The following is a 72,089-nucleotide window of genomic DNA, read 5'->3' as shown; positions in this document are numbered from 1 at the left end:
TTTAGAATGGAGAATGCGGGCATCGATCCCGCTACCTCTCGCATGCTAAGCGAGCGCTCTACCATTTGAGCTAATTCCCCTGTGTGCTCACTCAGCATCACATTTCAAAAGTAACGTTACTGCTGTCCACACTTTATTTTAAGTCTAATTGCCCATAACATGAGTGTTCAGTTCACTCCTAACTGATGCCTTAACTACACCTAGGGGATGTTTTACACTTCAGGTTGGCATGTTTAGTACTTGAATAGGAGTGATATCACTGCATGTTAACCTAGACTCAGGCCCTACCTAATCTTGGAGATACCTTTCTCATGAATGAGTAACCAAGGGAGATACAATTTTTAGGAGTTAGTGCATGTCTAATGCAAGATTAATCACCATATTATGAGAGCCAATGCTATCATCCAGCAAAAAATACTCGTTTTCGCCCAACGTGGGGCTCGAACCCACGACCCTGATATTAAGAGTCTCATGCTCTACCGACTGAGCTAGCCGGGCTCCCACTTAAATATGGTATGCAGACTCATCATTTTTTATTAAGGAAAACCGTTTCTGGATATTCCTCTGCTCTTGTTTTGCAAGGAACTTCACTTTTATACATCCTTCAGAGGAAAGAATGTCAAGTAAAATAAGACGAAATGAAAATGGAAGGTGTGAAATTTTCATTTTGAGATTGCATAAGAAATCAAATTCCTCTCACGTGCTATAGAATACCTAAACACTTTTGATTAAACCACTTTAGTTGTTATAATGACACCAAATTTGAAAGCCATCTGTGACTTTTCTGTTCTTACTCTTCAACAACCATGGCAATTACAAGTTAAAAAGTAAAATGTATGCAAATTTTAGAATGGAGAATGCGGGCATCGATCCCGCTACCTCTCGCATGCTAAGCGAGCGCTCTACCATTTGAGCTAATTCCCCTGTGTGCTCACTCCGCATCACATTTCAAAAGTAACGTTACTGCTGTCCACACTTTATTTTAAGTCTAATTGCCCATAACATGAGTGTTCAGTTCACTCCTAACTGATGCCTTAACTACACCTAGGGGATGTTTTACACTTCAGGTTGGCATGTTTAGTACTTGAATAGGAGTGATATCACTGCATGTTAACCTAGACTCAGGCCCTACCTAATCTTGGAGATACCTTTCTCATGAATGAGTAACCAAGGGAGATACAATTTTTAGGAGTTAGTGCATGTCTAATGCAAGATTAATCACCATATTATGAGAGCCAATGCTATCATCCAGCAAAAAATACTCGTTTTCGCCCAACGTGGGGCTCGAACCCACGACCCTGAGATTAAGAGTCTCATGCTCTACCGACTGAGCTAGCCGGGCTCCCACTTAAATATGGTATGCAGACTCATCATTTTTTATTAAGGAAAACCGTTTCTGGATATTCCTCTGCTCTTGTTTTGCAAGGAACTTCACTTTTATACATCCTTCAGAGGAAAGAATGTCAAGTAAAATAAGACGAAATGAAAATGGAAGGTGTGAAATTTTCATTTTGAGATTGCATAAGAAATCAAATTCCTCTCACGTGCTATAGAATACCTAAACACTTTTGATTAAACCACTTTAGTTGTTATAATGACACCAAATTTGAAAGCCATCTGTGACTTTTCTGTTCTTACTCTGCAACAACCATGGCAATTACAAGTTAAAAAGTAAAATGTATGCAAATTTTAGAATGGAGAATGCGGGCATCGATCCCGCTACCTCTCGCATGCTAAGCGAGCGCTCTACCATTTGAGCTAATTCCCCTGTGTGCTCACTCATCATCACATTTCAAAAGTAACGTTACTGCTGTCCACACTTTATTTTAAGTCTAATTGCCCATAACATGAGTGTTCAGTTCACTCCTAACTGATGCCTTAACTACACCTAGGGGATGTTTTACACTTCAGGTTGGCATGTTTAGTACTTGAATAGGAGTGATATCACTGCATGTTAACCTAGACTCAGGCACTACCTAATCTTGGAGATACCTTTCTCATGAATGAGTAACCAAGGGAGATACAATTTTTAGGAGTTAGTGCATGTCTAATGCAAGATTAATCACCATATTATGAGAGCCAATGCTATCATCCAGCAAAAAATACTCGTTTTCGCCCAACGTGGGGCTCGAACCCACGACCCTGAGATTAAGAGTCTCATGCTCTACCGACTGAGCTAGCCGGGCTCCCACTTAAATATGGTATGCAGACTCATCATTTTTTATTAAGGAAAACTGTTTCTGGATATTCCTCTGCTCTTGTTTTGCAAGGAACTTCACTTTTATACATCCTTCAGAGGAAAGAATGTCAAGTAAAATAAGACGAAATGAAAATGGAAGGTGTGAAATTTTCATTTTGAGATTGCATAAGAAATCAAATTCCTCTCACGTGCTATAGAATACCTAAACACTTTTGATTAAACCACTTTAGTTGTTATAATGACACCAAATTTGAAAGCCATCTGTGACTTTTCTGTTCTTACTCTGCAACAACCATGGCAATTACAAGTTAAAAAGTAAAATGTATGCAAATTTTAAAATGGAGAATGCGGGCATCGATCCCGCTACCTCTCGCATGCTAAGCGAGCGCTCTACCATTTGAGCTAATTCCCCTGTGTGCTCACTCAGCATCACATTTCAAAAGTAACGTTACTGCTGTCCACACTTTATTTTAAGTCTAATTGCCCATAACATGAGTGTTCAGTTCACTCCTAACTGATGCCTTAACTACACCTAGGGGATGTTTTACACTTCAGGTTGGCATGTTTAGTACTTGAATAGGAGTGATATCACTGTATGTTAACCTAGACTCAGGCCCTACCTAATCTTGGAGATACATTTCTCATGAATGAGTAACCAAGGGAGATACAATTTTTAGGAGTTAGTGCATGTCTAATGCAAGATTAATCACCATATTATGAGAGCCAATGCAATCATCCAGCAAAAAATAATCGTTTTCGCCCAACGTGGGGCTCGAACCCACGACCCTGATATTAAGAGTCTCATGCTCTACCGACTGAGCTAGCCGGGCTCCCACTTAAATATGGTATGCAGACTCATCATTTTTTTTTAAGGAAAACCGTTTCTGGATATTCCTCTGCTCTTGTTTTGCAAGGAACTTCACTTTTATACATCCTTCAGAGGAAAGAATGTCAAGTAAAATAAGACGAAATGAAAATGGAAGGTGTGAAATTTTCATTTTGAGATTGCATAAGAAATCAAATTCCTCTCACGTGCTATAGAATACCTAAACACTTTTGATTAAACCACTTTAGTTGTTATAATGACACCAAATTTGAAAGCCAGCTGTGACTTTTCTGTTCTTACTCTTCAACAACCATGGCAATTACAAGTTAAAAAGTATGCAAATTTTAGAATGGAGAATGCGGGCATCGATCCCGCTACCTCTCGCATGCTAAGCGAGCGCTCTACCATTTGAGCTAATTCCCCTGTGTGCTCACTCAGCATCACATTTCAAAAGTAACGTTACTGCTGTCCACACTTTATTTTAAGTCTAATTGCCCATAACATGAGTGTTCAGTTCACTCCTAACTGATGCCTTAACTACACCTAGGGGATGTTTTACACTTCAGGTTGGCATGTTTAGTACTTGAATAGGAGTGATATCACTGCATGTTAACCTAGACTCAGGCCCTACCTAATCTTGGAGATACCTTTCTCATGAATGAGTAACCAAGGGAGATACAATTTTTAGGAGTTAGTGCATGTCTAATGCAAGATTAATCACCATATTATGAGAGCCAATGCTATCATCCAGCAAAAAATACTCGTTTTCGCCCAACGTGGGGCTCGAACCCACGACCCTGAGATTAAGAGTCTCATGCTCTACCGACTGAGCTAGCCGGGCTCCCACTTAAATATGGTATGCAGACTCATCATTTTTTATTAAGGAAAACCGTTTCTGGATATTCCTCTGCTCTTGTTTTGCAAGGAACTTCACTTTTATACATCCTTCAGAGGAAAGAATGTCAAGTAAAATAAGACGAAATGAAAATGGAAGGTGTGAAATTTTCATTTTGAGATTGCATAAGAAATCAAATTCCTCTCACGTGCTATAGAATACCTAAACACTTTTGATTAAACCACTTTAGTTGTTATAATGACACCAAATTTGAAAGCCATCTGTGACTTTTCTGTTCTTACTCTGCAACAACCATGGCAATTACAAGTTAAAAAGTATGCAAATTTTGGAATGGAGAATGCGGGCATCGATCCCGCTACCTCTCACATGCTAAGCGAGCGCTCTACCATTTGAGCTAATTCCCCTGTGTGCTCACTCAGCATCACATTTCAAAAGTAACGTTACTGCTGTCCACACTTTATTTTAAGTCTAATTGCCCATAACATGAGTGTTCAGTTCACTCCTAACTGATGCATTAACTACACCTAGGGGATGTTTTACATTTCAGGTTGGCATGTTTAGTACTTGAATAGGAGTGATATCACTGCATGTTAACCTAGACTCAGGCCCTACCTAATCTTGGAGATACATTTCTCATGAATGAGTAACCAAGGGAGATACAATTTTTAGGAGTTAGTGCATGTCTAATGCAAGATTAATCACCATATTATGAGAGCCAATGCAATCATCCAGCAAAATAAACTCGTTTTCGCCCAACGTGGGGCTCGAACCCACGACCCTGATATTAAGAGTCTCATGCTCTACCGACTGAGCTAGCCGGGCTCCCACTTAAATATGGTATGCAGACTCATCATTTTTTATTAAGGAAAACCGTTTCTGGATATTCCTCTGCTCTTGTTTTGCAAGGAACTTCACTTTTATACATCCTTCAGAGGAAAGAATGTCAAGTAATATAAGACGAAATGAAAATGGAAGGTGTGAAATTTTCATTTTGAGATTGCATAAGAAATCAAATTCCTCTCACGTGCTATAGAATACCTAAACACTTTTGATTAAACCACTTTAGTTGTTATAATGACACCAAATTTGAAAGCCATCTGTGACTTTTCTGTTCTTACTCTTCAACAACCATGGCAATTACAAGTTAAAAAGTAAAATGTATGCAAATTTTAGAATGGAGAATGCGGGCATCGATCCCGCTACCTCTCGCATGCTAAGCGAGCGCTCTACCATTTGAGCTAATTCCCCTGTGTGCTCACTCAGCATCACATTTCAAAAGTAACGTTACTGCTGTCCACACTTTATTTTAAGTCTAATTGCCCATAACATGAGTGTTCAGTTCACTCCTAACTGATGCCTTAACTACACCTAGGGGATGTTTTACACTTCAGGTTGGCATGTTTAGTACTTGAATAGGAGTGATATCACTGCATGTTAACCTAGACTCAGGCCCTACCTAATCTTGGAGATACCTTTCTCATGAATGAGTAACCAAGGGAGATACAATTTTTAGGAGTTAGTGCATGTCTAATGCAAGATTAATCACCATATTATGAGAGCCAATGCTATCATCCAGCAAAAAATACTCGTTTTCGCCCAACGTGGGGCTCGAACCCACGACCCTGAGATTAAGAGTCTCATGCTCTACCGACTGAGCTAGCCGGGCTCCCACTTAAATATGGTATGCAGACTCATCATTTTTTATTAAGGAAAACCGTTTCTGGATATTCCTCTGCTCTTGTTTTGCAAGGAACTTCACTTTTATACATCCTTCAGAGGAAAGAATGTCAAGTAAAATAAGACGAAATGAAAATGGAAGGTGTGAAATTTTCATTTTGAGATTGCATAAGAAATCAAATTCCTCTCACGTGCTATAGAATACCTAAACACTTTTGATTAAACCACTTTAGTTGTTATAATGACACCAAATTTGAAAGCCATCTGTGACTTTTCTGTTCTTACTCTGCAACAACCATGGCAATTACAAGTTAAAAAGTAAAATGTATGCAAATTTTGGAATGGAGAATGCGGGCATCGATCCCGCTACCTCTCACATGCTAAGCGAGCGCTCTACCATTTGAGCTAATTCCCCTGTGTGCTCACTCAGCATCACATTTCAAAAGTAACGTTACTGCTGTCCACACTTTATTTTAAGTCTAATTGCCCATAACATGAGTGTTCAGTTCACTCCTAACTGATGCATTAACTACACCTAGGGGATGTTTTACATTTCAGGTTGGCATGTTTAGTACTTGAATAGGAGTGATATCACTGCATGTTAACCTAGACTCAGGCCCTACCTAATCTTGGAGATACATTTCTCATGAATGAGTAACCAAGGGAGATACAATTTTTAGGAGTTAGTGCATGTCTAATGCAAGATTAATCACCATATTATGAGAGCCAATGCTATCATCCAGCAAAAAATACTCGTTTTCGCCCAACGTGGGGCTCGAACCCACGACCCTGAGATTAAGAGTCTCATGCTCTACCGACTGAGCTAGCCGGGCTCCCACTTAAATATGGTATGCAGACTCATCATTTTTTATTAAGGAAAACTGTTTCTGGATATTCCTCTGCTCTTGTTTTGCAAGGAACTTCACTTTTATACATCCTTCAGAGGAAAGAATGTCAAGTAAAATAAGACGAAATGAAAATGGAAGGTGTGAAATTTTCATTTTGAGATTGCATAAGAAATCAAATTCCTCTCACGTGCTATAGAATACCTAAACACTTTTGATTAAACCACTTTAGTTGTTATAATGACACCAAATTTGAAAGCCATCTGTGACTTTTCTGTTCTTACTCTGCAACAACCATGGCAATTACAAGTTAAAAAGTAAAATGTATGCAAATTTTAAAATGGAGAATGCGGGCATCGATCCCGCTACCTCTCGCATGCTAAGCGAGCGCTCTACCATTTGAGCTAATTCCCCTGTGTGCTCACTCAGCATCACATTTCAAAAGTAACGTTACTGCTGTCCACACTTTATTTTAAGTCTAATTGCCCATAACATGAGTGTTCAGTTCACTCCTAACTGATGCCTTAACTACACCTAGGGGATGTTTTACACTTCAGGTTGGCATGTTTAGTACTTGAATAGGAGTGATATCACTGTATGTTAACCTAGACTCAGGCCCTACCTAATCTTGGAGATACATTTCTCATGAATGAGTAACCAAGGGAGATACAATTTTTAGGAGTTAGTGCATGTCTAATGCAAGATTAATCACCATATTATGAGAGCCAATGCAATCATCCAGCAAAAAATAATCGTTTTCGCCCAACGTGGGGCTCGAACCCACGACCCTGATATTAAGAGTCTCATGCTCTATAGGGGTGGGCGGAATTTGCGTAATCGCGTTACGCAAATCTCCGCGAAACGGTAAAAAATCTCCGCGAACACGCAGAAATTCCGCGAACACGCGGAATTGCTTGTTCGCGATACTTTTTGCCTGTTCGCGATCGCTGTTTGCGTGCTTGGGGTGAAATATCTCGCGAACACGCATATTGAGAACGCGAACAAGCAAAAAATTTCGCGAAGTCGCGGAACGCAGATTTTTGGGCAATTTCGCTTTCTCCGCGGAACGCGAAATTACCCAAATTCCGCAAATTCCGCGAACGGAACGGAATTTACCGCCCAGGCCTAATGCTCTACCGACTGAGCTAGCCGGGCTCCCACTTAAATATGGTATGCAGACTCATCATTTTTTATTAAGGAAAACCGTTTCTGGATATTCCTCTGCTCTTGTTTTGCAAGGAACTTCACTTTTATACATCCTTCAGAGGAAAGAATGTCAAGTAAAATAAGACGAAATGAAAATGGAAGGTGTGAAATTTTCATTTTGAGATTGCATAAGAAATCAAATTCCTCTCACGTGCTATAGAATACCTAAACACTTTTGATTAAACCACTTTAGTTGTTATAATGACACCAAATTTGAAAGCCATCTGTGACTTTTCTGTTCTTACTCTTCAACAACCATGGCAATTACAAGTTAAAAAGTAAAATGTATGCAAATTTTAGAATGGAGAATGCGGGCATCGATCCCGCTACCTCTCGCATGCTAAGCGAGCGCTCTACCATTTGAGCTAATTCCCCTGTGTGCTCACTCAGCATCACATTTCAAAAGTAACGTTACTGCTGTCCACACTTTATTTTAAGTCTAATTGCCCATAACATGAGTGTTCAGTTCACTCCTAACTGATGCCTTAACTACACCTAGGGGATGTTTTACACTTCAGGTTGGCATGTTTAGTACTTGAATAGGAGTGATATCACTGCATGTTAACCTAGACTCAGGCCCTACCTAATCTTGGAGATACCTTTCTCATGAATGAGTAACCAAGGGAGATACAATTTTTAGGAGTTAGTGCATGTCTAATGCAAGATTAATCACCATATTATGAGAGCCAATGCTATCATCCAGCAAAAAATACTCGTTTTCGCCCAACGTGGGGCTCGAACCCACGACCCTGAGATTAAGAGTCTCATGCTCTACCGACTGAGCTAGCCGGGCTCCCACTTAAATATGGTATGCAGACTCATCATTTTTTATTAAGGAAAACCGTTTCTGGATATTCCTCTGCTCTTGTTTTGCAAGGAACTTCACTTTTATACATCCTTCAGAGGAAAGAATGTCAAGTAAAATAAGACGAAATGAAAATGGAAGGTGTGAAATTTTCATTTTGAGATTGCATAAGAAATCAAATTCCTCTCACGTGCTATAGAATACCTAAACACTTTTGATTAAACCACTTTAGTTGTTATAATGACACCAAATTTGAAAGCCATCTGTGACTTTTCTGTTCTTACTCTGCAACAACCATGGCAATTACAAGTTAAAAAGTAAAATGTATGCAAATTTTAAAATGGAGAATGCGGGCATCGATCCCGCTACCTCTCGCATGCTAAGCGAGCGCTCTACCATTTGAGCTAATTCCCCTGTGTGCTCACTCAGCATCACATTTCAAAAGTAACGTTACTGCTGTCCACACTTTATTTTAAGTCTAATTGCCCATAACATGAGTGTTCAGTTCACTCCTAACTGATGCCTTAACTACACCTAGGGGATGTTTTACACTTCAGGTTGGCATGTTTAGTACTTGAATAGGAGTGATATCACTGTATGTTAACCTAGACTCAGGCCCTACCTAATCTTGGAGATACATTTCTCATGAATGAGTAACCAAGGGAGATACAATTTTTAGGAGTTAGTGCATGTCTAATGCAAGATTAATCACCATATTATGAGAGCCAATGCAATCATCCAGCAAAAAATAATCGTTTTCGCCCAACGTGGGGCTCGAACCCACGACCCTGATATTAAGAGTCTCATGCTCTACCGACTGAGCTAGCCGGGCTCCCACTTAAATATGGTATGCAGACTCATCATTTTTTATTAAGGAAAACCGTTTCTGGATATTCCTCTGCTCTTGTTTTGCAAGGAACTTCACTTTTATACATCCTTCAGAGGAAAGAATGTCAAGTAAAATAAGACGAAATGAAAATGGAAGGTGTGAAATTTTCATTTTGAGATTGCATAAGAAATCAAATTCCTCTCACGTGCTATAGAATACCTAAACACTTTTGATTAAACCACTTTAGTTGTTATAATGACACCAAATTTGAAAGCCATCTGTGACTTTTCTGTTCTTACTCTTCAACAACCATGGCAATTACAAGTTAAAAAGTAAAATGTATGCAAATTTTAGAATGGAGAATGCGGGCATCGATCCCGCTACCTCTCGCATGCTAAGCGAGCGCTCTACCATTTGAGCTAATTCCCCTGTGTGCTCACTCAGCATCACATTTCAAAAGTAACGTTACTGCTGTCCACACTTTATTTTAAGTCTAATTGCCCATAACATGAGTGTTCAGTTCACTCCTAACTGATGCCTTAACTACACCTAGGGGATGTTTTACACTTCAGGTTGGCATGTTTAGTACTTGAATAGGAGTGATATCACTGCATGTTAACCTAGACTCAGGCCCTACCTAATCTTGGAGATACCTTTCTCATGAATGAGTAACCAAGGGAGATACAATTTTTAGGAGTTAGTGCATGTCTAATGCAAGATTAATCACCATATTATGAGAGCCAATGCTATCATCCAGCAAAAAATACTCGTTTTCGCCCAACGTGGGGCTCGAACCCACGACCCTGAGATTAAGAGTCTCATGCTCTACCGACTGAGCTAGCCGGGCTCCCACTTAAATATGGTATGCAGACTCATCATTTTTTATTAAGGAAAACCGTTTCTGGATATTCCTCTGCTCTTGTTTTGCAAGGAACTTCACTTTTATACATCCTTCAGAGGAAAGAATGTCAAGTAAAATAAGACGAAATGAAAATGGAAGGTGTGAAATTTTCATTTTGAGATTGCATAAGAAATCAAATTCCTCTCACGTGCTATAGAATACCTAAACACTTTTGATTAAACCACTTTAGTTGTTATAATGACACCAAATTTGAAAGCCATCTGTGACTTTTCTGTTCTTACTCTGCAACAACCATGGCAATTACAAGTTAAAAAGTAAAATGTATGCAAATTTTGGAATGGAGAATGCGGGCATCGATCCCGCTACCTCTCACATGCTAAGCGAGCGCTCTACCATTTGAGCTAATTCCCCTGTGTGCTCACTCAGCATCACATTTCAAAAGTAACGTTACTGCTGTCCACACTTTATTTTAAGTCTAATTGCCCATAACATGAGTGTTCAGTTCACTCCTAACTGATGCATTAACTACACCTAGGGGATGTTTTACATTTCAGGTTGGCATGTTTAGTACTTGAATAGGAGTGATATCACTGCATGTTAACCTAGACTCAGGCCCTACCTAATCTTGGAGATACATTTCTCATGAATGAGTAACCAAGGGAGATACAATTTTTAGGAGTTAGTGCATGTCTAATGCAAGATTAATCACCATATTATGAGAGCCAATGCTATCATCCAGCAAAAAATACTCGTTTTCCCCCAACGTGGGGCTCGAACCCACGACCCTGAGATTAAGAGTCTCATGCTCTACCGACTGAGCTAGCCGGGCTCCCACTTAAATATGGTATGCAGACTCATCATTTTTTATTAAGGAAAACTGTTTCTGGATATTCCTCTGCTCTTGTTTTGCAAGGAACTTCACTTTTATACATCCTTCAGAGGAAAGAATGTCAAGTAAAATAAGACGAAATGAAAATGGAAGGTGTGAAATTTTCATTTTGAGATTGCATAAGAAATCAAATTCCTCTCACGTGCTATAGAATACCTAAACACTTTTGATTAAACCACTTTAGTTGTTATAATGACACCAAATTTGAAAGCCATCTGTGACTTTTCTGTTCTTACTCTGCAACAACCATGGCAATTACAAGTTAAAAAGTAAAATGTATGCAAATTTTAAAATGGAGAATGCGGGCATCGATCCCGCTACCTCTCGCATGCTAAGCGAGCGCTCTACCATTTGAGCTAATTCCCCTGTGTGCTCACTCAGCATCACATTTCAAAAGTAACGTTACTGCTGTCCACACTTTATTTTAAGTCTAATTGCCCATAACATGAGTGTTCAGTTCACTCCTAACTGATGCCTTAACTACACCTAGGGGATGTTTTACACTTCAGGTTGGCATGTTTAGTACTTGAATAGGAGTGATATCACTGTATGTTAACCTAGACTCAGGCCCTACCTAATCTTGGAGATACATTTCTCATGAATGAGTAACCAAGGGAGATACAATTTTTAGGAGTTAGTGCATGTCTAATGCAAGATTAATCACCATATTATGAGAGCCAATGCAATCATCCAGCAAAAAATACTTGTTTTCGCCCAACGTGGGGCTCGAACCCACAACCCTGAGATTAAGCGTCTCATGCTCTACCGACTGAGCTAGCCGGGCTCCCACTTAAATATGGTATGCAGACTCATCATTTTTTATTAAGGAAAACCGTTTCTGGATATTCCTCTGCTCTTGTTTTGCAAGGAACTTCACTTTTATACATCCTTCAGAGGAAAGAATGTCAAGTAAAATAAGACGAAATGAAAATGGAAGGTGTGAAATTTTCATTTTGAGATTGCATAAGAAATCAAATTCCTCTCACGTGCTATAGAATACCTAAACACTTTTGATTAAACCACTTTAGTTGTTATAATGACACCAAATTTGAAAGCCATCTGTGACTTTTCTGTTCTTACTCTTCAACAACCATGGCAATTACAAGTTAAAAAGTAAAATGTATGCAAATTTTAGAATGGAGAATGCGGGCATCGATCCCGCTACCTCTCGCATGCTAAGCGAGCGCTCTACCATTTGAGCTAATTCCCCTGTGTGCTCACTCAGCATCACATTTCAAAAGTAACGTTACTGCTGTCCACACTTTATTTTAAGTCTAATTGCCCATAACATGAGTGTTCAGTTCACTCCTAACTGATGCCTTAACTACACCTAGGGGATGTTTTACACTTCAGGTTGGCATGTTTAGTACTTGAATAGGAGTGATATCACTGCATGTTAACCTAGACTCAGGCCCTACCTAATCTTGGAGATACCTTTCTCATGAATGAGTAACCAAGGGAGATACAATTTTTAGGAGTTAGTGCATGTCTAATGCAAGATTAATCACCATATTATGAGAGCCAATGCTATCATCCAGCAAAAAATACTCGTTTTCGCCCAACGTGGGGCTCGAACCCACGACCCTGAGATTAAGAGTCTCATGCTCTACCGACTGAGCTAGCCGGGCTCCCACTTAAATATGGTATGCAGACTCATCATTTTTTATTAAGGAAAACCGTTTCTGGATATTCCTCTCCTCTTGTTTTGCAAGGAACTTCACTTTTATACATCCTTCAGAGGAAAGAATGTCAAGTAAAATAAGACGAAATGAAAATGGAAGGTGTGAAATTTTCATTTTGAGATTGCATAAGAAATCAAATTCCTCTCACGTGCTATAGAATACCTAAACACTTTTGATTAAACCACTTTAGTTGTTATAATGACACCAAATTTGAAAGCCATCTGTGACTTTTCTGTTCTTACTCTGCAACAACCATGGCAATTACAAGTTAAAAAGTAAAATGTATGCAAATTTTGGAATGGAGAATGCGGGCATCGATCCCGCTACCTCTCACATGCTAAGCGAGCGCTCTACCATTTGAGCTAATTCCCCTGTGTGCTCACTCAGCATCACATTTCAAAAGTAACGTTACTGCTGTCCACACTTTATTTTAAGTCTAATTGCCCATAACATGAGTGTTCAGTTCACTCCTAACTGATGCATTAACTACACCTAGGGGATGTTTTACATTTCAGGTTGGCATGTTTAGTACTTGAATAGGAGTGATATCACTGCATGTTAACCTAGACTCAGGCCCTACCTAATCTTGGAGATACATTTCTCATGAATGAGTAACCAAGGGAGATACAATTTTTAGGAGTTAGTGCATGTCTAATGCAAGATTAATCACCATATTATGAGAGCCAATGCTATCATCCAGCAAAAAATACTCGTTTTCGCCCAACGTGGGGCTCGAACCCACGACCCTGAGATTAAGAGTCTCATGCTCTACCGACTGAGCTAGCCGGGCTCCCACTTAAATATGGTATGCAGACTCATCATTTTTTATTAAGGAAAACTGTTTCTGGATATTCCTCTGCTCTTGTTTTGCAAGGAACTTCACTTTTATACATCCTTCAGAGGAAAGAATGTCAAGTAAAATAAGACGAAATGAAAATGGAAGGTGTGAAATTTTCATTTTGAGATTGCATAAGAAATCAAATTCCTCTCACGTGCTATAGAATACCTAAACACTTTTGATTAAACCACTTTAGTTGTTATAATGACACCAAATTTGAAAGCCATCTGTGACTTTTCTGTTCTTACTCTGCAACAACCATGGCAATTACAAGTTAAAAAGTAAAATGTATGCAAATTTTAAAATGGAGAATGCGGGCATCGATCCCGCTACCTCTCGCATGCTAAGCGAGCGCTCTACCATTTGAGCTAATTCCCCTGTGTGCTCACTCAGCATCACATTTCAAAAGTAACGTTACTGCTGTCCACACTTTATTTTAAGTCTAATTGCCCATAACATGAGTGTTCAGTTCACTCCTAACTGATGCCTTAACTACACCTAGGGGATGTTTTACACTTCAGGTTGGCATGTTTAGTACTTGAATAGGAGTGATATCACTGTATGTTAACCTAGACTCAGGCCCTACCTAATCTTGGAGATACATTTCTCATGAATGAGTATCCAAGGGAGATACAATTTTTAGGAGTTAGTGCATGTCTAATGCAAGATTAATCACCATATTATGAGAGCCAATGCAATCATCCAGCAAAAAATACTCGTTTTCGCCCAACGTGGGGCTCGAACCCACGACCCTGATATTAAGAGTCTCATGCTCTACCGACTGAGCTAGCCGGGCTCCCACTTAAATATGGTATGCAGACTCATCATTTTTTATTAAGGAAAACCGTTTCTGGATATTCCTCTGCTCTTGTTTTGCAAGGAACTTCACTTTTATACATCCTTCAGAGGAAAGAATGTCAAGTAAAATAAGACGAAATGAAAATGGAAGGTGTGAAATTTTCATTTTGAGATTGCATAAGAAATCAAATTCCTCTCACGTGCTATAGAATACCTAAACACTTTTGATTAAACCACTTTAGTTGTTATAATGACACCAAATTTGAAAGCCATCTGTGACTTTTCTGTTCTTACTCTTCAACAACCATGGCAATTACAAGTTAAAAAGTAAAATGTATGCAAATTTTAGAATGGAGAATGCGGGCATCGATCCCGCTACCTCTCGCATGCTAAGCGAGCGCTCTACCATTTGAGCTAATTCCCCTGTGTGCTCACTCAGCATCACATTTCAAAAGTAACGTTACTGCTGTCCACACTTTATTTTAAGTCTAATTGCCCATAACATGAGTGTTCAGTTCACTCCTAACTGATGCCTTAACTACACCTAGGGGATGTTTTACACTTCAGGTTGGCATGTTTAGTACTTGAATAGGAGTGATATCACTGCATGTTAACCTAGACTCAGGCCCTACCTAATCTTGGAGATACCTTTCTCAAGAATGAGTAACCAAGGGAGATACAATTTTTAGGAGTTAGTGCATGTCTAATGCAAGATTAATCACCATATTATGAGAGCCAATGCTATCATCCAGCAAAAAATACTCGTTTTCGCCCAACGTGGGGCTCGAACCCACGACAATGATATTAAGAGTCTCATGCTCTACCGACTGCGCTAGCCGGGCTCCCACTTAAATATGGTATGCAGACTCATCATTTTTTATTAAGGAAAACCGTTTCTGGATATTCCTCTGCTCTTGTTTTGCAAGGAACTTCACTTTTATACATCCTTCAGAGGAAAGAATGTCAAGTAAAATAAGACGAAATGAAAATGGAAGGTGTGAAATTTTCATTTTGAGATTGCATAAGAAATCAAATTCCTCTCACGTGCTATAGAATACCTAAACACTTTTGATTAAACCACTTTAGTTGTTATAATGACACCAAATTTGAAAGCCATCTGTGACTTTTCTGTTCTTACTCTGCAACAACCATGGCAATTACAAGTTAAAAAGTAAAATGTATGCAAATTTTAGAATGGAGAATGCGGGCATCGATCCCGCTACCTCTCGCATGCTAAGCGAGCGCTCTACCATTTGAGCTAATTCCCCTGTGTGCTCACTCAGCATCACATTTCAAAAGTAACGTTACTGCTGTCCACACTTTATTTTAAGTCTAATTGCCCATAACATGAGTGTTCAGTTCACTCCTAACTGATGCATTAACTACACCTAGGGGATGTTTTACATTTCAGGTTGGCATGTTTAGTACTTGAATAGGAGTGATATCACTGCATGTTAACCTAGACTCAGGCCCTACCTAATCTTGGAGATACATTTCTCATGAATGAGTAACCAAGGGAGATACAATTTTTAGGAGTTAGTGCATGTCTAATGCAAGATTAATCACCATATTATGAGAGCCAATGCAATCATCCAGCAAAAAATACTTGTTTTCGCCCAACGTGGGGCTCGAACCCACGACCCTGATATTAAGAGTCTCATGCTCTACCGACTGAGCTAGCCGGGCTCCCACTTAAATATGGTATGCAGACTCATCATTTTTTATTAAGGAAAACCGTTTCTGGATATTCCTCTGCTCTTGTTTTGCAAGGAACTTCACTTTTATACATCCTTCAGAGGAAAGAATGTCAAGTAAAATAAGACGAAATGAAAATGGAAGGTGTGAAATTTTCATTTTGAGATTGCATAAGAAATCAAATTCCTCTCACGTGCTATAGAATACCTAAACACTTTTGATTAAACCACTTTAGTTGTTATAATGACACCAAATTTGAAAGCCATCTGTGACTTTTCTGTTCTTACTCTTCAACAACCATGGCAATTACAAGTTAAAAAGTAAAATGTATGCAAATTTTAGAATGGAGAATGCGGGCATCGATCCCGCTACCTCTCGCATGCTAAGCGAGCGCTCTACCATTTGAGCTAATTCCCCTGTGTGCTCACTCAGCATCACATTTCAAAAGTAACGTTACTGCTGTCCACACTTTATTTTAAGTCTAATTGCCCATAACATGAGTGTTCAGTTCACTCCTAACTGATGCCTTAACTACACCTAGGGGATGTTTTACACTTCAGGTTGGCATGTTTAGTACTTGAATAGGAGTGATATCACTGCATGTTAACCTAGACTCAGGCCCTACCTAATCTTGGAGATACCTTTCTCATGAATGAGTAACCAAGGGAGATACAATTTTTAGGAGTTAGTGCATGTCTAATGCAAGATTAATCACCATATTATGAGAGCCAATGCAATCATCCAGCAAAAAATACTCGTTTTCGCCCAACGTGGGGCTCGAACCCACGACAATGATATTAAGAGTCTCATGCTCTACCGACTGAGCTAGCCGGGCTCCCACTTAAATATGGTATGCAGACTCATCATTTTTTATTAAGGAAAACCGTTTCTGGATATTCCTCTGCTCTTGTTTTGCAAGGAACTTCACTTTTATACATCCTTCAGAGGAAAGAATGTCAAGTAAAATAAGACGAAATGAAAATGGAAGGTGTGAAATTTTCATTTTGAGATTGCATAAGAAATCAAATTCCTCTCACGTGCTATAGAATACCTAAACACTTTTGATTAAACCACTTTAGTTGTTATAATGACACCAAATTTGGAAGCCATCTGTGACTTTTCTGTTCTTACTCTTCAACAACCATGGCAATTACAAGTTAAAAAGTAAAATGTATGCAAATTTTAGAATGGAGAATGCGGGCATCGATCCCGCTACCTCTCGCATGCTAAGCGAGCGCTCTACCATTTGAGCTAATTCCCCTGTGTGCTCACTCAGCATCACATTTCAAATGTAACGTTACTGCTGTCCACACTTTATTTTAAGTCTAATTGCCCATAACATGAGTGTTCAGTTCACTCCTAACTGATGCCTTAACTACACCTAGGGGATGTTTTACACTTCAGGTTGGCATGTTTAGTACTTGAATAGGAGTGATATCACTGCATGTTAACCTAGACTCAGGCCCTACCTAATCTTGGAGATACCTTTCTCATGAATGAGTAACCAAGGGAGATACAATTTTTAGGAGTTAGTGCATGTCTAATGCAAGATTAATCACCATATTATGAGAGCCAATGCTATCATCCAGCAAAAAATACTCGTTTTCGCCCAACGTGGGGCTCGAACCCACGACCCTGAGATTAAGAGTCTCATGCTCTACCGACTGAGCTAGCCGGGCTCCCACTTAAATATGGTATGCAGACTCATCATTTTTTATTAAGGAAAACCGTTTCTGGATATTCCTCTGCTCTTGTTTTGCAAGGAACTTCACTTTTATACATCCTTCAGAGGAAAGAATGTCAAGTAAAATAAGACGAAATGAAAATGGAAGGTGTGAAATTTTCATTTTGAGATTGCATAAGAAATCAAATTCCTCTCACGTGCTATAGAATACCTAAACACTTTTGATTAAACCACTTTAGTTGTTATAATGACACCAAATTTGAAAGCCATCTGTGACTTTTCTGTTCTTACTCTGCAACAACCATGGCAATTACAAGTTAAAAAGTAAAATGTATGCAAATTTTGGAATGGAGAATGCGGGCATCGATCCCGCTACCTCTCGCATGCTAAGCGAGCGCTCTACCATTTGAGCTAATTCCCCTGTGTGCTCACTCAGCATCACATTTCAAAAGTAACGTTACTGCTGTCCACACTTTATTTTAAGTCTAATTGCCCATAACATGAGTGTTCAGTTCACTCCTAACTGATGCCTTAACTACACCTAGGGGATGTTTTACACTTCAGGTTGGCATGTTTAGTACTTGAATAGGAGTGATATCACTGCATGTTAACCTAGACTCAGGCCCTACCTAATCTTGGAGATACCTTTCTCAAGAATGAGTAACCAAGGGAGATACAATTTTTAGGAGTTAGTGCATGTCTAATGCAAGATTAATCACCATATTATGAGAGCCAATGCTATCATCCAGCAAAAAATACTCGTTTTCGCCCAACGTGGGGCTCGAACCCACGACAATGATATTAAGAGTCTCATGCTCTACCGACTGCGCTAGCCGGGCTCCCACTTAAATATGGTATGCAGACTCATCATTTTTTATTAAGGAAAACCGTTTCTGGATATTCCTCTGCTCTTGTTTTGCAAGGAACTTCACTTTTATACATCCTTCAGAGGAAAGAATGTCAAGTAAAATAAGACGAAATGAAAATGGAAGGTGTGAAATTTTCATTTTGAGATTGCATAAGAAATCAAATTCCTCTCACGTGCTATAGAATACCTAAACACTTTTGATTAAACCACTTTAGTTGTTATAATGACACCAAATTTGAAAGCCATCTGTGACTTTTCTGTTCTTACTCTGCAACAACCATGGCAATTACAAGTTAAAAAGTAAAATGTATGCAAATTTTAGAATGGAGAATGCGGGCATCGATCCCGCTACCTCTCGCATGCTAAGCGAGCGCTCTACCATTTGAGCTAATTCCCCTGTGTGCTCACTCAGCATCACATTTCAAAAGTAACGTTACTGCTGTCCACACTTTATTTTAAGTCTAATTGCCCATAACATGAGTGTTCAGTTCACTCCTAACTGATGCATTAACTACACCTAGGGGATGTTTTACATTTCAGGTTGGCATGTTTAGTACTTGAATAGGAGTGATATCACTGCATGTTAACCTAGACTCAGGCCCTACCTAATCTTGGAGATACATTTCTCATGAATGAGTAACCAAGGGAGATACAATTTTTAGGAGTTAGTGCATGTCTAATGCAAGATTAATCACCATATTATGAGAGCCAATGCAATCATCCAGCAAAAAATACTTGTTTTCGCCCAACGTGGGGCTCGAACCCACGACCCTGATATTAAGAGTCTCATGCTCTACCGACTGAGCTAGCCGGGCTCCCACTTAAATATGGTATGCAGACTCATCATTTTTTATTAAGGAAAACCGTTTCTGGATATTCCTCTGCTCTTGTTTTGCAAGGAACTTCACTTTTATACATCCTTCAGAGGAAAGAATGTCAAGTAAAATAAGACGAAATGAAAATGGAAGGTGTGAAATTTTCATTTTGAGATTGCATAAGAAATCAAATTCCTCTCACGTGCTATAGAATACCTAAACACTTTTGATTAAACCACTTTAGTTGTTATAATGACACCAAATTTGAAAGCCATCTGTGACTTTTCTGTTCTTACTCTTCAACAACCATGGCAATTACAAGTTAAAAAGTAAAATGTATGCAAATTTTAGAATGGAGAATGCGGGCATCGATCCCGCTACCTCTCGCATGCTAAGCGAGCGCTCTACCATTTGAGCTAATTCCCCTGTGTGCTCACTCAGCATCACATTTCAAAAGTAACGTTACTGCTGTCCACACTTTATTTTAAGTCTAATTGCCCATAACATGAGTGTTCAGTTCACTCCTAACTGATGCCTTAACTACACCTAGGGGATGTTTTACACTTCAGGTTGGCATGTTTAGTACTTGAATAGGAGTGATATCACTGCATGTTAACCTAGACTCAGGCCCTACCTAATCTTGGAGATACCTTTCTCATGAATGAGTAACCAAGGGAGATACAATTTTTAGGAGTTAGTGCATGTCTAATGCAAGATTAATCACCATATTATGAGAGCCAATGCAATCATCCAGCAAAAAATACTCGTTTTCGCCCAACGTGGGGCTCGAACCCACGACAATGATATTAAGAGTCTCATGCTCTACCGACTGAGCTAGCCGGGCTCCCACTTAAATATGGTATGCAGACTCATCATTTTTTATTAAGGAAAACCGTTTCTGGATATTCCTCTGCTCTTGTTTTGCAAGGAACTTCACTTTTATACATCCTTCAGAGGAAAGAATGTCAAGTAAAATAAGACGAAATGAAAATGGAAGGTGTGAAATTTTCATTTTGAGATTGCATAAGAAATCAAATTCCTCTCACGTGCTATAGAATACCTAAACACTTTTGATTAAACCACTTTAGTTGTTATAATGACACCAAATTTGGAAGCCATCTGTGACTTTTCTGTTCTTACTCTTCAACAACCATGGCAATTACAAGTTAAAAAGTAAAATGTATGCAAATTTTAGAATGGAGAATGCGGGCATCGATCCCGCTACCTCTCGCATGCTAAGCGAGCGCTCTACCATTTGAGCTAATTCCCCTGTGTGCTCACTCAGCATCACATTTCAAATGTAACGTTACTGCTGTCCACACTTTATTTTAAGTCTAATTGCCCATAACATGAGTGTTCAGTTCACTCCTAACTGATGCCTTAACTACACCTAGGGGATGTTTTACACTTCAGGTTGGCATGTTTAGTACTTGAATAGGAGTGATATCACTGCATGTTAACCTAGACTCAGGCCCTACCTAATCTTGGAGATACCTTTCTCATGAATGAGTAACCAAGGGAGATACAATTTTTAGGAGTTAGTGCATGTCTAATGCAAGATTAATCACCATATTATGAGAGCCAATGCTATCATCCAGCAAAAAATACTCGTTTTCGCCCAACGTGGGGCTCGAACCCACGACCCTGAGATTAAGAGTCTCATGCTCTACCGACTGAGCTAGCCGGGCTCCCACTTAAATATGGTATGCAGACTCATCATTTTTTATTAAGGAAAACCGTTTCTGGATATTCCTCTGCTCTTGTTTTGCAAGGAACTTCACTTTTATACATCCTTCAGAGGAAAGAATGTCAAGTAAAATAAGACGAAATGAAAATGGAAGGTGTGAAATTTTCATTTTGAGATTGCATAAGAAATCAAATTCCTCTCACGTGCTATAGAATACCTAAACACTTTTGATTAAACCACTTTAGTTGTTATAATGACACCAAATTTGAAAGCCATCTGTGACTTTTCTGTTCTTACTCTGCAACAACCATGGCAATTACAAGTTAAAAAGTAAAATGTATGCAAATTTTGGAATGGAGAATGCGGGCATCGATCCCGCTACCTCTCACATGCTAAGCGAGCGCTCTACCATTTGAGCTAATTCCCCTGTGTGCTCACTCAGCATCACATTTCAAAAGTAACGTTACTGCTGTCCACACTTTATTTTAAGTCTAATTGCCCATAACATGAGTGTTCAGTTCACTCCTAACTGATGCATTAACTACACCTAGGGGATGTTTTACATTTCAGGTTGGCATGTTTAGTACTTGAATAGGAGTGATATCACTGCATGTTAACCTAGACTCAGGCCCTACCTAATCTTGGAGATACATTTCTCATGAATGAGTAACCAAGGGAGATACAATTTTTAGGAGTTAGTGCATGTCTAATGCAAGATTAATCACCATATTATGAGAGCCAATGCTATCATCCAGCAAAAAATACTCGTTTTCGCCCAACGTGGGGCTCGAACCCACGACCCTGAGATTAAGAGTCTCATGCTCTACCGACTGAGCTAGCCGGGCTCCCACTTAAATATGGTATGCAGACTCATCATTTTTTATTAAGGAAAACTGTTTCTGGATATTCCTCTGCTCTTGTTTTGCAAGGAACTTCACTTTTATACATCCTTCAGAGGAAAGAATGTCAAGTAAAATAAGACGAAATGAAAATGGAAGGTGTGAAATTTTCATTTTGAGATTGCATAAGAAATCAAATTCCTCTCACGTGCTATAGAATACCTAAACACTTTTGATTAAACCACTTTAGTTGTTATAATGACACCAAATTTGAAAGCCATCTGTGACTTTTCTGTTCTTACTCTGCAACAACCATGGCAATTACAAGTTAAAAAGTAAAATGTATGCAAATTTTAAAATGGAGAATGCGGGCATCGATCCCGCTACCTCTCGCATGCTAAGCGAGCGCTCTACCATTTGAGCTAATTCCCCTGTGTGCTCACTCAGCATCACATTTCAAAAGTAACGTTACTGCTGTCCACACTTTATTTTAAGTCTAATTGCCCATAACATGAGTGTTCAGTTCACTCCTAACTGATGCCTTAACTACACCTAGGGGATGTTTTACACTTCAGGTTGGCATGTTTAGTACTTGAATAGGAGTGATATCACTGTATGTTAACCTAGACTCAGGCCCTACCTAATCTTGGAGATACATTTCTCATGAATGAGTAACCAAGGGAGATACAATTTTTAGGAGTTAGTGCATGTCTAATGCAAGATTAATCACCATATTATGAGAGCCAATGCAATCATCCAGCAAAAAATACTCGTTTTCGCCCAACGTGGGGCTCGAACCCACGACCCTGATATTAAGAGTCTCATGCTCTACCGACTGAGCTAGCCGGGCTCCCACTTAAATATGGTATGCAGACTCATCATTTTTTATTAAGGAAAACCGTTTCTGGATATTCCTCTGCTCTTGTTTTGCAAGGAACTTCACTTTTATACATCCTTCAGAGGAAAGAATGTCAAGTAAAATAAGACGAAATGAAAATGGAAGGTGTGAAATTTTCATTTTGAGATTGCATAAGAAATCAAATTCCTCTCACGTGCTATAGAATACCTAAACACTTTTGATTAAACCACTTTAGTTGTTATAATGACACCAAATTTGAAAGCCATCTGTGACTTTTCTGTTCTTACTCTTCAACAACCATGGCAATTACAAGTTAAAAAGTAAAATGTATGCAAATTTTAGAATGGAGAATGCGGGCATCGATCCCGCTACCTCTCGCATGCTAAGCGAGCGCTCTACCATTTGAGCTAATTCCCCTGTGTGCTCACTCAGCATCACATTTCAAAAGTAACGTTACTGCTGTCCACACTTTATTTTAAGTCTAATTGCCCATAACATGAGTGTTCAGTTCACTCCTAACTGATGCCTTAACTACACCTAGGGGATGTTTTACACTTCAGGTTGGCATGTTTAGTACTTGAATAGGAGTGATATCACTGCATGTTAACCTAGACTCAGGCCCTACCTAATCTTGGAGATACCTTTCTCAAGAATGAGTAACCAAGGGAGATACAATTTTTAGGAGTTAGTGCATGTCTAATGCAAGATTAATCACCATATTATGAGAGCCAATGCTATCATCCAGCAAAAAATACTCGTTTTCGCCCAACGTGGGGCTCGAACCCACGACAATGATATTAAGAGTCTCATGCTCTACCGACTGCGCTAGCCGGGCTCCCACTTAAATATGGTATGCAGACTCATCATTTTTTATTAAGGAAAACCGTTTCTGGATATTCCTCTGCTCTTGTTTTGCAAGGAACTTCACTTTTATACATCCTTCAGAGGAAAGAATGTCAAGTAAAATAAGACGAAATGAAAATGGAAGGTGTGAAATTTTCATTTTGAGATTGCATAAGAAATCAAATTCCTCTCACGTGCTATAGAATACCTAAACACTTTTGATTAAACCACTTTAGTTGTTATAATGACACCAAATTTGAAAGCCATCTGTGACTTTTCTGTTCTTACTCTGCAACAACCATGGCAATTACAAGTTAAAAAGTAAAATGTATGCAAATTTTAGAATGGAGAATGCGGGCATCGATCCCGCTACCTCTCGCATGCTAAGCGAGCGCTCTACCATTTGAGCTAATTCCCCTGTGTGCTCACTCAGCATCACATTTCAAAAGTAACGTTACTGCTGTCCACACTTTATTTTAAGTCTAATTGCCCATAACATGAGTGTTCAGTTCACTCCTAACTGATGCATTAACTACACCTAGGGGATGTTTTACATTTCAGGTTGGCATGTTTAGTACTTGAATAGGAGTGATATCACTGCATGTTAACCTAGACTCAGGCCCTACCTAATCTTGGAGATACATTTCTCATGAATGAGTAACCAAGGGAGATACAATTTTTAGGAGTTAGTGCATGTCTAATGCAAGATTAATCACCATATTATGAGAGCCAATGCAATCATCCAGCAAAAAATACTTGTTTTCGCCCAACGTGGGGCTCGAACCCACGACCCTGATATTAAGAGTCTCATGCTCTACCGACTGAGCTAGCCGGGCTCCCACTTAAATATGGTATGCAGACTCATCATTTTTTATTAAGGAAAACCGTTTCTGGATATTCCTCTGCTCTTGTTTTGCAAGGAACTTCACTTTTATACATCCTTCAGAGGAAAGAATGTCAAGTAAAATAAGACGAAATGAAAATGGAAGGTGTGAAATTTTCATTTTGAGATTGCATAAGAAATCAAATTCCTCTCACGTGCTATAGAATACCTAAACACTTTTGATTAAACCACTTTAGTTGTTATAATGACACCAAATTTGAAAGCCATCTGTGACTTTTCTGTTCTTACTCTTCAACAACCATGGCAATTACAAGTTAAAAAGTAAAATGTATGCAAATTTTAGAATGGAGAATGCGGGCATCGATCCCGCTACCTCTCGCATGCTAAGCGAGCGCTCTACCATTTGAGCTAATTCCCCTGTGTGCTCACTCAGCATCACATTTCAAAAGTAATGTTACTGCTGTCCACACTTTATTTTAAGTCTAATTGCCCATAACATGAGTGTTCAGTTCACTCCTAACTGATGCCTTAACTACACCTAGGGGATGTTTTACACTTCAGGTTGGCATGTTTAGTACTTGAATAGGAGTGATATCACTGCATGTTAACCTAGACTCAGGCCCTACCTAATCTTGGAGATACCTTTCTCATGAATGAGTAACCAAGGGAGATACAATTTTTAGGAGTTAGTGCATGTCTAATGCAAGATTAATCACCATATTATGAGAGCCAATGCAATCATCCAGCAAAAAATACTCGTTTTCGCCCAACGTGGGGCTCGAACCCACGACAATGATATTAAGAGTCTCATGCTCTACCGACTGAGCTAGCCGGGCTCCCACTTAAATATGGTATGCAGACTCATCATTTTTTATTAAGGAAAACCGTTTCTGGATATTCCTCTGCTCTTGTTTTGCAAGGAACTTCACTTTTATACATCCTTCAGAGGAAAGAATGTCAAGTAAAATAAGACGAAATGAAAATGGAAGGTGTGAAATTTTCATTTTGAGATTGCATAAGAAATCAAATTCCTCTCACGTGCTATAGAATACCTAAACACTTTTGATTAAACCACTTTAGTTGTTATAATGACACCAAATTTGGAAGCCATCTGTGACTTTTCTGTTCTTACTCTTCAACAACCATGGCAATTACAAGTTAAAAAGTAAAATGTATGCAAATTTTAGAATGGAGAATGCGGGCATCGATCCCGCTACCTCTCGCATGCTAAGCGAGCGCTCTACCATTTGAGCTAATTCCCCTGTGTGCTCACTCAGTATCACATTTCAAATGTAACGTTACTGCTGTCCACACTTTATTTTAAGTCTAATTGCCCATAACATGAGTGTTCAGTTCACTCCTAACTGATGCCTTAACTACACCTAGGGGATGTTTTACACTTCAGGTTGGCATGTTTAGTACTTGAATAGGAGTGATATCACTGCATGTTAACCTAGACTCAGGCCCTACCTAATCTTGGAGATACCTTTCTCATGAATGAGTAACCAAGGGAGATACAATTTTTAGGAGTTAGTGCATGTCTAATGCAAGATTAATCACCATATTATGAGAGCCAATGCTATCATCCAGCAAAAAATACTCGTTTTCGCCCAACGTGGGGCTCGAACCCACGACCCTGAGATTAAGAGTCTCATGCTCAACCGACTGAGCTAGCCGGGCTCCCACTTAAATATGGTATGCAGACTCATCATTTTTTATTAAGGAAAACCGTTTCTGGATATTCCTCTGCTCTTGTTTTGCAAGGAACTTCACTTTTATACATCCTTCAGAGGAAAGAATGTCAAGTAAAATAAGACGAAATGAAAATGGAAGGTGTGAAATTTTCATTTTGAGATTGCATAAGAAATCAAATTCCTCTCACGTGCTATAGAATACCTAAACACTTTTGATTAAACCACTTTAGTTGTTATAATGACACCAAATTTGAAAGCCATCTGTGACTTTTCTGTTCTTACTCTGCAACAACCATGGCAATTACAAGTTAAAAAGTAAAATGTATGCAAATTTTGGAATGGAGAATGCTTGCATCGATCCCGCTACCTCTCACATGCTAAGCGAGCGCTCTACCATTTGAGCTAATTCCCCTGTGTGCTCACTCAGCATCACATTTCAAAAGTAACGTTACTGCTGTCCACACTTTATTTTAAGTCTAATTGCCCATAACATGAGTGTTCAGTTCACTCCTAACTGATGCATTAACTACACCTAGGGGATGTTTTACATTTCAGGTTGGCATGTTTAGTACTTGAATAGGAGTGATATCACTGCATGTTAACCTAGACTCAGGCCCTACCTAATCTTGGAGATACATTTCTCATGAATGAGTAACCAAGGGAGATACAATTTTTAGGAGTTAGTGCATGTCTAATGCAAGATTAATCACCATATTATGAGAGCCAATGCTATCATCCAGCAAAAAATACTCGTTTTCGCCCAACGTGGGGCTCGAACCCACGACCCTGAGATTAAGAGTCTCATGCTCTACCGACTGAGCTAGCCGGGCTCCCACTTAAATATGGTATGCAGACTCATCATTTTTTATTAAGGAAAACTGTTTCTGGATATTCCTCTGCTCTTGTTTTGCAAGGAACTTCACTTTTATACATCCTTCAGAGGAAAGAATGTCAAGTAAAATAAGACGAAATGAAAATGGAAGGTGTGAAATTTTCATTTTGAGATTGCATAAGAAATCAAATTCCTCTCACGTGCTATAGAATACCTAAACACTTTTGATTAAACCACTTTAGTTGTTATAATGACACCAAAATTGAAAGCCATCTGTGACTTTTCTGTTCTTACTCTGCAACAACCATGGCAATTACAAGTTAAAAAGTAAAATGTATGCAAATTTTAAAATGGAGAATGCGGGCATCGATCCCGCTACCTCTCGCATGCTAAGCGAGCGCTCTACCATTTGAGCTAATTCCCCTGTGTGCTCACTCAGCATCACATTTCAAAAGTAACGTTACTGCTGTCCACACTTTATTTTAAGTCTAATTGCCCATAACATGAGTGTTCAGTTCACTCCTAACTGATGCCTTAACTACACCTAGGGGATGTTTTACACTTCAGGTTGGCATGTTTAGTACTTGAATAGGAGTGATATCACTGTATGTTAACCTAGACTCAGGCACTACCTAATCTTGGAGATACATTTATCATGAATGAGTAACCAAGGGAGATACAATTTTTAGGAGTTAGTGCATGTCTAATGCAAGATTAATCACCATATTATGAGAGCCAATGCAATCATCCAGCAAAAAATAAACGTTTTCGCCCAACGTGGGGCTCGAACCCACGACCCTGATATTAAGAGTCTCATGCTCTACCGACTGAGCTAGCCGGGCTCCCACTTAAATATGGTATGCAGACTCATCATTTTTTATTAAGGAAAACCGTTTCTGGATATTCCTCTGCTCTTGTTTTGCAAGGAACTTCACTTTTATACATCCTTCAGAGGAAAGAATGTCAAGTAAAATAAGACGAAATGAAAATGGAAGGTGTGAAATTTTCATTTTGAGATTGCATAAGAAATCAAATTCCTCTCACGTGCTATAGAATACCTAAACACTTTTGATTAAACCACTTTAGTTGTTATAATGACACCAAATTTGAAAGCCATCTGTGACTTTTCTGTTCTTACTCTTCAACAACCATGGCAATTACAAGTTAAAAAGTAAAATGTATGCAAATTTTAGAATGGAGAATGCGGGCATCGATCCCGCTACCTCTCGCATGCTAAGCGAGCGCTCTACCATTTGAGCTAATTCCCCTGTGTGCTCACTCAGCATCACATTTCAAAAGTAACGTTACTGCTGTCCACACTTTATTTTAAGTCTAATTGCCCATAACATGAGTGTTCAGTTCACTCCTAACTGATGCCTTAACTACACCTAGGGGATGTTTTACACTTCAGGTTGGCATGTTTAGTACTTGAATAGGAGTGATATCACTGCATGTTAACCTAGACTCAGGCCCTACCTAATCTTGGAGATACCTTTCTCATGAATGAGTAACCAAGGGAGATACAATTTTTAGGAGTTAGTGCATGTCTAATGCAAGATTAATCACCATATTATGAGAGCCAATGCTATCATCCAGCAAAAAATACTCGTTTTCGCCCAACGTGGGGCTCGAACCCACGACCCTGAGATTAAGAGTCTCATGCTCTACCGACTGAGCTAGCCGGGCTCCCACTTAAATATGGTATGCAGACTCATCATTTTTTATTAAGGAAAACCGTTTCTGGATATTCCTCTGCTCTTGTTTTGCAAGGAACTTCACTTTTATACATCCTTCAGAGGAAAGAATGTCAAGTAAAATAAGACGAAATGAAAATGGAAGGTGTGAAATTTTCATTTTGAGATTGCATAAGAAATCAAATTCCTCTCACGTGCTATAGAATACCTAAACACTTTTGATTAAACCACTTTAGTTGTTATAATGACACCAAATTTGAAAGCCATCTGTGACTTTTCTGTTCTTACTCTGCAACAACCATGGCAATTACAAGTTAAAAAGTAAAATGTATGCAAATTTTGGAATGGAGAATGCGGGCATCGATCCCGCTACCTCTCACATGCTAAGCGAGCGCTCTACCATTTGAGCTAATTCCCCTGTGTGCTCACTCAGCATCACATTTCAAAAGTAACGTTACTGCTGTCCACACTTTATTTTAAGTCTAATTGCCCATAACATGAGTGTTCAGTTCACTCCTAACTGATGCATTAACTACACCTAGGGGATGTTTTACATTTCAGGTTGGCATGTTTAGTACTTGAATAGGAGTGATATCACTGCATGTTAACCTAGACTCAGGCCCTACCTAATCTTGGAGATACATTTCTCATGAATGAGTAACCAAGGGAGATACAATTTTTAGGAGTTAGTGCATGTCTAATGCAAGATTAATCACCATATTATGAGAGCCAATGCTATCATCCAGCAAAAAATACTCGTTTTCGCCCAACGTGGGGCTCGAACCCACGACCCTGAGATTAAGAGTCTCATGCTCTACCGACTGAGCTAGCCGGGCTCCCACTTAAATATGGTATGCAGACTCATCATTTTTTATTAAGGAAAACTGTTTCTGGATATTCCTCTGCTCTTGTTTTGCAAGGAACTTCACTTTTATACATCCTTCAGAGGAAAGAATGTCAAGTAAAATAAGACGAAATGAAAATGGAAGGTGTGAAATTTTCATTTTGAGATTGCATAAGAAATCAAATTCCTCTCACGTGCTATAGAATACCTAAACACTTTTGATTAAACCACTTTAGTTGTTATAATGACACCAAATTTGAAAGCCATCTGTGACTTTTCTGTTCTTACTCTTCAACAACCATGGCAATTAAAAGTTAAAAAGTAAAATGTATGCAAATTTTAGAATGGAGAATGCGGGCATCGATCCCGCTACCTCTCGCATGCTAAGCGAGCGCTCTACCATTTGAGCTAATTCCCCTGTGTGCTCACTCAGCATCACATTTCAAAAGTAACGTTACTGCTGTCCACACTTTATTTTAAGTCTAATTGCCCATAACATGAGTGTTCAGTTCACTCCTAACTGATGCCTTAACTACACCTAGGGGATGTTTTACACTTCAGGTTGGCATGTTTAGTACTTGAATAGGAGTGATATCACTGCATGTTAACCTAGACTCAGGCCCTACCTAATCTTGGAGATACCTTTCTCATGAATGAGTAACCAAGGGAGATACAATTTTTAGGAGTTAGTGCATGTCTAATGCAAGATTAATCACCATATTATGAGAGCCAATGCTATCATCCAGCAAAAAATACTCGTTTTCGCCCAACGTGGGGCTCGAACCCACGACCCTGAGATTAAGAGTCTCATGCTCTACCGACTGAGCTAGCCGGGCTCCCACTTAAATATGGTATGCAGACTCATCATTTTTTATTAAGGAAAACCGTTTCTGGATATTCCTCTGCTCTTGTTTTGCAAGGAACTTCACTTTTATACATCCTTCAGAGGAAAGAATGTCAAGTAAAATAAGACGAAATGAAAATGGAAGGTGTGAAATTTTCATTTTGAGATTGCATAAGAAATCAAATTCCTCTCACGTGCTATAGAATACCTAAACACTTTTGATTAAACCACTTTAGTTGTTATAATGACACCAAATTTGAAAGCCATCTGTGACTTTTCTGTTCTTACTCTGCAACAACCATGGCAATTACAAGTTAAAAAGTAAAATGTATGCAAATTTTGGAATGGAGAATGCGGGCATCGATCCCGCTACCTCTCACATGCTAAGCGAGCGCTCTACCATTTGAGCTAATTCCCCTGTGTGCTCACTCAGCATCACATTTCAAAAGTAACGTTACTGCTGTCCACACTTTATTTTAAGTCTAATTGCCCATAACATGAGTGTTCAGTTCACTCCTAACTGATGCATTAACTACACCTAGGGGATGTTTTACATTTCAGGTTGGCATGTTTAGTACTTGAATAGGAGTGATATCACTGCATGTTAACCTAGACTCAGGCCCTACCTAATCTTGGAGATACATTTCTCATGAATGAGTAACCAAGGGAGATACAATTTTTAGGAGTTAGTGCATGTCTAATGCAAGATTAATCACCATATTATGAGAGCCAATGCTATCATCCAGCAAAAAATACTCGTTTTCGCCCAACGTGGGGCTCGAACCCACGACCCTGAGATTAAGAGTCTCATGCTCTACCGACTGAGCTAGCCGGGCTCCCACTTAAATATGGTATGCAGACTCATCATTTTTTATTAAGGAAAACTGTTTCTGGATATTCCTCTGCTCTTGTTTTGCAAGGAACTTCACTTTTATACATCCTTCAGAGGAAAGAATGTCAAGTAAAATAAGACGAAATGAAAATGGAAGGTGTGAAATTTTCATTTTGAGATTGCATAAGAAATCAAATTCCTCTCACGTGCTATAGAATACCTAAACACTTTTGATTAAACCACTTTAGTTGTTATAATGACACCAAATTTGAAAGCCATCTGTGACTTTTCTGTTCTTACTCTGCAACAACCATGGCAATTACAAGTTAAAAAGTAAAATGTATGCAAATTTTAAAATGGAGAATGCGGGCATCGATCCCGCTACCTCTCGCATGCTAAGCGAGCGCTCTACCATTTGAGCTAATTCCCCTGTGTGCTCACTCAGCATCACATTTCAAAAGTAACGTTACTGCTGTCCACACTTTATTTTAAGTCTAATTGCCCATAACATGAGTGTTCAGTTCACTCCTAACTGATGCCTTAACTACACCTAGGGGATGTTTTACACTTCAGGTTGGCATGTTTAGTACTTGAAAAGGAGTGATATCACTGTATGTTAACCTAGACTCAGGCCCTACCTAATCTTGGAGATACATTTCTCATGAATGAGTAACCAAGGGAGATACAATTTTTAGGAGTTAGTGCATGTCTAATGCAAGATTAATCACCATATTATGAGAGCCAATGCAATCATCCAGCAAAAAATACTCGTTTTCGCCCAACGTGGGGCTCGAACCCACGACCCTGATATTAAGAGTCTCATGCTCTACCGACTGAGCTAGCCGGGCTCCCACTTAAATATGGTATGCAGACTCATCATTTTTTATTAAGGAAAACCGTTTCTGGATATTCCTCTGCTCTTGTTTTGCAAGGAACTTCACTTTTATACATCCTTCAGAGGAAAGAATGTCAAGTAAAATAAGACGAAATGAAAATGGAAGGTGTGAAATTTTCATTTTGAGATTGCATAAGAAATCAAATTCCTCTCACGTGCTATAGAATACCTAAACACTTTTGATTAAACCACTTTAGTTGTTATAATGACACCAAATTTGAAAGCCATCTGTGACTTTTCTGTTCTTACTCTTCAACAACCATGGCAATTACAAGTTAAAAAGTAAAATGTATGCAAATTTTAGAATGGAGAATGCGGGCATCGATCCCGCTACCTCTCGCATGCTAAGCGAGCGCTCTACCATTTGAGCTAATTCCCCTGTGTGCTCACTCAGCATCACATTTCAAAAGTAACGTTACTGCTGTCCACACTTTATTTTAAGTCTAATTGCCCATAACATGAGTGTTCAGTTCACTCCTAACTGATGCCTTAACTACACCTAGGGGATGTTTTACACTTCAGGTTGGCATGTTTAGTACTTGAATAGGAGTGATATCACTGCATGTTAACCTAGACTCAGGCCCTACCTAATCTTGGAGATACCTTTCTCATGAATGAGTAACCAAGGGAGATACAATTTTTAGGAGTTAGTGCATGTCTAATGCAAGATTAATCACCATATTATGAGAGCCAATGCTATCATCCAGCAAAAAATACTCGTTTTCGCCAAACGTGGGGCTCGAACCCACGACAATGATATTAAGAGTCTCATGCTCTACCGACTGCGCTAGCCGGGCTCCCACTTAAATATGGTATGCAGACTCATCATTTTTTATTAAGGAAAACCGTTTCTGGATATTCCTCTGCTCTTGTTTTGCAAGGAACTTCACTTTTATACATCCTTCAGAGGAAAGAATGTCAAGTAAAATAAGACGAAATGAAAATGGAAGGTGTGAAATTTTCATTTTGAGATTGCATAAGAAATCAAATTCCTCTCACGTGCTATAGAATACCTAAACACTTTTGATTAAACCACTTTAGTTGTTATAATGACACCAAATTTGAAAGCCATCTGTGACTTTTCTGTTCTTACTCTGCAACAACCATGGCAATTACAAGTTAAAAAGTAAAATGTATGCAAATTTTAGAATGGAGAATGCGGGCATCGATCCCGCTACCTCTCGCATGCTAAGCGAGCGCTCTACCATTTGAGCTAATTCCCCTGTGTGCTCACTCAGCATCACATTTCAAAAGTAACGTTACTGCTGTCCACACTTTATTTTAAGTCTAATTGCCCATAACATGAGTGTTCAGTTCACTCCTAACTGATGCATTAACTACACCTAGGGGATGTTTTACATTTCAGGTTGGCATGTTTAGTACTTGAATAGGAGTGATATCACTGCATGTTAACCTAGACTCAGGCCCTACCTAATCTTGGAGATACATTTCTCATGAATGAGTAACCAAGGGAGATACAATTTTTAGGAGTTAGTGCATGTCTAATGCAAGATTAATCACCATATTATGAGAGCCAATGCTATCATCCAGCAAAAAGTACTCGTTTTTGCCCAACGTGGGGCTCGAACCCACGACCCTGAGATTAAGAGTCTCATGCTCTACCGACTGAGCTAGCCGGGCTCCCACTTAAATATGGTATGCAGACTCATCATTTTTTATTAAGGAAAACTGTTTCTGGATATTCCTCTGCTCTTGTTTTGCAAGGAACTTCACTTTTATACATCCTTCAGAGGAAAGAATGTCAAGTAAAATAAGACGAAATGAAAATGGAAGGTGTGAAATTTTCATTTTGAGATTGCATAAGAAATCAAATTCCTCTCACGTGCTATAGAATACCTAAACACTTTTGATTAAACCACTTTAGTTGTTATAATGACACCAAATTTGAAAGCCATCTGTGACTTTTCTGTTCTTACTCTGCAACAACCATGGCAATTACAAGTTAAAAAGTAAAATGTATGCAAATTTTAAAATGGAGAATGCGGGCATCGATCCCGCTACCTCTCGCATGCTAAGCGAGCGCTCTACCATTTGAGCTAATTCCCCTGTGTGCTCACTCAGCATCACATTTCAAAAGTAACGTTACTGCTGTCCACACTTTATTTTAAGTCTAATTGCCCATAACATGAGTGTTCAGTTCACTCCTAACTGATGCCTTAACTACACCTAGGGGATGTTTTACACTTCAGGTTGGCATGTTTAGTACTTGAATAGGAGTGATATCACTGTATGTTAACCTAGACTCAGGCCCTACCTAATCTTGGAGATACATTTCTCATGAATGAGTAACCAAGGGAGATACAATTTTTAGGAGTTAGTGCATGTCTAATGCAAGATTAATCACCATATTATGAGAGCCAATGCAATCATCCAGCAAAAAATACTCGTTTTCGCCCAACGTGGGGCTCGAACCCACGACCCTGATATTAAGAGTCTCATGCTCTACCGACTGAGCTAGCCGGGCTCCCACTTAAATATGGTATGCAGACTCATCATTTTTTATTAAGGAAAACCGTTTCTGGATATTCCTCTGCTCTTGTTTTGCAAGGAACTTCACTTTTATACATCCTTCAGAGGAAAGAATGTCAAGTAAAATAAGACGAAATGAAAATGGAAGGTGTGAAATTTTCATTTTGAGATTGCATAAGAAATCAAATTCCTCTCACGTGCTATAGAATACCTAAACACTTTTGATTAAACCACTTTAGTTGTTATAATGACACCAAATTTGAAAGCCATCTGTGACTTTTCTGTTCTTACTCTTCAACAACCATGGCAATTACAAGTTAAAAAGTAAAATGTATGCAAATTTTAGAATGGAGAATGCGGGCATCGATCCCGCTACCTCTCGCATGCTAAGCGAGCGCTCTACCATTTGAGCTAATTCCCCTGTGTGCTCACTCAGCATCACATTTCAAAAGTAACGTTACTGCTGTCCACACTTTATTTTAAGTCTAATTGCCCATAACATGAGTGTTCAGTTCACTCCTAACTGATGCCTTAACTACACCTAGGGGATGTTTTACACTTCAGGTTGGCATGTTTAGTACTTGAATAGGAGTGATATCACTGCATGTTAACCTAGACTCAGGCCCTACCTAATCTTGGAGATACCTTTCTCATGAATGAGTAACCAAGGGAGATACAATTTTTAGGAGTTAGTGCATGTCTAATGCAAGATTAATCACCATATTATGAGAGCCAATGCAATCATCCAGCAAAAAATACTCGTTTTCGCCCAACGTGGGGCTCGAACCCACGACAATGATATTAAGAGTCTCATGCTCTACCGACTGAGCTAGCCGGGCTCCCACTTAAATATGGTATGCAGACTCATCATTTTTTATTAAGGAAAACCGTTTCTGGATATTCCTCTGCTCTTGTTTTGCAAGGAACTTCACTTTTATACATCCTTCAGAGGAAAGAATGTCAAGTAAAATAAGACGAAATGAAAATGGAAGGTGTGAAATTTTCATTTTGAGATTGCATAAGAAATCAAATTCCTCTCACGTGCTATAGAATACCTAAACACTTTTGATTAAACCACTTTAGTTGTTATAATGACACCAAATTTGAAAGCCATCTGTGACTTTTCTGTTCTTACTCTTCAACAACCATGGCAATTACAAGTTAAAAAGTAAAATGTATGCAAATTTTAGAATGGAGAATGCGGGCATCGATCCCGCTACCTCTCGCATGCTAAGCGAGCGCTCTACCATTTGAGCTAATTCCCCTGTGTGCTCACTCAGCATCACATTTCAAATGTAACGTTACTGCTGTCCACACTTTATTTTAAGTCTAATTGCCCATAACATGAGTGTTCAGTTCACTCCTAACTGATGCCTTAACTACACCTAGGGGATGTTTTACACTTCAGGTTGGCATGTTTAGTACTTGAATAGGAGTGATATCACTGCATGTTAACCTAGACTCAGGCCCTACCTAATCTTGGAGATACCTTTCTCATGAATGAGTAACCAAGGGAGATACAATTTTTAGGAGTTAGTGCATGTCTAATGCAAGATTAATCACCATATTATGAGAGCCAATGCTATCATCCAGCAAAAAATACTCATTTTCGCCCAACGTGGGGCTCGAACCCACGACCCTGAGATTAAGAGTCTCATGCTCTACCGACTGAGCTAGCCGGGCTCCCACTTAAATATGGTATGCAGACTCATCATTTTTTATTAAGGAAAACCGTTTCTGGATATTCCTCTGCTCTTGTTTTGCAAGGAACTTCACTTTTATACATCCTTCAGAGGAAAGAATGTCAAGTAAAATAAGACGAAATGAAAATGGAAGGTGTGAAATTTTCATTTTGAGATTGCATAAGAAATCAAATTCCTCTCACGTGCTATAGAATACCTAAACACTTTTGATTAAACCACTTTAGTTGTTATAATGACACCAAATTTGAAAGCCATCTGTGACTTTTCTGTTCTTACTCTGCAACAACCATGGCAATTACAAGTTAAAAAGTAAAATGTATGCAAATTTTGGAATGGAGAATGCGGGCATCGATCCCGCTACCTCTCACATGCTAAGCGAGCGCTCTACCATTTGAGCTAATTCCCCTGTGTGCTCACTCAGCATCACATTTCAAACGTAACGTTACTGCTGTCCACACTTTATTTTAAGTCTAATTGCCCATAACATGAGTGTTCAGTTCACTCCTAACTGATGCATTAACTACACCTAGGGGATGTTTTACATTTCAGGTTGGCATGTTTAGTACTTGAATAGGAGTGATATCACTGCATGTTAACCTAGACTCAGGCCCTACCTAATCTTGGAGATACATTTCTCATGAATGAGTAACCAAGGGAGATACAATTTTTAGGAGTTAGTGCATGTCTAATGCAAGATTAATCACCATATTATGAGAGCCAATGCTATCATCCAGCAAAAAATACTCGTTTTCGCCCAACGTGGGGCTCGAACCCACGACCCTGAGATTAAGAGTCTCATGCTCTACCGACTGAGCTAGCCGGGCTCCCACTTAAATATGGTATGCAGACTCATCATTTTTTATTAAGGAAAACTGTTTCTGGATATTCCTCTGCTCTTGTTTTGCAAGGAACTTCACTTTTATACATCCTTCAGAGGAAAGAATGTCAAGTAAAATAAGACGAAATGAAAATGGAAGGTGTGAAATTTTCATTTTGAGATTGCATAAGAAATCAAATTCCTCTCACGTGCTATAGAATACCTAAACACTTTTGATTAAACCACTTTAGTTGTTATAATGACACCAAATTTGAAAGCCATCTGTGACTTTTCTGTTCTTACTCTGCAACAACCATGGCAATTACAAGTTAAAAAGTAAAATGTATGCAAATTTTGGAATGGAGAATGCGGGCATCGATCCCGCTACCTCTCACATGCTAAGCGAGCGCTCTACCATTTGAGCTAATTCCCCTGTGTGCTCACTCAGCATCACATTTCAAACGTAACGTTACTGCTGTCCACACTTTATTTTAAGTCTAATTGCCCATAACATGAGTGTTCAGTTCACTCCTAACTGATGCATTAACTACACCTAGGGGATGTTTTACATTTCAGGTTGGCATGTTTAGTACTTGAATAGGAGTGATATCACTGCATGTTAACCTAGACTCAGGCCCTACCTAATCTTGGAGATACATTTCTCATGAATGAGTAACCAAGGGAGATACAATTTTTAGGAGTTAGTGCATGTCTAATGCAAGATTAATCACCATATTATGAGAGCCAATGCTATCATCCAGCAAAAAATACTCGTTTTCGCCCAACGTGGGGCTCGAACCCACGACCCTGAGATTAAGAGTCTCATGCTCTACCGACTGAGCTAGCCGGGCTCCCACTTAAATATGGTATGCAGACTCATCATTTTTTATTAAGGAAAACTGTTTCTGGATATTCCTCTGCTCTTGTTTTGCAAGGAACTTCACTTTTATACATCCTTCAGAGGAAAGAATGTCAAGTAAAATAAGACGAAATGAAAATGGAAGGTGTGAAATTTTCATTTTGAGATTGCATAAGAAATCAAATTCCTCTCACGTGCTATAGAATACCTAAACACTTTTGATTAAACCACTTTAGTTGTTATAATGACACCAAATTTGAAAGCCATCTGTGACTTTTCTGTTCTTACTCTGCAACAACCATGGCAATTACAAGTTAAAAAGTAAAATGTATGCAAATTTTAAAATGGAGAATGCGGGCATCGATCCCGCTACCTCTCGCATGCTAAGCGAGCGCTCTACCATTTGAGCTAATTCCCCTGTGTGCTCACTCAGCATCACATTTCAAAAGTAACGTTACTGCTGTCCACACTTTATTTTAAGTCTAATTGCCCATAACATGAGTGTTCAGTTCACTCCTAACTGATGCCTTAACTACACCTAGGGGATGTTTTACACTTCAGGTTGGCATGTTTAGTACTTGAATAGGAGTGATATCACTGTATGTTAACCTAGACTCAGGCCCTACCTAATCTTGGAGATACATTTCTCATGAATGAGTAACCAAGGGAGATACAATTTTTAGGAGTTAGTGCATGTCTAATGCAAGATTAATCGCCATATTATGAGAGCCAATGCAATCATCCAGCAAAAAATACTCGTTTTCGCCCAACGTGGGGCTCGAACCCACGACCCTGATATTAAGAGTCTCATGCTCTACCGACTGAGCTAGCCGGGCTCCCACTTAAATATGGTATGCAGACTCATCATTTTTTATTAAGGAAAACCGTTTCTGGATATTCCTCTGCTCTTGTTTTGCAAGGAACTTCACTTTTATACATCCTTCAGAGGAAAGAATGTCAAGTAAAATAAGACGAAATGAAAATGGAAGGTGTGAAATTTTCATTTTGAGATTGCATAAGAAATCAAATTCCTCTCACGTGCTATAGAATACCTAAACACTTTTGATTAAACCACTTTAGTTGTTATAATGACACCAAATTTGAAAGCCATCTGTGACTTTTCTGTTCTTACTCTTCAACAACCATGGCAATTACAAGTTAAAAAGTAAAATGTATGCAAATTTTAGAATGGAGAATGCGGGCATCGATCCCGCTACCTCTCGCATGCTAAGCGAGCGCTCTACCATTTGAGCTAATTCCCCTGTGTGCTCACTCAGCATCACATTTCAAAAGTAACGTTACTGCTGTCCACACTTTATTTTAAGTCTAATTGCCCATAACATGAGTGTTCAGTTCACTCCTAACTGATGCCTTAACTACACCTAGGGGATGTTTTACACTTCAGGTTGGCATGTTTAGTACTTGAATAGGAGTGATATCACTGCATGTTAACCTAGACTCAGGCCCTACCTAATCTTGGAGATACATTTCTCATGAATGAGTAACCAAGGGAGATACAATTTTTAGGAGTTAGTGCATGTCTAATGCAAGATTAATCACCATATTATGAGAGCCAATGCAATCATCCAGCAAAAAATACTCGTTTTCGCCCAACGTGGGGCTCGAACCCACGACCCTGATATTAAGAGTCTCATGCTCTACCGACTGAGCTAGCCGGGCTCCCACTTAAATATGGTATGCAGACTCATCATTTTTTATTAAGGAAAACCGTTTCTGGATATTCCTCTGCTCTTGTTTTGCAAGGAACTTCACTTTTATACATCCTTCAGAGGAAAGAATGTCAAGTAAAATAAGACGAAATGAAAATGGAAGGTGTGAAATTTTCATTTTGAGATTGCATAAGAAATCAAATTCCTCTCACGTGCTATAGAATACCTAAACACTTTTGATTAAACCACTTTAGTTGTTATAATGACACCAAATTTGAAAGCCATCTGTGACTTTTCTGTTCTTACTCTTCAACAACCATGGCAATTACAAGTTAAAAAGTAAAATGTATGCAAATTTTAGAATGGAGAATGCGGGCATCGATCCCGCTACCTCTCGCATGCTAAGCGAGCACTCTACCATTTGAGCTAATTACCCTGTGTGTTCACTCAGCATCACATTTCAAAAGTAACGTTACTGCTGTCCACACTTTATTTTAAGTCTAATTGCCCATAACATGAGTGTTCAGTTCACTCCTAACTGATGCCTTAACTACACCTAGGGGATGTTTTACATTTCAGGTTGGCATGTTTAGTACTTGAATAGGAGTGATATCACTGCATGTTAACCTAGACTCAGGCCCTACCTAATCTTGGAGATACATTTCTCATGAATGAGTAACCAAGGGAGATACAATTTTTAGGAGTTAGTGCATGTCTAATGCAAGATTAATCACCATATTATGAGAGCCAATGCTATCATCCAGCAAAAAATACTCGTTTTCGCCCAACGTGGGGCTCGAACCCACGACCCTGAGATTAAGAGTCTCATGCTCTACCGACTGAGCTAGCCGGGCTCCCACTTAAATATGGTATGCAGACTCATCATTTTTTATTAAGGAAAACTGTTTCTGGATATTCCTCTGCTCTTGTTTTGCAAGGAACTTCACTTTTATACATCCTTCAGAGGAAAGAATGTCAAGTAAAATAAGACGAAATGAAAATGGAAGGTGTGAAATTTTCATTTTGAGATTGCATAAGAAATCAAATTCCTCTCACGTGCTATAGAATACCTAAACACTTTTGATTAAACCACTTTAGTTGTTATAATGACACCAAATTTGAAAGCCATCTGTGACTTTTCTGTTCTTACTCTGCAACAACCATGGCAATTACAAGTTAAAAAGTAAAATGTATGCAAATTTTAAAATGGAGAATGCGGGCATCGATCCCGCTACCTCTCGCATGCTAAGCGAGCGCTCTACCATTTGAGCTAATTCCCCTGTGTGCTCACTCAGCATCACATTTCAAAAGTAACGTTACTGCTGTCCACACTTTATTTTAAGTCTAATTGCCCATAACATGAGTGTTCAGTTCACTCCTAACTGATGCCTTAACTACACCTAGGGGATGTTTTACACTTCAGGTTGGCATGTTTAGTACTTGAATAGGAGTGATATCACTGTATGTTAACCTAGACTCAGGCCCTACCTAATCTTGGAGATACATTTCTCATGAATGAGTAACCAAGGGAGATACAATTTTTAGGAGTTAGTGCATGTCTAATGCAAGATTAATCACCATATTATGAGAGCCAATGCAATCATCCAGCAAAAAATACTCGTTTTCGCCAAACGTGGGGCTCGAACCCACGACCCTGATATTAAGAGTCTCATGCTCTACCGACTGAGCTAGCCGGGCTCCCACTTAAATATGGTATGCAGACTCATCATTTTTTATTAAGGAAAACCGTTTCTGGATATTCCTCTGCTCTTGTTTTGCAAGGAACTTCACTTTTATACATCCTTCAGAGGAAAGAATGTCAAGTAAAATAAGACGAAATGAAAATGGAAGGTGTGAAATTTTCATTTTGAGATTGCATAAGAAATCAAATTCCTCTCACGTGCTATAGAATACCTAAACACTTTTGATTAAACCACTTTAGTTGTTATAATGACACCAAATTTGAAAGCCATCTGTGACTTTTCTGTTCTTACTCTGCAACAACCATGGCAATTACAAGTTAAAAAGTAAAATGTATGCAAATTTTAAAATGGAGAATGCGGGCATCGATCCCGCTACCTCTCGCATGCTAAGCGAGCGCTCTACCATTTGAGCTAATTCCCCTGTGTGCTCACTCAGCATCACATTTCAAAAGTAACGTTACTGCTGTCCACACTTTATTTTAAGTCTAATTGCCCATAACATGAGTGTTCAGTTCACTCCTAACTGATGCATTAACTACACCTAGGGGATGTTTTACATTTCAGGTTGGCATGTTTAGTACTTGAATAGGAGTGATATCACTGCATGTTAACCTAGACTCAGGCCCTACCTAATCTTGGAGATACATTTCTCATGAATGAGTAACCAAGGGAGATTCAATTTTTAGGAGTTAGTGCATGTCTAATGCAAGATTAATCACCATATTATGAGAGCCAATGCTATCATCCAGCAAAAAATACTGGTTTTCGCCCAACGTGGGGCTCGAACCCACGACCCTGAGATTAAGAGTCTCATGCTCTACCGACTGAGCTAGCCGGGCTCCCACTTAAATATGGTATGCAGACTCATCATTTTTTATTAAGGAAAACTGTTTCTGGATATTCCTCTGCTCTTGTTTTGCAAGGAACTTCACTTTTATACATCCTTCAGAGGAAAGAATGTCAAGTAAAATAAGACGAAATGAAAATGGAAGGTGTGAAATTTTCATTTTGAGATTGCATAAGAAATCAAATTCCTCTCACGTGCTATAGAATACCTAAACACTTTAGATTAAACCACTTTAGTTGTTATAATGACACCAAATTTGAAAGCCATCTGTGACTTTTCTGTTCTTACTCTGCAACAACCATGGCAATTACAAGTTAAAAAGTAAAATGTATGCAAATTTTAAAATGGAGAATGCGGGCATCGATCCCGCTACCTCTCACATGCTAAGCGAGCGCTCTACCATTTGAGCTAATTCCCCTGTGTGCTCACTCAGCATCACATTTCAAAAGTAACGTTACTGCTGTCCACACTTTATTTTAAGTCTAATTGCCCATAACATGAGTGTTCAGTTCACTCCTAACTGATGCCTTAACTACACCTAGGGGATGTTTTACACTTCAGGTTGGCATGTTTAGTACATGAATAGGAGTGATATCACTGTATGTTAACCTAGACTCAGGCCCTACCTAATCTTGGAGATACATTTCTCATGAATGAGTAACCAAGGGAGATACAATTTTTAGGAGTTAGTGCATGTCTAATGCAAGATTAATCACCATATTATGAGAGCCAATGCAATCATCCAGCAAAAAATACTCGTTTTCGCCAAACGTGGGGCTCGAACCCACGACCCTGATATTAAGAGTCTCATGCTCTACCGACTGAGCTAGCCGGGCTCCCACTTAAATATGGTATGCAGACTCATCATTTTTTATTAAGGAAAACCGTTTCTGGATATTCCTCTGCTCTTGTTTTGCAAGGAACTTCACTTTTATACATCCTTCAGAGGAAAGAATGTCAAGTAAAATAAGACGAAATGAAAATGGAAGGTGTGAAATTTTCATTTTGAGATTGCATAAGAAATCAAATTCCTCTCACGTGCTATAGAATACCTAAACACTTTTGATTAAACCACTTTAGTTGTTATAATGACACCAAATTTGAAAGCCATCTGTGACTTTTCTGTTCTTACTCTGCAACAACCATGGCAATTACAAGTTAAAAAGTAAAATGTATGCAAATTTTAAAATGGAGAATGCGGGCATCGATCCCGCTACCTCTCGCATGCTAAGCGAGCGCTCTACCATTTGAGCTAATTCCCCTGTGTGCTCACTCAGCATCACATTTCAAAAGTAACGTTACTGCTGTCCACACTTTATTTTAAGTCTAATTGCCCATAACATGAGTGTTCAGTTCACTCCTAACTGATGCCTTAACTACACCTAGGGGATGTTTTACACTTCAGGTTGGCATGTTTAGTACTTGAATAGGAGTGATATCACTGTATGTTAACCTAGACTCAGGCCCTACCTAATCTAGGAGATACATTTCTCATGAATGAGTAACCAAGGGAGATACAATTTTTAGGAGTTAGTGCATGTCTAATGCAAGATTAATCACCATATTATGAGAGCCAATGCAATCATCCAGCAAAAAATACTCGTTTTCGCCCAAAGTGGGGCTCGAACCCACGACCCTGATATTAAGAGTCTCATGCTCTACCGACTGAGCTAGCCGGGCTCCCACTTAAATATGGTATGCAGACTCATCATTTTTTATTAAGGAAAACCGTTTCTGGATATTCCTCTGCTCTTGTTTTGCAAGGAACTTCACTTTTATACATCCTTCAGAGGAAAGAATGTCAAGTAAAATAAGACGAAATGAAAATGGAAGGTGTGAAATTTTCATTTTGAGATTGCATAAGAAATCAAATTCCTCTCACGTGCTATAGAATACCTAAACACTTTTGATTAAACCACTTTAGTTGTTATAATGACACCAAATTTGAAAGCCATCTGTGACTTTTCTGTTCTTACTCTTCAACAACCATGGCAATTACAAGTTAAAAAGTAAAATGTATGCAAATTTTAGAATGGAGAATGCGGGCATCGATCCCGCTACCTCTCGCATGCTAAGCGAGCGCTCTACCATTTGAGCTAATTCCCCTGTGTGCTCACTCAGCATCACATTTCAAAAGTAACGTTACTGCTGTCCACACTTTATTTTAAGTCTAATTGCCCATAACATGAGTGTTCAGTTCACTCCTAACTGATGCCTTAACTACACCTAGGGGATGTTTTACACTTCAGGTTGGCATGTTTAGTACTTGAATAGGAGTGATATCACTGCATGTTAACCTAGACTCAGGCCCTACCTAATCTTGGAGATACCTTTCTCATGAATGAGTAACCAAGGGAGATACAATTTTTAGGAGTTAGTGCATGTCTAATGCAAGATTAATCACCATATTATGAGAGCCAATGCTATCATCCAGCAAAAAATACTCGTTTTCGCCCAACGTGGGGCTCGAACCCACGACCCTGATATTAAGAGTCTCATGCTCTACCGACTGAGCTAGCCGGGCTCCCACTTAAATATGGTATGCAGACTCATCAATTTTTATTAAGGAAAACCGTTTCTGGATATTCCTCTGCTCTTGTTTTGCAAGGAACTTCACTTTTATACATCCTTCAGAGGAAAGAATGTCAAGTAAAATAAGACGAAATGAAAATGGAAGGTGTGAAATTTTCATTTTGAGATTGCATAAGAAATCAAATTCCTCTCACGTGCTATAGAATACCTAAACACTTTTGATTAAACCACTTTAGTTGTTATAATGACACCAAATTTGAAAGCCATCTGTGACTTTTCTGTTCTTACTCTGCAACAACCATGGCAATTACAAGTTAAAAAGTAAAATGTATGCAAATTTTAGAATGGAGAATGCGGGCATCGATCCCGCTACCTCTCGCATGCTAAGCGAGCGCTCTACCATTTGAGCTAATTCTCCTGTGTGCTCACTCAGCATCACATTTCAAAAGTAACGTTACTGCTGTCCACACTTTATTTTAAGTCTAATTGCCCATAACATGAGTGTTCAGTTCACTCCTAACTGATGCCTTAACTACACCTAGGGGATGTTTTACACTTCAGGTTGGCATGTTTAGTACTTGAATAGGAGTGATATCACTGTATGTTAACCTAGACTCAGGCCCTACCTAATCTTGGAGATACATTTCTCATGAATGAGTAACCAATGGAGATACAATTTTTAGGAGTTAGTGCATGTCTAATGCAAGATTAATCACCATATTATGAGAGCCAATGCAATCATCCAGCAAAAAATACTCGTTTTCGCCCAACGTGGGGCTCAATCCAAGACCCTGAGATTAGGAGTCTCATGCTCTGCCGACTGAGCTAGCCGGGCTCCCACTTAAATATGGTATGCAGACTCATCATTTTTTATTAAGGAAAACCGTTTCTGGATATTCCTCTGCTCTTGTTTTGCAAGGAACTTCACTTTTATACATCCTTCAGAGGAAAGAATATCAAATAAAATAAGATGAAATGAAAATGGAAGGTGTGAAATTTTCATTTAGAGATTGCATAAGAAATCAAATTCCTCTCACGTGCTATAGAATACCTAAACACTTTTGATTAAACCACTTTAGTTGTTATAATGACACCAAATTTGAAAGCCATCTGTGACTTTTCTGTTCTTACTCTGCAACAACCATGGCAATTACAAGTTAAAAAGTAAAATGTATGCAAATTTTAGAATGGAGAATGCGGGCATCGATCCCGCTACCTCTCGCATGCTAAGCGAGCGCTCTACCATTTGAGCTAATTCCCCTGTGTGCTCACTCAGCATCACATTTCAAAAGTAACGTTACTGCTGTCCACACTTTATTTTAAGTCTAATTGCCCATAACATGAGTGTTCAGTTCACTCCTAACTGATGCCTTAACTACACCTAGGGGATGTTTTACACTTCAGGTTGGCATGTTTAGTACTTGAATAGGAGTGATATCACTGTATGTTAACCTAGACTCAGGCCCTACCTAATCTTGGAGATACATTTCTCATGAATGAGTAACCAAGGGAGATACAATTTTTAGGAGTTAGTGCATGTCTAATGCAAGATTAATCACCATATTATGAGAGCCAATGCTATCATCCAGCAAAAAATACTCGTTTTCGCCCAACGTGGGGCTCGAACCCACGACCCTGAGATTAAGAGTCTCATGCTCTACCGACTGAGCTAGCCGGGCTCCCACTTAAATATGGTATGCAGACTCATCATTTTTTATTAAGGAAAACTGTTTCTGGATATTCCTCTGCTCTTGTTTTGCAAGGAACTTCACTTTTATACATCCTTCAGAGGAAAGAATGTCAAGTAAAATAAGACGAAATGAAAATGGAAGGTGTGAAATTTTCATTTTGAGATTGCATAAGAAATCAAATTCCTCTCACGTGCTATAGAATACCTAAACACTTTTGATTAAACCACTTTAGTTGTTATAATGACACCAAATTTGAAAGCCATCTGTGACTTTTCTGTTCTTACTCTGCAACAACCATGGCAATTACAAGTTAAAAAGTAAAATGTATGCAAATTTTAGAATGGAGAATGCGGGCATCGATCCCACTACCTCTCGCATGCTAAGCGAGCGCTCTACCATTTGAGCTAATTCCCCTGTGTGCTCACTCAGCATCACATTTCAAAAGTAACGTTACTGCTGTCCACACTTTATTTTAAGTCTAATTGCCCATAACATGAGTGTTCAGTTCACTCCTAACTGATGCCTTAACTACACCTAGGGGATGTTTTACACTTCAGGTTGGCATGTTTAGTACTTGAATAGGAGTGATATCACTGTATGTTAACCTAGACTCAGGCCCTACCTAATCTTGGAGATACATTTCTCATGAATGAGTAACCAAGGGAGATACAATTTTTAGGAGTTAGTGCATGTCTAATGCAAGATTAATCACCATATTATGAGAGCCAATGCAATCATCCAGCAAAAAATACTCGTTTTCGCCCAACGTGGGGCTCGAACCCACGACCCTGATATTAAGAGTCTCATGCTCTACCGACTGAGCTAGCCGGGCTCCCACTTAAATATGGTATGCAGACTCATCATTTTTTATTAAGGAAAACCGTTTCTGGATATTCCTCTGCTCTTGTTTTGCAAGGAACTTCACTTTTATACATCCTTCAGAGGAAAGAATGTCAAGTAAAATAAGACGAAATGAAAATGGAAGGTGTGAAATTTTCATTTAGAGATTGCATAAGAAATCAAATTCCTCTCACGTGCTATAGAATACCTAAACACTTTTGATTAAACCACTTTAGTTGTTATAATGACACCAAATTTGAAAGCCATCTGTGACTTTTCTGTTCTTACTCTGCAACAACCATGGCAATTACAAGTTAAAAAGTAAAATGTATGCAAATTTTAGAATGGAGAATGCGGGCATCGATCCCGCTACCTCTCGCATGCTAAGCGAGCGCTCTACCATTTGAGCTAATTCCCCTGTGTGCTCACTCAGCATCACATTTCAAAAGTAACGTTACTGCTGTCCACACTTTATTTTAAGTCTAATTGCCCATAACATGAGTGTTCAGTTCACTCCTAACTGATGCCTTAACTACACCTAGGGGATGTTTTACACTTCAGGTTGGCATGTTTAGTACTTGAATAGGAGTGATATCACTGTATGTTAACCTAGACTCAGGCCCTACCTAATCTTGGAGATACATTTCTCATGAATGAGTAACCAAGGGAGATACAATTTTTAGGAGTTAGTGCATGTCTAATGCAAGATTAATCACCATATTATGAGAGCCAATGCAATCATCCAGCAAAAAATACTCGTTTTCGCCCAACGTGGGGCTCAATCCAAGACCCTGAGATTAGGAGTCTCATGCTCTTCCGACTGAGCTAGCCGGGCTCCCACTTAAATATGGTATGCAGACTCATCATTTTTTATTAAGGAAAACCGTTTCTGGATATTCCTCTGCTCTTGTTTTGCAAGGAACTTCACTTTTATACATCCTTCAGAGGAAAGAATATCAAATAAAATAAGATGAAATGAAAATGGAAGGTGTGAAATTTTCATTTAGAGATTGCATAAGAAATCAAATTCCTCTCACGTGCTATAGAATACCTAAACACTTTTGATTAAACCACTTTAGTTGTTATAATGACACCAAATTTGAAAGCCATCTGTGACTTTTCTGTTCTTACTCTGCAACAACCATGGCAATTACAAGTTAAAAAGTAAAATGTATGCAAATTTTAGAATGGAGAATGCGGGCATCGATCCCGCTACCTCTCGCATGCTAAGCGAGCGCTCTACCATTTGAGCTAATTCCCCTGTGTGCTCACTCAGCATCACATTTCAAAAGTAACGTTACTGCTGTCCACACTTTATTTTAAGTCTAATTGCCCATAACATGAGTGTTCAGTTCACTCCTAACTGATGCCTTAACTACACCTAGGGGATGTTTTACACTTCAGGTTGGCATGTTTAGTACTTGAATAGGAGTGATATCACTGTATGTTAACCTAGACTCAGGCCCTACCTAATCTTGGAGATACATTTCTCATGAATGAGTAACCAAGGGAGATACAATTTTTAGGAGTTAGTGCATGTCTAATGCAAGATTAATCACCATATTATGAGAGCCAATGCTATCATCCAGCAAAAAATACTCGTTTTCGCCCAACGTGGGGCTCGAACCCACGACCCTGAGATTAAGAGTCTCATGCTCTACCGACTGAGCTAGCCGGGCTCCCACTTAAATATGGTATGCAGACTCATCATTTTTTATTAAGGAAAACTGTTTCTGGATATTCCTCTGCTCTTGTTTTGCAAGGAACTTCACTTTTATACATCCTTCAGAGGAAAGAATGTCAAGTAAAATAAGACGAAATGAAAATGGAAGGTGTGAAATTTTCATTTTGAGATTGCATAAGAAATCAAATTCCTCTCACGTGCTATAGAATACCTAAACACTTTTGATTAAACCACTTTAGTTGTTATAATGACACCAAATTTGAAAGCCATCTGTGACTTTTCTGTTCTTACTCTGCAACAACCATGGCAATTACAAGTTAAAAAGTAAAATGTATGCAAATTTTAGAATGGAGAATGCGGGCATCGATCCCACTACCTCTCGCATGCTAAGCGAGCGCTCTACCATTTGAGCTAATTCCCCTGTGTGCTCACTCAGCATCACATTTCAAAAGTAACGTTACTGCTGTCCACACTTTATTTTAAGTCTAATTGCCCATAACATGAGTGTTCAGTTCACTCCTAACTGATGCCTTAACTACACCTAGGGGATGTTTTACACTTCAGGTTGGCATGTTTAGTACTTGAATAGGAGTGATATCACTGTATGTTAACCTAGACTCAGGCCCTACCTAATCTTGGAGATACATTTCTCATGAATGAGTAACCAAGGGAGATACAATTTTTAGGAGTTAGTGCATGTCTAATGCAAGATTAATCACCATATTATGAGAGCCAATGCAATCATCCAGCAAAAAATACTCGTTTTCGCCCAACGTGGGGCTCGAACCCACGACCCTGATATTAAGAGTCTCATGCTCTACCGACTGAGCTAGCCGGGCTCCCACTTAAATATGGTATGCAGACTCATCATTTTTTATTAAGGAAAACCGTTTCTGGATATTCCTCTGCTCTTGTTTTGCAAGGAACTTCACTTTTATACATCCTTCAGAGGAAAGAATGTCAAGTAAAATAAGACGAAATGAAAATGGAAGGTGTGAAATTTTCATTTAGAGATTGCATAAGAAATCAAATTCCTCTCACGTGCTATAGAATACCTAAACACTTTTGATTAAACCACTTTAGTTGTTATAATGACACCAAATTTGAAAGCCATCTGTGACTTTTCTGTTCTTACTCTGCAACAACCATGGCAATTACAAGTTAAAAAGTAAAATGTATGCAAATTTTAGAATGGAGAATGCGGGCATCGATCCCGCTACCTCTCGCATGCTAAGCGAGCGCTCTACCATTTGAGCTAATTCCCCTGTGTGCTCACTCAGCATCACATTTCAAAAGTAACGTTACTGCTGTCCACACTTTATTTTAAGTCTAATTGCCCATAACATGAGTGTTCAGTTCACTCCTAACTGATGCCTTAACTACACCTAGGGGATGTTTTACACTTCAGGTTGGCATGTTTAGTACTTGAATAGGAGTGATATCACTGTATGTTAACCTAGACTCAGGCCCTACCTAATCTTGGAGATACATTTCTCATGAATGAGTAACCAAGGGAGATACAATTTTTAGGAGTTAGTGCATGTCTAATGCAAGATTAATCACCATATTATGAGAGCCAATGCTATCATCCAGCAAAAAATACTCGTTTTCGCCCAACGTGGGGCTCGAACCCACGACCCTGAGATTAAGAGTCTCATGCTCTACCGACTGAGCTAGCCGGGCTCCCACTTAAATAGGGTATGCAGACTCATCATTTTTTATTAAGGAAAACTGTTTCTGGATATTCCTCTGCTCTTGTTTTGCAAGGAACTTCACTTTTATACATCCTTCAGAGGAAAGAATGTCAAGTAAAATAAGACGAAATGAAAATGGAAGGTGTGAAATTTTCATTTTGAGATTGCATAAGAAATCAAATTCCTCTCACGTGCTATAGAATACCTAAACACTTTTGATTAAACCACTTTAGTTGTTATAATGACACCAAATTTGAAAGCCATCTGTGACTTTTCTGTTCTTACTCTGCAACAACCATGGCAATTACAAGTTAAAAAGTAAAATGTATGCAAATTTTACAATGGAGAATGCGGGCATCGATCCCGCTACCTCTCGCATGCTAAGCGAGCGCTCTACCATTTGAGCTAATTCCCCTGTGTGCTCACTCAGCATCACATTTCAAAAGTAACGTTACTGCTGTCCACACTTTATTTTAAGTCTAATTGCCCATAACATGACTGTTCAGTTCACTCCTAACTGATGCCTTAACTACACCTAGGGGATGTTTTACACTTCAGGTTGGCATGTTTAGTACTTGAATAGGAGTGATATCACTGTATGTTAACCTAGACTCAGGCCCTACCTAATCTTGGAGATACCTTTCTCATGAATGAGTAACCAAGGGAGATACCATTTTTAGGAGTTAGTGCATGTCTAATGCAAGATTAATCACCATATTATGAGAGCCAATGCTATCATCCAGCAAAAAATACTCGTTTTCGCCCAACGTGGGGCTCGAACCCACGACCCTGAGATTAAGAGTCTCATGCTCTACCGACTGAGCTAGCCGGGCTCCCACTTAAATATGGTATGCAGACTCATCATTTTTTATTAAGGAAAACCGTTTCTGGATATTCCTCTGCTCTTGTTTTGCAAGGAACTTCACTTTTATACATCCTTCAGAGGAAAGAATGTCAAGTAAAATAAGACGAAATGAAAATGGAAGGTGTGAAATTTTCATTTTGAGATTGCATAAGAAATCAAATTCCTCTCACGTGCTATAGAATACCTAAACACTTTTGATTAAACCACTTTAGTTGTTATAATGACACCAAATTTGAAAGCCATCTGTGACTTTTCTGTTCTTACTCTGCAACAACCATGGCAATTACAAGTTAAAAAGTAAAATGTATGCAAATTTTAGAATGGAGAATGCGGGCATCGATCCCGCTACCTCTCGCATGCTAAGCGAGCGCTCTACCATTTGAGCTAATTCCCCTGTGTGCTCACTCAGCATCACATTTCAAAAGTAACGTTACTGCTGTCCACACTTTATTTTAAGTCTAATTGCCCATAACATGAGTGTTCAGTTCACTCCTAACTGATGCCTTAACTACACCTAGGGGATGTTTTACACTTCAGGTTGGCATGTTTAGTACTTGAATAGGAGTGATATCACTGTATGTTAACCTAGACTCAGGCCCTACCTAATCTTGGAGATACATTTCTCATGAATGAGTAACCAATGGAGATACAATTTTTAGGAGTTAGTGCATGTCTAATGCAAGATTAATCACCATATTATGAGAGCCAATGCAATCATCCAGCAAAAAATACTCGTTTTCGCCCAACGTGGGGCTCAATCCAAGACCCTGAGATTAGGAGTCTCATGCTCTACCGACTGAGCTAGCCGGGCTCCCACTTAAATATGGTATGCAGACTCATCATTTTTTATTAAGGAAAACCGTTTCTGGATATTCCTCTGCTCTTGTTTTGCAAGGAACTTCACTTTTATACATCCTTCAGAGGAAAGAATATCATATAAAATAAGATGAAATGAAAATGGAAGGTGTGAAATTTTCATTTAGAGATTGCATAAGAAATCAAATTCCTCTCACGTGCTATAGAATACCTAAACACTTTTGATTAAACCACTTTAGTTGTTATAATGACACCAAATTTGAAAGCCATCTGTGACTTTTCTGTTCTTACTCTGCAACAACCATGGCAATTACAAGTTAAAAAGTAAAATGTATGCAAATTTTAGAATGGAGAATGCGGGCATCGATCCCGCTACCTCTCGCATGCTAAGCGAGCGCTCTACCATTTGAGCTAATTCCCCTGTGTGCTCACTCAGCATCACATTTCAAAAGTAACGTTACTGCTGTCCACACTTTATTTTAAGTCTAATTGCCCATAACATGAGTGTTCAGTTCACTCCTAACTGATGCCTTAACTACACCTAGGGGATGTTTTACACTTCAGGTTGGCATGTTTAGTACTTGAATAGGAGTGATATCACTGTATGTTAACCTAGACTCAGGCCCTACCTAATCTTGGAGATACATTTCTCATGAATGAGTAACCAAGGGAGATACAATTTTTAGGAGTTAGTGCATGTCTAATGCAAGATTAATCACCATATTATGAGAGCCAATGCTATCATCCAGCAAAAAATACTCGTTTTCGCCCAACGTGGGGCTCGAACCCACGACCCTGAGATTAAGAGTCTCATGCTCTACCGACTGAGCTAGCCGGGCTCCCACTTAAATATGGTATGCAGACTCATCATTTTTTATTAAGGAAAACTGTTTCTGGATATTCCTCTGCTCTTGTTTTGCAAGGAACTTCACTTTTATACATCCTTCAGAGGAAAGAATGTCAAGTAAAATAAGACGAAATGAAAATGGAAGGTGTGAAATTTTCATTTTGAGATTGCATAAGAAATCAAATTCCTCTCACGTGCTATAGAATACCTAAACACTTTTGATTAAACCACTTTAGTTGTTATAATGACACCAAATTTGAAAGCCATCTGTGACTTTTCTGTTCTTACTCTGCAACAACCATGGCAATTACAAGTTAAAAAGTAAAATGTATGCAAATTTTAGAATGGAGAATGCGGGCATCGATCCCACTACCTCTCGCATGCTAAGCGAGCGCTCTACCATTTGAGCTAATTCCCCTGTGTGCTCACTCAGCATCACATTTCAAAAGTAACGTTACTGCTGTCCACACTTTATTTTAAGTCTAATTGCCCATAACATGAGTGTTCAGTTCACTCCTAACTGATGCCTTAACTACACCTAGGGGATGTTTTACACTTCAGGTTGGCATGTTTAGTACTTGAATAGGAGTGATATCACTGTATGTTAACCTAGACTCAGGCCCTACCTAATCTTGGAGATACATTTCTCATGAATGAGTAACCAAGGGAGATACAATTTTTAGGAGTTAGTGCATGTCTAATGCAAGATTAATCACCATATTATGAGAGCCAATGCAATCATCCAGCAAAAAATACTCGTTTTCGCCCAACGTGGGGCTCGAACCCACGACCCTGATATTAAGAGTCTCATGCTCTACCGACTGAGCTAGCCGGGCTCCCACTTAAATATGGTATGCAGACTCATCATTTTTTATTAAGGAAAACCGTTTCTGGATATTCCTCTGCTCTTGTTTTGCAAGGAACTTCACTTTTATACATCCTTCAGAGGAAAGAATGTCAAGTAAAATAAGACGAAATGAAAATGGAAGGTGTGAAATTTTCATTTAGAGATTGCATAAGAAATCAAATTCCTCTCACGTGCTATAGAATACCTAAACACTTTTGATTAAACCACTTTAGTTGTTATAATGACACCAAATTTGAAAGCCATCTGTGACTTTTCTGTTCTTACTCTGCAACAACCATGGCAATTACAAGTTAAAAAGTAAAATGTATGCAAATTTTAGAATGGAGAATGCGGGCATCGATCCCGCTACCTCTCGCATGCTAAGCGAGCGCTCTACCATTTGAGCTAATTCCCCTGTGTGCTCACTCAGCATCACATTTCAAAAGTAACGTTACTGCTGTCCACACTTTATTTTAAGTCTAATTGCCCATAACATGAGTGTTCAGTTCACTCCTAACTGATGCCTTAACTACACCTAGGGGATGTTTTACACTTCAGGTTGGCATGTTTAGTACTTGAATAGGAGTGATATCACTGTATGTTAACCTAGACTCAGGCCCTACCTAATCTTGGAGATACATTTCTCATGAATGAGTAACCAAGGGAGATACAATTTTTAGGAGTTAGTGCATGTCTAATGCAAGATTAATCACCATATTATGAGAGCCAATGCAATCATCCAGCAAAAAATACTCGTTTTCGCCCAACGTGGGGCTCAATCCAAGACCCTGAGATTAGGAGTCTCATGCTCTTCCGACTGAGCTAGCCGGGCTCCCACTTAAATATGGTATGCAGACTCATCATTTTTTATTAAGGAAAACCGTTTCTGGATATTCCTCTGCTCTTGTTTTGCAAGGAACTTCACTTTTATACATCCTTCAGAGGAAAGAATATCAAATAAAATAAGATGAAATGAAAATGGAAGGTGTGAAATTTTCATTTAGAGATTGCATAAGAAATCAAATTCCTCTCACGTGCTATAGAATACCTAAACACTTTTGATTAAACCACTTTAGTTGTTATAATGACACCAAATTTGAAAGCCATCTGTGACTTTTCTGTTCTTACTCTGCAACAACCATGGCAATTACAAGTTAAAAAGTAAAATGTATGCAAATTTTAGAATGGAGAATGCGGGCATCGATCCCGCTACCTCTCGCATGCTAAGCGAGCGCTCTACCATTTGAGCTAATTCCCCTGTGTGCTCACTCAGCATCACATTTCAAAAGTAACGTTACTGCTGTCCACACTTTATTTTAAGTCTAATTGCCCATAACATGAGTGTTCAGTTCACTCCTAACTGATGCCTTAACTACACCTAGGGGATGTTTTACACTTCAGGTTGGCATGTTTAGTACTTGAATAGGAGTGATATCACTGTATGTTAACCTAGACTCAGGCCCTACCTAATCTTGGAGATACATTTCTCATGAATGAGTAACCAAGGGAGATACAATTTTTAGGAGTTAGTGCATGTCTAATGCAAGATTAATCACCATATTATGAGAGCCAATGCTATCATCCAGCAAAAAATACTCGTTTTCGCCCAACGTGGGGCTCGAACCCACGACCCTGAGATTAAGAGTCTCATGCTCTACCGACTGAGCTAGCCGGGCTCCCACTTAAATATGGTATGCAGACTCATCATTTTTTATTAAGGAAAACTGTTTCTGGATATTCCTCTGCTCTTGTTTTGCAAGGAACTTCACTTTTATACATCCTTCAGAGGAAAGAATGTCAAGTAAAATAAGACGAAATGAAAATGGAAGGTGTGAAATTTTCATTTTGAGATTGCATAAGAAATCAAATTCCTCTCACGTGCTATAGAATACCTAAACACTTTTGATTAAACCACTTTAGTTGTTATAATGACACCAAATTTGAAAGCCATCTGTGACTTTTCTGTTCTTACTCTGCAACAACCATGGCAATTACAAGTTAAAAAGTAAAATGTATGCAAATTTTAGAATGGAGAATGCGGGCATCGATCCCACTACCTCTCGCATGCTAAGCGAGCGCTCTACCATTTGAGCTAATTCCCCTGTGTGCTCACTCAGCATCACATTTCAAAAGTAACGTTACTGCTGTCCACACTTTATTTTAAGTCTAATTGCCCATAACATGAGTGTTCAGTTCACTCCTAACTGATGCCTTAACTACACCTAGGGGATGTTTTACACTTCAGGTTGGCATGTTTAGTACTTGAATAGGAGTGATATCACTGTATGTTAACCTAGACTCAGGCCCTACCTAATCTTGGAGATACATTTCTCATGAATGAGTAACCAAGGGAGATACAATTTTTAGGAGTTAGTGCATGTCTAATGCAAGATTAATCACCATATTATGAGAGCCAATGCAATCATCCAGCAAAAAATACTCGTTTTCGCCCAACGTGGGGCTCGAACCCACGACCCTGATATTAAGAGTCTCATGCTCTACCGACTGAGCTAGCCGGGCTCCCACTTAAATATGGTATGCAGACTCATCATTTTTTATTAAGGAAAACCGTTTCTGGATATTCCTCTGCTCTTGTTTTGCAAGGAACTTCACTTTTATACATCCTTCAGAGGAAAGAATGTCAAGTAAAATAAGACGAAATGAAAATGGAAGGTGTGAAATTTTCATTTAGAGATTGCATAAGAAATCAAATTCCTCTCACGTGCTATAGAATACCTAAACACTTTTGATTAAACCACTTTAGTTGTTATAATGACACCAAATTTGAAAGCCATCTGTGACTTTTCTGTTCTTACTCTGCAACAACCATGGCAATTACAAGTTAAAAAGTAAAATGTATGCAAATTTTAGAATGGAGAATGCGGGCATCGATCCCGCTACCTCTCGCATGCTAAGCGAGCGCTCTACCATTTGAGCTAATTCCCCTGTGTGCTCACTCAGCATCACATTTCAAAAGTAACGTTACTGCTGTCCACACTTTATTTTAAGTCTAATTGCCCATAACATGAGTGTTCAGTTCACTCCTAACTGATGCCTTAACTACACCTAGGGGATGTTTTACACTTCAGGTTGGCATGTTTAGTACTTGAATAGGAGTGATATCACTGTATGTTAACCTAGACTCAGGCCCTACCTAATCTTGGAGATACATTTCTCATGAATGAGTAACCAAGGGAGATACAATTTTTAGGAGTTAGTGCATGTCTAATGCAAGATTAATCACCATATTATGAGAGCCAATGCTATCATCCAGCAAAAAATACTCGTTTTCGCCCAACGTGGGGCTCGAACCCACGACCCTGAGATTAAGAGTCTCATGCTCTACCGACTGAGCTAGCCGGGCTCCCACTTAAATATGGTATGCAGACTCATCATTTTTTATTAAGGAAAACTGTTTCTGGATATTCCTCTGCTCTTGTTTTGCAAGGAACTTCACTTTTATACATCCTTCAGAGGAAAGAATGTCAAGTAAAATAAGACGAAATGAAAATGGAAGGTGTGAAATTTTCATTTTGAGATTGCATAAGAAATCAAATTCCTCTCACGTGCTATAGAATACCTAAACACTTTTGATTAAACCACTTTAGTTGTTATAATGACACCAAATTTGAAAGCCATCTGTGACTTTTCTGTTCTTACTCTGCAACAACCATGGCAATTACAAGTTAAAAAGTAAAATGTATGCAAATTTTACAATGGAGAATGCGGGCATCGATCCCGCTACCTCTCGCATGCTAAGCGAGCGCTCTACCATTTGAGCTAATTCCCCTGTGTGCTCACTCAGCATCACATTTCAAAAGTAACGTTACTGCTGTCCACACTTTATTTTAAGTCTAATTGCCCATAACATGACTGTTCAGTTCACTCCTAACTGATGCCTTAACTACACCTAGGGGATGTTTTACACTTCAGGTTGGCATGTTTAGTACTTGAATAGGAGTGATATCACTGTATGTTAACCTAGACTCAGGCCCTACCTAATCTTGGAGATACCTTTCTCATGAATGAGTAACCAAGGGAGATACAATTTTTAGGAGTTAGTGCATGTCTAATGCAAGATTAATCACCATATTATGAGAGCCAATGCTATCATCCAGCAAAAAATACTCGTTTTCGCCCAACGTGGGGCTCGAACCCACGACCCTGAGATTAAGAGTCTCATGCTCTACCGACTGAGCTAGCCGGGCTCCCACTTAAATATGGTATGCAGACTCATCATTTTTTATTAAGGAAAACCGTTTCTGGATATTCCTCTGCTCTTGTTTTGCAAGGAACTTCACTTTTATACATCCTTCAGAGGAAAGAATGTCAAGTAAAATAAGACGAAATGAAAATGGAAGGTGTGAAATTTTCATTTTGAGATTGCATAAGAAATCAAATTCCTCTCACGTGCTATAGAATACCTAAACACTTTTGATTAAACCACTTTAGTTGTTATAATGACACCAAATTTGAAAGCCATCTGTGACTTTTCTGTTCTTACTCTGCAACAACCATGGCAATTACAAGTTAAAAAGTAAAATGTATGCAAATTTTGGAATGGAGAATGCGGGCATCGATCCCGCTACCTCTCGCATGCTAAGCGAGCGCTCTACCATTTGAGCTAATTCCCCTGTGTGCTCATTCAGCATCACATTTCAAAAGTAACGTTACTGCTGTCCACACTTTATTTTAAGTCTAATTGCCCATAACATGAGTGTTCAGTTCACTCCTAACTGATGCCTTAACTACACCTAGGGGATGTTTTACACTTCAGGTTGGCATGTTTAGTACTTGAATAGGAGTGATATCACTGTATGTTAACCTAGACTCAGGCCCTACCTAATCTTGGAGATACATTTCTCATGAATGAGTAACCAAGGGAGATACAATTTTTAGGAGTTAGTGCATGTCTAATGCAAGATTAATCACCATATTATGAGAGCCAATGCAATCATCCAGCAAAAAATACTCGTTTTCGCCCAACGTGGGGCTCAATCCAAGACCCTGAGATTAGGAGTCTCATGCTCTACCGACTGAGCTAGCCGGGCTCCCACTTAAATATGGTATGCAGACTCATCATTTTTTTATTAAGGAAAACCGTTTCTGGATATTCCTCTGCTCTTGTTTTGCAAGGAACTTCACTTTTATACATCCTTCAGAGGAAAGAATATCAAGTAAAATAAGATGAAATGAAAATGGAAGGTGTGAAATTTTCATTTAGAGATTGCATAAGAAATCAAATTCCTCTCACGTGCTATAGAATACCTAAACACTTTTGATTAAACCACTTTAGTTGTTATAATGACACCAAATTTGAAAGCCATCTGTGACTTTTCTGTTCTTACTCTTCAACAACCATGGCAATTACAAGTTAAAAAGTAAAATGTATGCAAATTTTAGAATGGAGAATGCGGGCATCGATCCCGCTACCTCTCGCATGCTAAGCGAGCGCTCTACCATTTGAGCTAATTCCCCTGTGTGCTCACTCAGCATCACATTTCAAAAGTAACGTTACTGCTGTCCACACTTTATTTTAAGTCTAATTGCCCATAACATGAGTGTTCAGTTCACTCCTAACTGATGCCTTAACTACACCTAGGGGATGTTTTACACTTCAGGTTGGCATGTTTAGTACTTGAATAGGAGTGATATCACTGCATGTTAACCTAGACTCAGGCCCTACCTAATCTTGGAGATACCTTTCTCATGAATGAGTAACCAAGGGAGATACAATTTTTAGGAGTTAGTGCATGTCTAATGCAAGATTAATCACCATATTATGAGAGCCAATGCTATCATCCAGCAAAAAATACTCGTTTTCGCCCAACGTGGGGCTCGAACCCACGACCCTGAGATTAAGAGTCTCATGCTCTACCGACTGAGCTAGCCGGGCTCCCACTTAAATATGGTATGCAGACTCATCATTTTTTATTAAGGAAAACCGTTTCTGGATATTCCTCTGCTCTTGTTTTGCAAGGAACTTCACTTTTATACATCCTTCAGAGGAAAGAATGTCATGTAAAATAAGACGAAATGAAAATGGAAGGTGTGAAATTTTCATTTTGAGATTGCATAAGAAATCAAATTCCTCTCACGTGCTATAGAATACCTAAACACTTTTGATTAAACCACTTTAGTTGTTATAATGACACCAAATTTGAAAGCCATCTGTGACTTTTCTGTTCTTACTCTGCAACAACCATGGCAATTACAAGTTAAAAAGTAAAATGTATGCAAATTTTGGAATGGAGAATGCGGGCATCGATCCCGCTACCTCTCGCATGCTAAGCGAGCGCTCTACCATTTCAGCTAATTCCCCTGTGTGCTCACTCAGCATCACATTTCAAAAGTAACGTTACTGCTGTCCACACTTTATTTTAAGTCTAATTGCCCATAACATGAGTGTTCAGTTCACTCCTAACTGATGCATTAACTACACCTAGGGGATGTTTTACACTTCAGGTTGGCATGTTTAGTACTTGAATAGGAGTGATATCACTGCATGTTAACCTAGACTCAGGCCCTACCTAATCTTGGAGATACATTTCTCATGAATGAGTAACCAAGGGAGATACAATTTTTAGGAGTTAGTGCATGTCTAATGCAAGATTAATCACCATATTATGAGAGCCAATGCTATCATCCAGCAAAAAATACTCGTTTTCGCCCAACGTTGGGCTCGAACCCACGACCCTGAGATTAAGAGTCTCATGCTCTACCGACTGAGCTAGCCGGGCTCCCACTTAAATATGGTATGCAGACTCATCATTTTTTATTAAGGAAAACTGTTTCTGGATATTCCTCTGCTCTTGTTTTGCAAGGAACTTCACTTTTATACATCCTTCAGAGGAAAGAATGTCAAGTAAAATAAGACGAAATGAAAATGGAAGGTGTGAAATTTTCATTTTGAGATTGCATAAGAAATCAAATTCCTCTCACGTGCTATAGAATACCTAAACACTTTTGATTAAACCACTTTAGTTGTTATAATGACACCAAATTTGAAAGCCATCTGTGACTTTTCTGTTCTTACTCTGCAACAACCATGGCAATTACAAGTTAAAAAGTAAAATGTATGCAAATTTTAAAATGGAGAATGCGGGCATCGATCCCGCTACCTCTCGCATGCTAAGCGAGCGCTCTACCATTTGAGCTAATTCCCCTGTGTGCTCACTCAGCATCACATTTCAAAAGTAACGTTACTGCTGTCCCCACTTTATTTTAAGTCTAATTGCCCATAACATGAGTGTTCAGTTCACTCCTAACTGATGCCTTAACTACACCTAGGGGATGTTTTACACTTCAGGTTGGCATGTTTAGTACTTGAATAGGAGTGATATCACTGCATGTTAACCTAGACTCAGGCCCTACCTAATCTTGGAGATACCTTTCTCATGAATGAGTAACCAAGGGAGATACAATTTTTAGGAGTTAGTGCATGTCTAATGCAAGATTAATCACCATATTATGAGAGCCAATGCTATCATCCAGCAAAAAATACTCGTTTTCGCCCAACGTGGGGCTCGAACCCACGACCCTGAGATTAAGAGTCTCATGCTCTACCGACTGAGCTAGCCGGGCTCCCACTTAAATATGGTATGCAGACTCATCATTTTTTATTAAGGAAAACTGTTTCTGGATATTCCTCTGCTCTTGTTTTGCAAGGAACTTCACTTTTATACATCCTTCAGAGGAAAGAATGTCAAGTAAAATAAGATGAAATGAAAATGGAAGGTGTGAAATTTTCATTTTGAGATTGCATAAGAAATCAAATTCCTCTCACGTGCTATAGAATACCTAAACACTTTTGATTAAACCACTTTAGTTGTTATAATGACACCAAATTTGAAAGCCATCTGTGACTTTTCTGTTCTTACTCTGCAACAACCATGGCAATTACAAGTTAAAAAGTAAAATGTATGCAAATTTTAGAATGGAGAATGCGGGCATCGATCCCGCTACCTCTCGCATGCTAAGCGAGCGCTCTACCATTTGAGCTAATTCCCCTGTGTGCTCACTCAGCATCACATTTCAAAAGTAACGTTACTGCTGTCCACACTTTATTTTAAGTCTAATTGCCCATAACATGAGTGTTCAGTTCACTCCTAACTGATGCCTTAACTACACCTAGGGGATGTTTTACACTTCAGGTTGGCATGTTTAGTACTTGAATAGGAGTGATATCACTGTATGTTAACCTAGACTCAGGCCCTACCTAATCTTGGAGATACATTTCTCATGAATGAGTAACCAAGGGAGATACAATTTTTAGGAGTTAGTGCATGTCTAATGCAAGATTAATCACCATATTATGAGAGCCAATGCAATCATCCAGCAAAAAATACTCGTTTTCGCCCAACATGGGGCTCGAACCCACGACCCTGAGATTAAGAGTCTCATGCTCTACCGACTGAGCTAGCCGGGCTCCCACTTAAATATGGTATGCAGACTCATCATTTTTTATTAAGGAAAACTGTTTCTGGATATTCCTCTGCTCTTGTTTTGCAAGGAACTTCACTTTTATACATCCTTCAGAGGAAAGAATGTCAAGTAAAATAAGACGAAATGAAAACGGAAGGTGTGAAATTTTCATTTTGAGATTGCATAAGAAATCAAATTCCTCTCACGTGCTATAGAATACCTAAACACTTTTGATTAAACCACTTTAGTTGTTATAATGACACCAAATTTGAAAGCCATCTGTGACTTTTCTGTTCTTACTCTGCAACAACCATGGCAATTACAAGTTAAAAAGTAAAATGTATGCAAATTTTGGAATGGAGAATGCGGGCATCGATCCCGCTACCTCTCGCATGCTAAGCGAGCGCTCTACCATTTCAGCTAATTCCCCTGTGTGCTCACTCAGCATCACATTTCAAAAGTAACGTTACTGCTGTCCACACTTTATTTTAAGTCTAATTGCCCATAACATGAGTGTTCAGTTCACTCCTAACTGATGCATTAACTACACCTAGGGGATGTTTTACACTTCAGGTTGGCATGTTTAGTACTTGAATAGGAGTGATATTACTGCATGTTAACCTAGACTCAGGCCCTACCTAATCTTGGAGATACATTTCTCATGAATGAGTAACCAAGGGAGATACAATTTTTAGGAGTTAGTGCATGTCTAATGCAAGATTAATCACCATATTATGAGAGCCAATGCTATCATCCAGCAAAAAATACTCGTTTTCGCCCAACGTGGGCCTCGAACCCACGACCCTGAGATTAAGAGTCTCATGCTCTACCGACTGAGCTAGCCGGGCTCCCACTTAAATATGGTATGCAGACTCATCATTTTTTATTAAGGAAAACCGTTTCTGGATATTCCTCTGCTCTTGTTTTGCAAGGAACTTCACTTTTATACATCCTTCAGAGGAAAGAATGTCAAGTAAAATAAGACGAAATGAAAATGGAAGGTGTGAAATTTTCATTTTGAGATTGCATAAGAAATCAAATTCCTCTCACGTGCTATAGAATACCTAAACACTTTTGATTAAACCACTTTAGTTGTTATAATGACACCAAATTTGAAAGCCATCTGTGACTTTTCTGTTCTTACTCTGCAACAACCATGGCAATTACAAGTTAAAAAGTAAAATGTATGCAAATTTTGGAATGGAGAATGCGGGCATCGATCCCGCTACCTCTCACATGCTAAGCGAGCGCTCTACCATTTGAGCTAATTCCCCTGTGTGCTCACTCAGCATCACATTTCAAAAGTAACGTTACTGCTGTCCACACTTTATTTTAAGTCTAATTGCCCATAACATGAGTGTTCAGTTCACTCCTAACTGATGCCTTAACTACACCTAGGGGATGTTTTACACTTCAGGTTGGCATGTTTAGTACTTGAATAGGAGTGATATCACTGTATGTTAACCTAGACTCAGGCCCTACCTAATCTTGGAGATACATTTCTCATGAATGAGTAACCAAGGGAGATACAATTTTTAGGAGTTAGTGCATGTCTAATGCAAGATTAATCACCATATTATGAGAGCCAATGCTATCATCCAGCAAAAAATACTCGTTTTCGCCCAACGTGGGGCTCGAACCCACGACCCTGATATTAAGAGTCTCATGCTCTACCGACTGAGCTAGCCGGGCTCCCACTTAAATATGGTATGCAGACTCATCAATTTTTATTAAGGAAAACCGTTTCTGGATATTCCTCTGCTCTTGTTTTGCAAGGAACTTCACTTTTATACATCCTTCAGAGGAAAGAATGTCAAGTAAAATAAGACGAAATGAAAATGGAAGGTGTGAAATTTTCATTTTGAGATTGCATAAGAAATCAAATTCCTCTCACGTGCTATAGAATACCTAAACACTTTTGATTAAACCACTTTAGTTGTTATAATGACACCAAATTTGAAAGCCATCTGTGACTTTTCTGTTCTTACTCTGCAACAACCATGGCAATTACAAGTTAAAAAGTAAAATGTATGCAAATTTTAGAATGGAGAATGCGGGCATCGATCCCGCTACCTCTCGCATGCTAAGCGAGCGCTCTACCATTTGAGCTAATTCTCCTGTGTGCTCACTCAGCATCACATTTCAAAAGTAACGTTACTGCTGTCCACACTTTATTTTAAGTCTAATTGCCCATAACATGAGTGTTCAGTTCACTCCTAACTGATGCCTTAACTACACCTAGGGGATGTTTTACACTTCAGGTTGGCATGTTTAGTACTTGAATAGGAGTGATATCACTGTATGTTAACCTAGACTCAGGCCCTACCTAATCTTGGAGATACATTTCTCATGAATGAGTAACCAAGGGAGATACAATTTTTAGGAGTTAGTGCATGTCTAATGCAAGATTAATCACCATATTATGAGAGCCAATGCAATCATCCAGCAAAAAATACTCGTTTTCGCCCAACGTGGGGCTCAATCCAAGACCCTGAGATTAGGAGTCTCATGCTCTACCGACTGAGCTAGCCGGGCTCCCACTTAAATATGGTATGCAGACTCATCATTTTTTATTAAGGAAAACCGTTTCTGGATATTCCTCTGCTCTTGTTTTGCAAGGAACTTCACTTTTATACATCCTTCAGAGGAAAGAATATCAAATAAAATAAGATGAAATGAAAATGGAAGGTGTGAAATTTTCATTTAGAGATTGCATAAGAAATCAAATTCCTCTCACGTGCTATAGAATACCTAAACACTTTTGATTAAACCACTTTAGTTGTTATAATGACACCAAATTTGAAAGCCATCTGTGACTTTTCTGTTCTTACTCTGCAACAACCATGGCAATTACAAGTTAAAAAGTAAAATGTATGCAAATTTTAGAATGGAGAATGCGGGCATCGATCCCGCTACCTCTCGCATGCTAAGCGAGCGCTCTACCATTTGAGCTAATTCCCCTGTGTGCTCACTCAGCATCACATTTCAAAAGTAACGTTACTGCTGTCCACACTTTATTTTAAGTCTAATTGCCCATAACATGAGTGTTCAGTTCACTCCTAACTGATGCCTTAACTACACCTAGGGGATGTTTTACACTTCAGGTTGGCATGTTTAGTACTTGAATAGGAGTGATATCACTGTATGTTAACCTAGACTCAGGCCCTACCTAATCTTGGAGATACATTTCTCATGAATGAGTAACCAAGGGAGATACAATTTTTAGGAGTTAGTGCATGTCTAATGCAAGATTAATCACCATATTATGAGAGCCAATGCTATCATCCAGCAAAAAATACTCGTTTTCGCCCAACGTGGGGCTCGAACCCACGACCCTGAGATTAAGAGTCTCATGCTCTACCGACTGAGCTAGCCGGGCTCCCACTTAAAGATGGTATGCAGACTCATCATTTTTTATTAAGGAAAACTGTTTCTGGATATTCCTCTGCTCTTGTTTTGCAAGGAACTTCACTTTTATACATCCTTCAGAGGAAAGAATGTCAAGTAAAATAAGACGAAATGAAAATGGAAGGTGTGAAATTTTCATTTTGAGATTGCATAAGAAATCAAATTCCTCTCACGTGCTATAGAATACCTAAACACTTTTGATTAAACCACTTTAGTTGTTATAATGACACCAAATTTGAAAGCCATCTGTGACTTTTCTGTTCTTACTCTGCAACAACCATGGCAATTACAAGTTAAAAAGTAAAATGTATGCAAATTTTAGAATGGAGAATGCGGGCATCGATCCCACTACCTCTCGCATGCTAAGCGAGCGCTCTACCATTTGAGCTAATTCCCCTGTGTGCTCACTCAGCATCACATTTCAAAAGTAACGTTACTGCTGTCCACACTTTATTTTAAGTCTAATTGCCCATAACATGAGTGTTCAGTTCACTCCTAACTGATGCCTTAACTACACCTAGGGGATGTTTTACACTTCAGGTTGGCATGTTTAGTACTTGAATAGGAGTGATATCACTGTATGTTAACCTAGACTCAGGCCCTACCTAATCTTGGAGATACATTTCTCATGAATGAGTAACCAAGGGAGATACAATTTTTAGGAGTTAGTGCATGTCTAATGCAAGATTAATCACCATATTATGAGAGCCAATGCAATCATCCAGCAAAAAATACTCGTTTTCGCCCAACGTGGGGCTCGAACCCACGACCCTGATATTAAGAGTCTCATGCTCTACCGACTGAGCTAGCCGGGCTCCCACTTAAATATGGTATGCAGACTCATCATTTTTTATTAAGGAAAACCGTTTCTGGATATTCCTCTGCTCTTGTTTTGCAAGGAACTTCACTTTTATACATCCTTCAGAGGAAAGAATGTCAAGTAAAATAAGACGAAATGAAAATGGAAGGTGTGAAATTTTCATTTAGAGATTGCATAAGAAATCAAATTCCTCTCACGTGCTATAGAATACCTAAACACTTTTGATTAAACCACTTTAGTTGTTATAATGACACCAAATTTGAAAGCCATCTGTGACTTTTCTGTTCTTACTCTGCAACAACCATGGCAATTACAAGTTAAAAAGTAAAATGTATGCAAATTTTAGAATGGAGAATGCGGGCATCGATCCCGCTACCTCTCGCATGCTAAGCGAGCGCTCTACCATTTGAGCTAATTCCCCTGTGTGCTCACTCAGCATCACATTTCAAAAGTAACGTTACTGCTGTCCACACTTTATTTTAAGTCTAATTGCCCATAACATGAGTGTTCAGTTCACTCCTAACTGATGCCTTAACTACACCTAGGGGATGTTTTACACTTCAGGTTGGCATGTTTAGTACTTGAATAGGAGTGATATCACTGTATGTTAACCTAGACTCAGGCCCTACCTAATCTTGGAGATACATTTCTCATGAATGAGTAACCAAGGGAGATACAATTTTTAGGAGTTAGTGCATGTCTAATGCAAGATTAATCACCATATTATGAGAGCCAATGCAATCATCCAGCAAAAAATACTCGTTTTCGCCCAACGTGGGGCTCAATCCAAGACCCTGAGATTAGGAGTCTCATGCTCTACCGACTGAGCTAGCCGGGCTCCCACTTAAATATGGTATGCAGACTCATCATTTTTTATTAAGGAAAACCGTTTCTGGATATTCCTCTGCTCTTGTTTTGCAAGGAACTTCACTTTTATACATCCTTCAGAGGAAAGAATATCAAATAAAATAAGATGAAATGAAAATGGAAGGTGTGAAATTTTCATTTAGAGATTGCATAAGAAATCAAATTCCTCTCACGTGCTATAGAATACCTAAACACTTTTGATTAAACCACTTTAGTTGTTATAATGACACCAAATTTGAAAGCCATCTGTGACTTTTCTGTTCTTACTCTGCAACAACCATGGCAATTACAAGTTAAAAAGTAAAATGTATGCAAATTTTAGAATGGAGAATGCGGGCATCGATCCCGCTACCTCTCGCATGCTAAGCGAGCGCTCTACCATTTGAGCTAATTCCCCTGTGTGCTCACTCAGCATCACATTTCAAAAGTAACGTTACTGCTGTCCACACTTTATTTTAAGTCTAATTGCCCATAACATGAGTGTTCAGTTCACTCCTAACTGATGCCTTAACTACACCTAGGGGATGTTTTACACTTCAGGTTGGCATGTTTAGTACTTGAATAGGAGTGATATCACTGTATGTTAACCTAGACTCAGGCCCTACCTAATCTTGGAGATACATTTCTCATGAATGAGTAACCAAGGGAGATACAATTTTTAGGAGTTAGTGCATGTCTAATGCAAGATTAATCACCATATTATGAGAGCCAATGCTATCATCCAGCAAAAAATACTCGTTTTCGCCCAACGTGGGGCTCGAACCCACGACCCTGAGATTAAGAGTCTCATGCTCTACCGACTGAGCTAGCCGGGCTCCCACTTAAATATGGTATGCAGACTCATCATTTTTTATTAAGGAAAACTGTTTCTGGATATTCCTCTGCTCTTGTTTTGCAAGGAACTTCACTTTTATACATCCTTCAGAGGAAAGAATGTCAAGTAAAATAAGACGAAATGAAAATGGAAGGTGTGAAATTTTCATTTTGAGATTGCATAAGAAATCAAATTCCTCTCACGTGCTATAGAATACCTAAACACTTTTGATTAAACCACTTTAGTTGTTATAATGACACCAAATTTGAAAGCCATCTGTGACTTTTCTGTTCTTACTCTGCAACAACCATGGCAATTACAAGTTAAAAAGTAAAATATATGCAAATTTTAGAATGGAGAATGCGGGCATCGATCCCACTACCTCTCGCATGCTAAGCGAGCGCTCTACCATTTGAGCTAATTCCCCTGTGTGCTCACTCAGCATCACATTTCAAAAGTAACGTTACTGCTGTCCACACTTTATTTTAAGTCTAATTGCCCATAACATGAGTGTTCAGTTCACTCCTAACTGATGCCTTAACTACACCTAGGGGATGTTTTACACTTCAGGTTGGCATGTTTAGTACTTGAATAGGAGTGATATCACTGTATGTTAACCTAGACTCAGGCCCTACCTAATCTTGGAGATACATTTCTCATGAATGAGTAACCAAGGGAGATACAATTTTTAGGAGTTAGTGCATGTCTAATGCAAGATTAATCACCATATTATGAGAGCCAATGCAATCATCCAGCAAAAAATACTCGTTTTCGCCCAACGTGGGGCTCGAACCCACGACCCTGATATTAAGAGTCTCATGCTCTACCGACTGAGCTAGCCGGGCTCCCACTTAAATATGGTATGCAGACTCATCATTTTTTATTAAGGAAAACCGTTTCTGGATATTCCTCTGCTCTTGTTTTGCAAGGAACTTCACTTTTATACATCCTTCAGAGGAAAGAATGTCAAGTAAAATAAGACGAAATGAAAATGGAAGGTGTGAAATTTTCATTTAGAGATTGCATAAGAAATCAAATTCCTCTCACGTGCTATAGAATACCTAAACACTTTTGATTAAACCACTTTAGTTGTTATAATGACACCAAATTTGAAAGCCATCTGTGACTTTTCTGTTCTTACTCTGCAACAACCATGGCAATTACAAGTTAAAAAGTAAAATGTATGCAAATTTTAGAATGGAGAATGCGGGCATCGATCCCGCTACCTCTCGCATGCTAAGCGAGCGCTCTACCATTTGAGCTAATTCCCCTGTGTGCTCACTCAGCATCACATTTCAAAAGTAACGTTACTGCTGTCCACACTTTATTTTAAGTCTAATTGCCCATAACATGAGTGTTCAGTTCACTCCTAACTGATGCCTTAACTACACCTAGGGGATGTTTTACACTTCAGGTTGGCATGTTTAGTACTTGAATAGGAGTGATATCACTGTATGTTAACCTAGACTCAGGCCCTACCTAATCTTGGAGATACATTTCTCATGAATGAGTAACCAAGGGAGATACAATTTTTAGGAGTTAGTGCATGTCTAATGCAAGATTAATCACCATATTATGAGAGCCAATGCTATCATCCAGCAAAAAATACTCGTTTTCGCCCAACGTGGGGCTCGAACCCACGACCCTGAGATTAAGAGTCTCATGCTCTACCGACTGAGCTAGCCGGGCTCCCACTTAAAGATGGTATGCAGACTCATCATTTTGTATTAAGGAAAACTGTTTCTGGATATTCCTCTGCTCTTGTTTTGCAAGGAACTTCACTTTTATACATCCTTCAGAGGAAAGAATGTCAAGTAAAATAAGACGAAATGAAAATGGAAGGTGTGAAATTTTCATTTTGAGATTGCATAAGAAATCAAATTCCTCTCACGTGCTATAGAATACCTAAACACTTTTGATTAAACCACTTTAGTTGTTATAATGACACCAAATTTGAAAGCCATCTGTGACTTTTCTGTTCTTACTCTGCAACAACCATGGCAATTACAAGTTAAAAAGTAAAATGTATGCAAATTTTAGAATGGAGAATGCGGGCATCGATCCCACTACCTCTCGCATGCTAAGCGAGCGCTCTACCATTTGAGCTAATTCCCCTGTGTGCTCACTCAGCATCACATTTCAAAAGTAACGTTACTGCTGTCCACACTTTATTTTAAGTCTAATTGCCCATAACATGAGTGTTCAGTTCACTCCTAACTGATGCCTTAACTACACCTAGGGGATGTTTTACACTTCAGGTTGGCATGTTTAGTACTTGAATAGGAGTGATATCACTGTATGTTAACCTAGACTCAGGCCCTACCTAATCTTGGAGATACATTTCTCATGAATGAGTAACCAAGGGAGATACAATTTTTAGGAGTTAGTGCATGTCTAATGCAAGATTAATCACCATATTATGAGAGCCAATGCAATCATCCAGCAAAAAATACTCGTTTTCGCCCAACGTGGGGCTCGAACCCACGACCCTGATATTAAGAGTCTCATGCTCTACCGACTGAGCTAGCCGGGCTCCCACTTAAATATGGTATGCAGACTCATCATTTTTTATTAAGGAAAACCGTTTCTGGATATTCCTCTGCTCTTGTTTTGCAAGGAACTTCACTTTTATACATCCTTCAGAGGAAAGAATGTCAAGTAAAATAAGACGAAATGAAAATGGAAGGTGTGAAATTTTCATTTAGAGATTGCATAAGAAATCAAATTCCTCTCACGTGCTATAGAATACCTAAACACTTTTGATTAAACCACTTTAGTTGTTATAATGACACCAAATTTGAAAGCCATCTGTGACTTTTCTGTTCTTACTCTGCAACAACCATGGCAATTACAAGTTAAAAAGTAAAATGTATGCAAATTTTAGAATGGAGAATGCGGGCATCGATCCCGCTACCTCTCGCATGCTAAGCGAGCGCTCTACCATTTGAGCTAATTCCCCTGTGTGCTCACTCAGCATCACATTTCAAAAGTAACGTTACTGCTGTCCACACTTTATTTTAAGTCTAATTGCCCATAACATGAGTGTTCAGTTCACTCCTAACTGATGCCTTAACTACACCTAGGGGATGTTTTACACTTCAGGTTGGCATGTTTAGTACTTGAATAGGAGTGATATCACTGTATGTTAACCTAGACTCAGGCCCTACCTAATCTTGGAGATACATTTCTCATGAATGAGTAACCAAGGGAGATACAATTTTTAGGAGTTAGTGCATGTCTAATGCAAGATTAATCACCATATTATGAGAGCCAATGCAATCATCCAGCAAAAAATACTCGTTTTCGCCCAACGTGGGGCTCAATCCAAGACCCTGAGATTAGGAGTCTCATGCTCTACCGACTGAGCTAGCCGGGCTCCCACTTAAATATGGTATGCAGACTCATCATTTTTTATTAAGGAAAACCGTTTCTGGATATTCCTCTGCTCTTGTTTTGCAAGGAACTTCACTTTTATACATCCTTCAGAGGAAAGAATATCAAATAAAATAAGATGAAATGAAAATGGAAGGTGTGAAATTTTCATTTAGAGATTGCATAAGAAATCAAATTCCTCTCACGTGCTATAGAATACCTAAACACTTTTGATTAAACCACTTTAGTTGTTATAATGACACCAAATTTGAAAGCCATCTGTGACTTTTCTGTTCTTACTCTGCAACAACCATGGCAATTACAAGTTAAAAAGTAAAATGTATGCAAATTTTAGAATGGAGAATGCGGGCATCGATGCCGCTACCTCTCGCATGCT

At 39.0% G+C, this 72,089-nt stretch overlaps 3 non-coding genes across 3 annotated transcripts; all 3 read right to left on the bottom strand.

Annotated features, from left to right (window-relative positions):
- Positions 1–33,650: 33,650 nt before the first annotated feature.
- Positions 33,651–33,723, bottom strand: TRNAK-CUU (transfer RNA lysine (anticodon CUU)). Its single transcript has one exon. It is a non-coding gene; the product is annotated as a tRNA-Lys (tRNA).
- Positions 33,724–45,048: 11,325 nt separating this feature from the next.
- On the bottom strand, positions 45,049–45,121 carry TRNAA-AGC (transfer RNA alanine (anticodon AGC)). The gene has a single exon. It is a non-coding gene; the product is annotated as a tRNA-Ala (tRNA).
- A 19,335-nt stretch (positions 45,122–64,456) lies between these two features.
- Positions 64,457–64,529, bottom strand: TRNAA-AGC (transfer RNA alanine (anticodon AGC)). Its single transcript has one exon. It is a non-coding gene; the product is annotated as a tRNA-Ala (tRNA).
- Between the last annotated feature and the right edge of the window lie 7,560 nt (positions 64,530–72,089).

This window comes from Triturus cristatus, chromosome 4_1 (assembly GCF_964204655.1).
Source record: "Triturus cristatus chromosome 4_1, aTriCri1.1, whole genome shotgun sequence".
Lineage (NCBI taxonomy): Eukaryota > Metazoa > Chordata > Amphibia > Caudata > Salamandridae > Triturus > Triturus cristatus.
This window is presented reverse-complemented; position numbering and strand designations above follow the sequence as displayed.